Source organism: Lolium perenne, chromosome 5 (assembly GCF_019359855.2).
Source record: "Lolium perenne isolate Kyuss_39 chromosome 5, Kyuss_2.0, whole genome shotgun sequence".
NCBI lineage: Eukaryota > Viridiplantae > Streptophyta > Magnoliopsida > Poales > Poaceae > Lolium > Lolium perenne.
In genome coordinates this window covers 149,849,779-149,921,867 of record NC_067248.2, presented here as the reverse complement: position 1 = coordinate 149,921,867, position 72,089 = coordinate 149,849,779, and the positions used below count along the sequence as shown (strand labels likewise).

The following is a 72,089-nucleotide window of genomic DNA, read 5'->3' as shown; positions in this document are numbered from 1 at the left end:
CAGTAGCATATTTTAGAGCTTAGAGCCTGCCCATTTAAAGCAACCTCGCTGATTAACAATCGACTGATTAATTCCTAAAATTAAGGTGATCGATCAATTAACGGTTAGTGAGATGTCTTGTGATATTGTTTACACTTTTTTTAAAGTCGTAAAAACTTTAACTTAGAAGCCAAAAGCTATATTTAATTCTAAACAACACTCCAAAATATTCCGATACAAAAAGTGTTCAAAATTATTTTAGCAAAAAAGAAAGATAAATTGAAGTATTTTGGGGTTATTAAACATGATAATTATGTAATGAAACTATTATAAATAGCAAATTCGTTTCAAATCTGCATATATTCAACATCTTCAGCACTCAGGGCATTTCAGACATTTCACTCCTAAACCAACAGCAGCAGTCATAAAAAGCACTTCAACCAGACATCAAATCTCTGCTTCCAATAGCTGCTTCTCACAGCTGCTTTTTCACAGCCCACCAGCTACAGCTGCTTCTCAAAAGCTGCAGCCCAAACAAACAGACCCTAAATCCTTAGATTTTGTTGGCAAGTGAATGTTGTCATTGGCCCTGTTATGGATTTTGCATTTCTATTGCCACTACTTGTACTGACATCTCGCTTCATTCTTGTTTAATTCGGTCCCGTTGGTACTCGAACCCGGGTGGGCTGGCTGTGCACTCGCAAGCCTTGCCACTGAGCTAGCACTCAGTTCTTAGATTAAGCAATGCCTCGTTATGCTTAATTTAAATGTTATGGCACTTCATACAAGCCATATAATTAATTGTTGCATTGACCTTCTACGTTGTCGAAGGCACTATCTGAGCATGCTTAAATCAATCATACATTATTTTCCTAATTGTATCCAATCCAACATGCACATGTTTTGACTGTATTTGGCTATTTGCTAGATTTCTTCTGTGCAGTGACCTGGCTTCGTTATTGGGCACATGATGTCTAGTTGCTTGGTTCATTGTATACATCATCGCCATGATCTAGTTTGGTTTGTTCTAAGAGGCATGTGGCTTAACTGGTTTCTTTGTTATATCTGCCCATGGTTCTTTCAAAATTATGTCAACAGTGCTGTTTGTTTGCCGTGTATTGTATTGCATTTTAACTTGTTTTGTCTTAGTTTCAGCCTGCAAACAAAGCTGTAATGTCAGTAGGGACAACCCATTTATCAAGTGTTGCGGTCATTTCACAGAGCAACAAAGGATGTGATGCACGTGCTCTCATTGGTCCACCGAGTCCAAGACACCAACCGTTCAGAAGAAATAGATGTACGAGGCTCTATTTTGGATTGCTTGCTATGTTATATCAGCTCAATGATGCTCTTGAAATTGGAGGTCTTTTATTGCATCATATGATGTTGTAACTTGTTTTATCTAAATTTCAGGCTTCAAATAAAGCTACAAAGCCATAAGCAAGGGCCAATGCCTCAAGTATTGATGTTTCACAAAGCAGCAGTGAGAGTGCATATTGCTCGCATAGGCCCATGGTATCTATTGCTCAACTTAATCCGGCACAAAGAGATTTGGGGGATGCACTCCAAGAGGCAGTTGATATATTTGGGCGGGAAAACAAAGATGCTGATGAAATAATTGCCAACACACGCCAAGAGATACATGAATTGAAAAATAGGCAAACTTTGACAGAAAATGTTCTAAAGAATCTCCTATGCACTTGTCATGGTAAGCCAGTTGTGATGTGTCTGGGAATTGAAGGTGTCTAAATAAACTTTGATTCTCGTTGTTCACCAAGTGGATCATTGATGCCAATGCTGTAATTAATTACTGCTCAAAATTTCGTTCAAAATTTCCTGGTCTGTAATAATTGCAAATTTTGTTGTTGTACTAAAATTAGATATGTTCCATGTGGCTGCTGTATTTTGTGTGAAATAATATAATGATGTGTACTTCAATTAAACCATAAATCGGCTGCATGCTGAAAATTTGAATCTGAGCGCACGTGTGAACTGTTTTCTGCTCGTAATGCAATAAAGGATGTTTCTTCGAAGACTATGAACATGGTAGCCCATTAATAATACCTTAATAATTATGCCTGCTAGCAAGATAGACGGTCCTTATTATAGTCAGGCATGCCAACTTGTATGATTAAAAGTAGTTCGTACACATTAAATCTACCATCTGCATTTTTCTTTGTAATAACTTTTCTTTTTACACAACTCAAAACTTGTCATGCTAATATGAAATTCGAGATGGCAAAACATGGGAAAGATAAAGATATCTCTTTCCTGAGAAATGCTGGGTTTTGAAGCCCAAGTCCAAGTCTTTCTCTGCTCAAGTTTTGGAGGAACAACTCCAAGTAGAACGAGTTGCAACAGCTATGCTAAGAACAAAAGTTAACATGTTGAGATCGAGATTAGAAGCATGTGATGCCCTATTGCACGAGGCCAATCAAGTTCTTTATAATCTCCCAAAGACTTAGAAAATGCCATAGATAATTGGAGATGAACACTACATAGTGAGTACATTGGTCTTGTGAAATGTTTCCTTAGAATAAGGCACCGTTCCTACTTTTGTTGGTGGATGCATTTATCTGCGGTTGGGATCAACTTGGTAGTTGTTCCTGTGGATGTTATATAAATTAATTGCATAGCCTTTTTCAATCAGTTCGAACTTAAATGGTATCATAGCCTTGGTCTCAAGTTTGAATTGTCGAACGCGTGGTTTAATTTAATCTCAGTCGGGCGGCAAAATCTCCCACCAATCCTGAAATATTTCAAACGCATTTTTGATTGGGATTAAGAAGATAGGGACATAGATCCAGTGCCCCCACGTTCACAGGACACATCAAACTTGAGATTAAATTATGCGTTCTAGTTCTATACAAAACCCAGTAGGAGGTTGAGCGGCAGCGGCTAGGGTTTAGTGTGGGAGGAGATGATATGCGTACGCTCCTGTTTATATAGGTCGGAGGCACGCGACGGCCGCTGCACGCGTGGCATCGCCATTCGCAGAGGTAGGTGATGACGCGTGCCACCCGAGGCATCGCCATTTTACGCGACCGCAGACTACCGAAGCGGCGCCGCTGAGAAGACGCATCGACGCTGGGTCACTGCCAAGCGGGCCCGACGAAACGTTCGCCAGACGCGAGCGGACACTTTACGCGTCCACGCAGCGTCCGCGCGACGGATCCGAGACACATATTTGGGCATGTTTGCGTCGCTGCGAACGGCCCAGTCACTATGCGTCGTCCCGCTGGAGTTTGTACCAGATACATTTTTGGCCCGGACAGATGCGCTCGGAACCGAAATCATCTTCTGTTCCCTTCTCTATTTCTTCAGGTTCGAGAGAACACATCAGCTCTTCAGCTCAGCAGAAATTAATCGGGTCACGCTGTTGCTTTCCTTGCCGTTGGATTGAAACGAATGGTGGATGGGAAGCCTCAGGTCACGTTGTGCCCTGTGAACGTGGGGCACTGGATCTCTGTCCAGAAGATAGATCATGATCATGGTAGTGACCTATATTCAACGTGATGATGATTTGATTTTGCACTCGGCCTTGAACAGAGGTACTAGTACGGTGTCACAATTTTTTATCATTATACTTGGACGGTGGCCAAATTTAAAATCTCATAGCGGCAAAACTTGCCGCCCACAAAATACAAAAATTTCACACGCTTCCAAATTCCTATTCTACCCCTGTGGAGATGGCAGCAAAGTCGGTTGGTGGGGGGGTCTGCCCGTCATTTTTTGGATCACCACCTCCCTAGCCCAGGAAACCCTCCCAAAAAAATACATTTCCTTCAGACCACCCACCGGAACTTCCCAAGTCCCTCTCTCCCACCTCCACGACCACCCCACCGGAACATCCCCGCCGGACTTCCCTGGCCTACCCGAGCCCTCGCGATCCTCGTCATCCGGCTGCCTGCCGGAGCCGCTTCATCGACGCCGTCATCAACCGGACCGGATCATCCCCGCCGAACCTCGAAACCATATGCTCATCCAGCAGTCTACTGCAGTCGCTTCAGCTGCGGTATCGTCCACCCCACCGGAGCCGCTTCGCCGGATCCATCGTCCACCGCATCGTATCTTGCTCACCGACACCGCTGTGCATGAACCGGATCTGCTTCATGATGTCTACTTCCCCCTCCTTTTCCTGTAGACAGTGTTGGGCCTCCAAGAGCAGAGGTTTGTAGAACAGCAGCAAGTTTTCCCTTAAGTGGATCACCCAAGGTTTATCGAACTCAGGGAGGAAGAGGTCAAAGATATCCCTCTCATGCAACCCTGCAACCACAAAGCAAGAAGTCTCTTGTGTCCCCAACACACCTAATAGGTGCACTAGTTCGGCGAAGAGATAGTGAAATACAGGTGGTATGAATATATATGAGCAGTAGCAACGGTGCCAGAAAATAGCTTGCTGGCGTGTAGTTGATGGTGGTAGTATTGTAGCAGTAGTAACACAGTGAAACAGTAAACAAGCAGTAGTAACGCAGCAGTATTTAGGAACAAGGCCTAGGGATTACACTTTCACTAGTGGACACTCTCAACATTGATCACATAACAGAATAGATAAATGCATACTCTACACTTTTGTTGGATGATGAACGCATTGCGTAGGATTACGCGAACCCTCAATGCCGGAGTTAACAAGCTCCACAATTTGTTCATATTTAAGTAACCTTATAGTGTAAGATAGATCAAAAAGACTAAACCAAGTACTGACATAGCATGCACACTGTCACCTTCATGCATATGTAGGAGGAATAGATCACATCAATACTATCAAAGCAATAGTTAACTTCGCAATCTACAAGAGATCATGATCATAGCATAAACCAAGTACTAACACGGATGCACACACTGTCACCATTACATCGTGCAGGAGGAATAGAACTACTTTAATAACATTGCTAGAGTAGCACATAGATAAATTGTGATACAAACACATTGCAATCATAAAGAGATATAAATAAGCACCTCACTATGCCATTCATCAGTGAATAAGTATTCTGTGAAATATAGCCTAAGAGACCCACACGGTGCACACACTGTCACCTTTACACACGTGGGACAAGGAGTCTCCGGAGATCACATAAGTAAAACTCACTTGACTAGCATAATGACATCTAGATTACAAGCATCATCATATGAATCTCAATCATGTAAGGCAGCTCATGAGATTATTGTATTGAAGCACATAGGAGAGAGATGAACCACATAGCTACCGGTACAGCCCCGAGCCTCGATGGAGAACTACTCCCTCCTCATGGGAGCAGCAGCGGTGATGATGATGGCGGTGGAGATGGCAGCGGTGTCGATGGAGAAGCCTTCCGGGGGCACTTCCCCGCTCCGGCGGCGTGCCGGAACAGAGACTCCTGTCCCCCAGATCTTGGCTTCGCGGTGGCGGCGGCTCTGGAAGGTTTCTGTGGTTTTCGTCAATCGTATCAGGGTTTTCGATCCAGGGGCTTTATATAGGCGAAGAGGCGGCGCAGGAGGGTCGAAGGGGCGACGACACCATAGGGCGGCACGGCCAGGGCCTGGGCCGCGCCGGCCTATGGTCTGGGGGCCCAAGGTGCCCCCTCCGGTCCTTCCTGTGTTCTGGATGCTTCCGGTGAAAATAGGAACTTGGGCGTTGATTTCGTCCGATTCCGAGAATATTTCGTTACTAGGATTTCTGAAACCAAAAACAGCAGAAAATAGGAACTGGCACTTCGGCATCTTGTTAATAGGTTAGTTCCAGAAAATGCACGAATATGACATAAAGTGTGCATAAAACATGTAGATAACATCAATAATGTGGCATGGAACATAAGAAATTATCGATACGTCAGAGACGTATCAGCATCCCCAAGCTTAGTTCTGCTCGTCCCGAGCAGGTAAAACGATAACACGTATAATTTCGAGTGACATGCCATCATAACCTTGATCATACTATTTGTAAAGCATATGTAGTGAATGCAGCGATCAAAACAATGTATATGACATGAGTAAACAAGTGAATCATAAAGCAAAGACTTTTCATGAATAGCACTTCAAGACAAGCATCAATAAGTCTTGCATAAAAGTTAACTCATAAAGCAATAATTCATAGTAAAAGCATTGAAGCAACACAAAGGAAGATTAAGTTTCAGCGGTTGCTTTCAACTTGTAACATGTATATCTCATGGATATTGTCAACATAGAGTAATATAATAAGTGCAATAAGCAAGTATGTAGGAATCAATGCACACAGTTGACACAAGTGTTTGCTTCTTGAGGTGGAGAGAAATAGGTGAACTGACTCAACATTGAAAGTAAAAGAATTGTCCTCCATAGAGGAAAAGCATCGATTGCTATATTTGTGCTAGAGCTTTGATTTTGAAAACATGAAACAATTTTGTCAACGGTAGTAATAAAGCATATGTATCATGTAAATTATATCTTACAAGTTGCAAGCCTCATGCATAGTGTACTAATAGTGCCCGCACCTTGTCCTAATTAGCTTGGACTACCGGATTATCACAATGCACATGTTTTAACCAAGTGTCACAAAGGGGTACCTCTATGCCGCCTGTACAAAGGTCTAAGGAGAAAGCTCGCATTGGATTTCTCGCTATTGATTATTCTCAACTTAGACATCCATACCGGGACAACATAGACAACAGATAATGGACTCCTCTTTTATGCATAAGCATGTAACAACAATTAATAATTTTCTCATTTGAGATTGAGGATATATGTCCAAAACTGAAACTTCCACCATGGATCATGGCTTTAGTTAGCGGCCCAATGTTCTTCTCTAACAATATGCATGCTTAACCATAAGGTGGTAGATCTCTCTTACTTCAGACAAGACGGACATGCATAGCAACTCACATGAAATTCAACAAAGAGTAGTTGATGGCGTCCCCAGTGAACATGGTTATCGCACAACAAGCAACTTAATAAGAGATAAAGTGCATAATTACATATTCAATACCACAATAGTTTTTAAGCTATTTGTCCCATGAGCTATATATTGCAAAGGTGAATGATGGAATTTTAAAGGTAGCACTCAAGCAATTTACTTTGGAATGGCGGAAAATACCATGTAGTAGGTAGGTATGGTGGACACAAATGGCATAGTGGTTGGCTCAAGTATTTGGATGCATGAGAAGTATTCCCTCTCGATACAAGGTTTAGGCTAGCAAAGTTATTTGAAACAAACACAAGGATGAACCGGTGCAGCAAAACTTACATAAAAGACATATTGAAAATATTATAAGACTCTACACCGTCTTCCTTGTTGTTCAAACTCAATACTAGAAATTATCTAGACCTTAGAGAGACCAAATATGCAAACCAAATTTTAGCATGCTCTATGTATTTCTTCATTAATGGGTGCAAAGCATATGATGCAAGAGCTTAAACATGAGCACAACAATTTCCAAGTATCACATTCCCCAAGACATTTATAGCAATTACTACATGTATCATTTTCCAATTCCAACCATATAACAATTTAACGAAGAAGAAAACTTCGCCATGAATACTAAAAGCTAAGAACACATGTGTTCATGTGCAACAGCGGAGCGTGTCTCTCTCCCACACAAGCATGATGTAATCCAATTTATTCAAACACAAACAAAAACAAAAACAAATCGACGCTCCAAGAAAAGCACATAAGATGTGATGGAATAAAAATATAGTTTCAAGAGAAGGAACCTGATAATTTGTCGATGAAGAAGGGGATGCCTTGGGCATCCCCAAGCTTAGACGCTTGAGTCTTCTTGATATATGCAGGGGTGAACCACCGGGGCATCCCCAAGCTTAGAGCTTTCACTCTCCTTGATCATAGTATATCATCCTCCTCTCTTGACCCTTGAAAACTTCCTTCACACCAAACTTCTCATAAACTTCATTAGAGGGGTTAGTACATAATCAAAAAATCACATGTTCAGAGGTGACACAATCATTCTTAACACTTCTGGACATTGCTCAAAGCTACTGGAAGGTAATGGAACAAAGAAATCCACCCAACACAGCGAAAGAAGCAATGCGAAATAAAAGGCAGAATCTGTCAAAACAGAACAGTCCGTGAAGACGAATTTTTAATAAATACTTCCGTTGCTCAGATCAGAAAACTCAAAACTAATGAAAGTTGCGTACATATCTGAGGAACATGCACGTAAATTGGCATATTTTTCTGATTTTTCTACAGAGAAAACAGCCCAGATTCGTGACAGATAGAAATCTGTTTCTGCGCAGAAATCCAAATCTAGTATCAACCTTCGATTAGAGGCTTCACTTGGCACAACAAAACACAAAACTAAGATAAGGAGAGGTTGCTACAGTAGTAAACAACTTCCAAGACACAAATATAAAACAAAATACTGTAGCAAAATAACACATGGGTTATCTCCCAAGAAGTTCTTTCTTTATAGCCATTAAGATGGGCTCAGCAGTTTTAATGATGCACTCGCAAGAATTTGTATTTGAAGCAAAAGAGAGCATCAAGAGGCAAATTCAAAACTCACTTAAGTCTAACATGCTTCCTATGCATAGGAATCTTGTAAATAAACAAGTTCATGAAGAGCAAAGTAACAAGCATATGAAGATAAAACAAGTATAGCTTCAAAAATTTCAGCACATAGAGAGGTATTTTAGTAACATGAAAATTTCTACAACCATATTTTCCTCTCTCATAATAACTTTCAGTAGTATCATGAGAAAACTCAACAATATAACTATCACATAAAGCATTCTTATCATGAGTCTCATGTATAAAATTATTACTCTCCACATAAGCATAGTTATTCTTATTAATTGTAGTAGGAGCAAATTCAACAAAGTAGCTATCATTATTATTCTCATCAAGTGTTGGAGGCATAGTATAATCACAACAAAATTTACTCTCCATAGTAGGTGGCACCAAAAGACCACTATCATTATAATCATCATATATGGGAGGCAAAGTATCATCAAAGAAAATTTTCTCCTCAGTGCTTGGGGGACTAAAAAGATCATGAAAACCAGCTTCCCCAAGCTTAGAACTTTCTATATCATCATCAACAATGGTGTTCAAAGCGTTCATACTAATATTACTACCAGCATGCAAATAAGATTCCATAGGTTTTTTAATTTTTGCATCAAACAATCCATGTTTTAAATCAGGAAATAGCAATAGAAGCTCATTTTTGTCCATTATGCCAAACTAGTGTAAACAAGAAACAAAAAGATGCAATTGCAGGATCTAAAGGAAATAGCTTTGAGTACTTACAACGATGGAAAATAGCTTGGTAGCTGAGGTCCGGAGTGTGAGTACCTTTTACCTTTCCTCCCCGGCAACGGCCCAGAAAATAGCTTGATGTCTACTTCCCCCTCCTTTTCCTGTAGACAGTGTTGGGCCTCCAAGAGCAGAGGTTTGTAGAACAGCAGCAAGTTTTCCCTTAAGTGGATCACCCAAGGTTTATCGAACTCAGGGAGGAAGAGGTCAAAGATATCCCTCTCATGCAACCCTGCAACCACAAAGCAAGAAGTCTCTTGTGTCCCCAACACACCTAATAGGTGCACTAGTTCGGCGAAGAGATAGTGAAATACAGGTGGTATGAATATATATGAGCAGTAGCAACGGTGCCAGAAAATAGCTTGCTGGCGTGTAGTTGATGGTGGTAGTATTGTAGCAGTAGTAACACAGTGAAACAGTAAACAAGCAGTAGTAACGCAGCAGTATTTAGGAACAAGGCCTAGGGATTACACTTTCACTAGTGGACACTCTCAACATTGATCACATAACAGAATAGATAAATGCATACTCTACACTTTTGTTGGATGATGAACGCATTGCGTAGGATTACGCGAACCCTCAATGCCGGAGTTAACAAGCTCCACAATTTGTTCATATTTAAGTAACCTTATAGTGTAAGATAGATCAAAAAGACTAAACCAAGTACTGACATAGCATGCACACTGTCACCTTCATGCATATGTAGGAGGAATAGATCACATCAATACTATCAAAGCAATAGTTAACTTCGCAATCTACAAGAGATCATGATCATAGCATAAACCAAGTACTAACACGGATGCACACACTGTCACCATTACATCGTGCAGGAGGAATAGAACTACTTTAATAACATTGCTAGAGTAGCACATAGATAAATTGTGATACAAACACATTGCAATCATAAAGAGATATAAATAAGCACCTCACTATGTCATTCATCAGTGAATAAGTATTCTGTGAAATATAGCCTAAGAGACCCACACGGTGCACACACTGTCACCTTTACACACGTGGGACAAGGAGTCTCCGGAGATCACATAAGTAAAACTCACTTGACTAGCATAATGACATCTAGATTACAAGCATCATCATATGAATCTCAATCATGTAAGGCAGCTCATGAGATTATTGTATTGAAGCACATAGGAGAGAGATGAACCACATAGCTACCGGTACAGCCCCGAGCCTCGATGGAGAACTACTCCCTCCTCATGGGAGCAGCAGCGGTGATGATGATGGCGGTGGAGATGGCAGCGGTGTCGATGGAGAAGCCTTCCGGGGGCACTTCCCCGCTCCGGCGGCGTGCGGGAACAGAGACTCCTGTCCCCCAGATCTTGGCTTCGCGGTGGCGGCGGCTCTGGAAGGTTTCTGTGGTTTTCGTCAATCGTATCAGGGTTTTTCGATCCAGGGGCTTTATATAGGCGAAGAGGCGGCGCAGGAGGGTCGAAGGGGCAACGACACCATAGGGCGGCGCGGCCAGGGCCTGGGCCGCGCCGGCCTATGGTCTGGGGGCCCAGTGCCCCCCCTCTGGTCCTTCCCGGGTGTTCTGGATGCTTCCGGTGAAAATAGGAACTTGGGCGTTGATTTCATCCGATTCCGAGAATATTTCGTTACTAGGATTTCTGAAACCAAAAACAGCAGAAAACAGGAACTGGCACTTCGGCATCTTGTTAATAGGTTAGTTCCAGAAAATGCACGAATATGACATAAAGTGTGCATAAAACATGTAGATAACATCAATAATGTGGCATGGAACATAAGAAATTATCGATACGTCGGAGACGTATTACTTCACCGGCGCCGTGCATGATCTAAACTCTTCTACTGTCGCTTTTCTATTGCTTGCCTGCAAGTTCTTGTTTAATCTTGGGGGAACCTGTTTGTGCTAACGACGCGCCGTTACGTTTTTGCAGATGAGATGAGTAACCATGAAGTGTAATGGCCGTCTCTCCAACCCCAAGTAGCACATGTAGCGTACTTCATCACCGGATCTATCAACCCCAGGAAGATCTGCTGTGACTCCCACAGAGTGCTTCTCCTAATGTAAGTCCCTTGTTTTAGCGCCATGTTCTGGGTTCAGATGCTTGTTTGTCTGAAGCTCTTTTAGTTCATTCCTAGCTATGACCGTAACACGTTGCTATTTTCTACTTCATTGCTAACTTTAAGCGACTGAACATTTTGGTTTGCATTCCCTGCTCTGTAGATGTAGCCATCATAACTTCTATCTTGCTCAGTCGTTGTTACAAAAATTATAGGTATTATAGTAACATCCTGCTATTATTTAGTTCATGGCCAATTTTAAGTAATTGCACATGTTGGTTCGCATTCCCTGCTCTATAGCTTTTGGCATCGTAACTTCTATATTTGGTTTATGATGCCGTGTAACTCACACGTTCGTTGGGAACCCCAAGAGGAAGGTATGATGCGCACAGCAGCAAGTTTTCCCTCAGAAAGAAACCAAGGTTTATCGAACCAGGAGGAGCCAAGAAGCACGTTGAAGGTTGATGGCGGCGGGATGTAGTGCGGCGCAACACCAGAGATTCCGGCGCCAACGTGGAACCTGCACAACACAACCAAAGTACTTTGCCCCAACGAAACAGTGAGGTTGTCAATCTCACCGGCTTGCTGTAACAAAGGATTAACCGTATTGTGTGGAAGATGATTGTTTGCGTAAAACAAGAGAACAAAGATTGCAAGAGATTGTATTTCAGTAAAGAGAATTGGACCGGGGTCCACAGTTCACTAGAGGTGTCTCTCCCATAAGACGAACAGCATGTTGGGTGAACAAATTACAGTTGGGCAATTGACAAATAAAGAGAGCATGACCATGCACATACATATCATGATGAGTATAGTGAGATTTAATTGGGCATTACGACAAAGTACATAGACCGTCATCCAACTGCATCTATGCCTAAAAAGTCCACCTTCAGGTTATCATCCGAACCCTCCGTATTAAGTTGCTAACAACAGACAATTGCATTAAGTATTGCGCGTAATGTAACTAGTGACTACATCCTTGAACATAGCACTAATGTTTTATCCCTAGTGGCAACAAAGCACATCCATAACCTTAGTGGTTCTTGTCACTCCTCCGCATTCACAGAGGCATGAACCCACTATCGAGCATAAATACTCCTCTTGGAGTTACTAGCATCAACTTGGCCAGAGCATCTACTAATAACGGAGAGCATGCAAGATCATAAACAACACATAAGCATAGCTTTGATAATCAACATAACAAGTATTCTCTATTCATCGGATCCCAACAAACGCAACATATAGAATTACAGATAGATGATCTTGATCATGTTAGGCAGCTCACAAGATCCGACAATGATAGCACAATGGGGAGAAGACAACCATCTAGCTACTGCTATGGACCCATAGTCCAGGGGTAGACTACTCACACATCACACCGGAGGCGACCATGGCGGCGTAGAGTCCTCCGGGAGATGATTCCCCTCTCCGGCAGGGTGCCGGAGGCGATCTCCGGATCCCCCGAGATGGGATCGGCGGCGGCGGCGTCTCCGGAAGGTTTTCCGTATCGTGGTTCTCGGTGCAGGGGTTTTCGTCACGGAGACTTTTTATAGGCGAAAGGGCAGGTCAAGAGGCGGCACGGGGGCCCCACACCACAGGCCGCGCGGCCAAGGGGGCCGCGCCGCCCTAGGGTGTGGCCCCTCCGTGGCCCCTCTTCGTCTCTCCTTCGGACTTCTGGAAGCTTCGTGAGAAAATAGGCCCCTGGGCTTTGATTTCGTCCAATTCCGAGAATATTTCCTTACTAGGATTTCTGAAACCAAAAACAGCAAAAACAAAGAATCGCACTTCGGCATCTTGTTAATAGGTTAGTTCCAGAAAATGCACGAATATGACATAAAGTGTGCATAAAACATGTAGATAACATCAATAATGTGGCATGGAACATAAGAAATTATCGATACGTCGGAGACGTATCAGCATCCCTGCTTAGTTCAGCTCGTCCCGAGCAGGTAAAACGATAACACAGATAATTTCTGGAGTGACATGCCATCATAATCTTGATCATACTATTTGTAAAGCATATGTAGTGAATGCAGCGATCAAAACAATGTATATGACATGAGTAAACAAGTGAATCATAAAGCAAAGACTTTTCATGAATAGCACTTCAAGACAAGCATCAATAAGTCTTGCATAAGAGTTAACTCATAAAGCAATAATTCAAAGTAAAGGTATTGAAGCAACACAAAAGAAGATTAAGTTTCAGCGGTTGCTTTCAACTTGTAACATGTATATCTCATGGATATTGTCAACATAGAGTAATATAATAAGTGCAATAAGCAAGTATGTAGGAATCAATGCATAGTTCACACAAGTGTTTGCTTCTTGAGGTGGAGAGAAATAGGTGAAGTGACTCAACATTGAAAGTAAAAGAATGGTCCTCCATAGAGGAAAAGCATCGATTGCTATATTTGTGCTAGAGCTTTGATTTTGAAAACATGAAACAATTTTGTCAACGGTAGTAATAAAGCATATGTATCATGTAAATTATATCTTACAAGTTGCAAGCCTCATGCATAGTATACTAATAGTGCCCGCACCTTGTCCTAATTAGCTTGGACTACCGGATCATCACAATGCATTGTTTTTACCAAGTGTCACAAAGGGGTACCTCTATGCCGCCTGTACAAAGGTCTAAGGAGAAAGCTCGCATTGGATTTCTCGCTATTGATTATTCTTCAACTTAGACATCCATACCGGGACAACATAGACAACAGATAATGGACTCCTCTTTTATGCATAAGCATATAACAACAATTAATAATTTTCTCATTTGAGATTTGAGGATTGTTGTCCAAAACTGAAACTTCCACCATGGAACATGGCTTTAGTTAGCGGCCCAATGTTCTTCTCTAACATATGCATGCTTAACCATATGGTGGTAGATCTCTCTTACTTCGCACAAGACGAACATGCATAGCAACTCACATGAAATTCAACAAAGAGTAGTTGATGGCGTCCCCAGTAAACACGGTTATCGCACAACAAGCAACTTAATAAGAGATAAAGTGCATAATTACATATTCAATACCACAATAGTTTAAAGCTATCTGTCCCATGAGCTATATATTGCAAAGGTGAATGATGGAATTTTAAAGGTAGCACTCAAGCAATTTACTTTGGAATGGCGGAAAATACCATGTAGTAGGTAGGTATGGTGGACACAAATGGCATAGTGGTTGGCTCAAGTATTTTGGATGCATGAGAAGTATTCCCTCTCGATACAAGGTTTAGGGTAGCAAGGCTTATTTGAAACAAACACAAGGATGAACCGGTGTAGCAAAACTCACATAAAAGACATATTGAAAACATTATAAGACTCTACACCGTCTTCCTTGTTGTTCAAACTCAATACTAGAAATTATCTAGACCTTAGAGAAACCAAATATGCAAACCAAATTTTAGCATGCTCTATGTATTTCTTCATTAATGGGTGCAAAGCATATGATGCAAGAGCTTAATCATGAGCACAACAATTGCTAAGTATCACATTACCCAAGACATTTATAGCAATTACTACATGTATCATTTTCCAATTCCAACCATATAACAATTTAACGAAGGAGAAACTTCGCCATGAATACTATGAGTAGAAACCAAGGACATACTTGTCCATATGCTACAGCGGAGCGTGTCTCTCTCCCATAAAGTGAATGCTAGGATCCATTTTATTCAAACAAAACAAAAAACAAAAACAAACCGACGCTCCAAGAAAAAGCACATAAGATGTGATGGAATAAAAATATAGTTTCAGGGGAGGAACCTGATAATGTTGTCGATGAAGAAGGGGATGCCTTGGGCATCCCCAAGCTTAGACGCTTGAGTCTTCTTGATATATGCAGGGGTGAACCACCGGGTGCATCCCCAAGCTTAGAGCTTTCACTCTCCTTGATCATGTTGCATCATACTCCTCTCTTGATCCTTGAAAACTTCCTCCACACCAAACTCGAAACAACTCATTAGAGGGTTAGTGCACATTATAAATTGACATATTCAGAGGTGACACAATCATTCTTAACACTTCTGGACATTGCATAATGCTACTGGACATTAGTAGATCAAAGAAATTCATCCAACATAGCGAAAGAGGCAATGCGAAATAAAAGGCAGAATCTGTCAAAACAGAACAGTTCGTATTGACGAATTTTAAAATGGCACCAGACTTGCTCAAATTGAATGAAAGTTGCGTACATATCTGAGGATCATGCACGTAAATTGGCTTAATTTTCTGAGTTACCTACAGGGAGGTGGACCCAGATTCGTGACAGCAAAGAAATCTGGAACTGTGCAGTAATCCAAATCTAGTACTTACTTTTCTATCAACGGCTTAACTTGGCACAACAAAACACAAAACTAAGATAAGGAGAGGTTGCTACAGTAGTAAACAACTTCCAAGACACAAAATAAAAACAAAGTACTGTAGGTAAAAACATGGGTTGTCTCCCATAAGCGCTTTTCTTTAACGCCTTTCAGCTAGGCGCAGAAAGTGTGTATCAAGTATTATCGAAGAGTGGTGCATCGGCATTCTTACCAGGGGTGTTGCTCTTACCTTTCTTACTCTTATTCCTACTCTTTGGTCTAGGGAATACATGACCGCATCCGGGTGTAGAGGTAAAATTAAAAGGAAACATGATGAAATAAGTAAAGTAAATGCAAGTAAACTAATTTTTTTGTGTTTTTGATATAGTAAACAAGATAGCAAGTAAAGTAAAACTAGCAACTAATTTTTTTGTATTTTGATTTAGTGCAGCAAACAAAGTAGTAAATAAAACTAAGCAAGACAAAAACAAAGTAAAGAGATTGAGAAGTGGAGACTCCCCTTGCAGCGTGTCTTGATCTCCCCGGCAACGGCGCCAGAAAATATGCTTGATGGCGTGTAACTCACACGTTCGTTGGGAACCCCAAGAGGAAGGTATGATGCGCACAGCAGCAAGTTTTCCTCGTAAAGAAACCAAGGTTTATCGAACCAGGAGGAGCCAAGAAGCACGTTGAAGGTTGATGGCGGCGGGATGTAGTGCGGCGCAACACCAGAGATTCCGGCGCCAACGTGGAACCTGCACAACACAACCAAAGTACTTTGCCCCAACGAAACAGTGAGGTTGTCAATCTCACCGGCTTGCTGTAACAAAGGATTAACCGTATTGTGTGGAAGATGATTGTTTGCGTAAAACAAGAGAACAAAGATTGCAAGAGATTGTATTTCAGTAAAGAGAATTGGACCGGGGTCCACAGTTCACTAGAGGTGTCTCTCCCATAAGACGAACAGCATGTTGGGTGAACAAATTACAGTTGGGCAATTGACAAATAAAGAGAGCATGACCATGCACATACATATCATGATGAGTATAGTGAGATTTAATTGGGCATTACGACAAAGTACATAGACCGTCATCCAACCGCATCTATGCCTAAAAAGTCCACCTTCAAAGTTATCATCCGAACCCCCTCCAAAGATTAAGTTGCTAACAATAGACAATTGCATTAAGTATTGCGCGTAATGTAACTAGTGACTACATCCTTGAACATAGCACTAATGTTGTATCCCTAGTGGCAACAAAGCACATCCATAACCTTAGTGGTTCTTGTCACTCCTCCAGATTCACGAGAGGAATGAACCCACTATCGAGCATAAATACTCCCTCTTGGAGTTACTACCATCAACTTGGCCAGAGCATCTAATAATAACTGAGAGCATGCAAGATCATAAACAACACATAAGCATAGCTTTGATAATCAACATAACAAGTATTCTCTATTCATCGGATCCCAACAAACGCAACATATAGAATTACAGATAGATGATCTTGATCATGTTAGGCAGCTCACAAGATCCGACAATGATAGCACAATGGGGAGAAGACAACCATCTAGCTACTGCTATGGACCCATAGTCCAGGGGTAGACTACTCACACATCACACCGGAGGCGACCATGGCGGCGTAGAGTCCTCCGGGAGATGATTCCCCTCTCCGGCAGGGTGCCGGAGGCGATCTCCTGGATCCCCCGAGATGGGATCGGCGGCGGCGGCGTCTCCGGGAAGGTTTTCCGTATCGTGGTTCTCAGACCGGGGTTTCGTCACGGAGACTTTTTATAGGCGAAAGGGCAGGTCAAGAGGCGGCACGGGGGCCCCACACCACGTGGCCGCGCGGCCAAGGGGGCCGCGCCGCCCTAGGGTGTGGCCCCTCCGTGGCCCCTCTTCGTCTCTCCTTCGGACTTCCGAAGCTTCGTGAGAAAATAGGCCCCCGGGCTTTGATTTCGTCCAATTCGAGAATATTTCCTTACTAGGATTTCTGAAACCAAAACAGCAGAAACAAAGAATCGGCACTTCGGCATCTTGTTAATAGGTTAGTTCCAGAAAATGCACGAATATGACATAAAGTGTGCATAAAACATGTAGATAACATCAATAATGTGGCATGGAACATAAGAAATTATCGATACGTCGGAGACGTATCAGTTTACATTCCCTGCTCTGTAGATATAGCCATCATAACTTTATCTTGCTCAGTCGTTGTTACAAAAATTATGGCCTGCTACTATGTTGTTTGTGCTAATTTTTTACTCCATGAACATGTTGGCTTGCATTCCCTGTACTACAGGTGATGCCAGTCTTTGTAGCTAGTTCATTGTAAGCTAACAAAGTAAGGACTTAGTTTGGCATGCTATCACTCTGCTATCTAGCCTGTAGTACAAATAAACTTGTCATACTACTAGATAATAATTTTGCGTGCCATCTTGTTCTTCAAAAGCTGCATTATTGACTTGTTTCTCTGACTTGGCATGACGCTCACATATGGAAAGCTGAACATATTGGTTTGCATTCCCTCTTATACAAGTTCACAGGTGATCCCACTATATTCTGTATCTGGTCCATCCTAAGCTCCAGCATTAACTATCCTCTATGTGTTGCTCATTACAAGTTTATATCCCGAAACATCTTGATTTGCATCCCCTTCACTATAAGTTCAGGAGTATTATTTAGTTCACGGCCAAAATGAAGTAATTGCACTTGGCACATGTTGGTTCACATTCCCTCCTCTTTAGCTTTTGCCAGCGTAACTTCTATTTTTGGTTTACATTCCCTGCTCTGTAGATGTAGCCATCATAACTTCATCTTGCTCAGTCGTTGTTACAAAATTTATAGCCTGCTACTATGTTGTTCATGCCAATTTTGTACTCCCTGAACATGTTGGTTTGCATGGGACTCGACAGTAGTAAGTCTGATGTTTCATTCTAACATGCTCGTTATATTGGTCATTGGTATGCGGCATGCACTCTTTGTTTGCTTATTGTGCGCATTACAATGATCTTGTTATAAAGACGAAATGATGAGTTCCAAATTCTTTGGCAAACAATATTGTAGTGTCTTTGCCTTTCCATTGTTGCTGTCTTAACTTGTAATGTCTTTGTTTCGGATATAGGTGCTGCATGGACAACTTAAAAGATTGCCGGATCCCTTCATTGTATTGCTAGGTTTAATTACCATTCAATTTCTCTGGGTTCTGTAATATTTTTTCAATGCCTTGCAGCTGATGTAATATTTAGTTAGTTTTTATAGTTCTTTCGTGCATTTTTTCTTTGGTGCTTGTGGTAATTGAGGCTATCCGACAGAAATCAATGCTGCGTAAATATTCTCAGTATCTAAATCACGAATTCCCATCCCTTAAACGGCCAAATTAAGCGAAATCACATATGTGCCGGCCCGCAAAATCCTAAAGCGCCTATTACGCCGGCATATAAACAGCAACTAAACGGGCTGGCCCACTTACTTATTGGGCCAGCCCACTTGATTTACTGTGGACCCCACACTTTTATTGGGCCGGCCCACTTGCTTTAAGGTGGACCCCACCCACTACTGGGCCGGCCCACTAACTAGTTGGGCCAGCCCAATTGCTTTTGTGGTGGCCCCCACATACTAAATGGGCCGGCCCTTTAAGACGAAAGTGGGACCCACCTGTGTTTTTGGCACGGCCCACTTGCTATATGGTGGACCCCACATACTAAATGGGCTGGCCCTTTAACTGGAAAGTGGGACCCACCTGTGTTTTTGGCCCGGCCCACTAGCGTGTTGGGCCGGCCCACTTGCTATATGGTGGACCCCACATACTAAATGGGCCGGCCCTTTAACAGGAAAGTGGGACCCACCCGTGTTTTGGCCCGGCCCACTATCTTGTTGGGCCGGCCCACTTGCTATATGGTGGACCCCACATACTAAATGGGCCAGCCCTTTAACTGGAAAGTGGGACCCACCTGTGTTTTTGGCCCGGCCCACTATCTTGTTGGGCCGGCCCACTTGCTATATGGTGGACCCACATACTAAATGGGCTGGCCCTTTAACAGGAAAGTGGGACCCACCGGTGCTTTTGGCCCGGCCCACTAGCTTGTTGGGCCAGCCCATTTGATCAAATGTGGACCCCACGTACTAAATGGGCCGGCCCGATAGCAGGAAAGTGGGACCCACATGCTAATTGGGCCGGCCCAATAACTTCTTGGGCCGGCCCCGGTGCTTTAATGTGGTCCCCACTTGGTAAATGGGCCAGCCCGATACCTGGAAAGTGGGTCCCACATGTCTTGTGGGCCGGCCCTTTGCCTCGTTGACCGGTCAAACGAGTGCATTCGGCCCGCCCACATACTTAGTGGGCCGGCCCGTTACTGATTTTGACCGATCAACCTTAGAGGTTAGGCCCGCCCACGTAACTAATGGACCAGCCCACTATATAGTTGACCGGTCAAACTAAGTCACTGGCCCGGCCCGCAAACTTAATGGGCCGGCCCGCTTAAGACGTGGCAGGCCTCGTGTGGGCCTACCATCTACCACGGGGTTTCGGCTGTTAACGCCGTTAATCGCGCTAACGGCGTCGCCACGTGTCGGTTGCATGACGTCAGCAGTCAACGGGCTCCCGGAAACACTTGGGCAACGGTCCGATTTTCCGTGACGGAAGGGCGCCCAAGCGCGACGGACCGAAAAAATCGTCGTAGGACTTTGCCTGATGCAGTTTCCACAACAGAACCCATATCGTCGGGTTAGGCCCATAGGCGACGAAAAATACCCCTTAGCGGACGATTTTGAGACGTTGTCTATCAGAACTTTTCTTGTAGTGTATCTTCTGGTGCCATTACCTCTGTGTTACTATTACTACTGCTGTGTTACTGTTACTATTGCTCTCATATCACTGCTACTTTCACATCACCCCTGTTACTAGTGCTTTTCCAGGTGCAGCTGAATTGACAACTCAGTTGTTAAGGCTTATAAGTATTCTTTACCTCCCCTTGTGTCGAATCAATAAATTTGGGTTTTACTTCCCTCGAAGACTGCCGCGATCCCCTATACTTGTGGGTTATCAATGGGCAGCAGCATCATCAGAACTAACACCAGAAAATTGCTCTCGCATAACAAGATTTAGTAAAGCAGGTTTAATTTCAAAGAATTCTGCTGTAGTAGCGGGTGGAGCAATAGGTGTGCATAAGAAATCATTATTATTTGTGGTTGTGAAGTCACACAACTTAGTATTCTCAGCAGTATTCATTTTAGCAATAGTAAATAAAGTAAACTAGATAAAGTAAATGCAAGCAACTAATTTTTTTGTGTTTTTAATATAGCAAACAAGATAGTAAATAAAGTAAAACTAGCAACTAATTTTTTCGTGTTTTGATTTAGTGCAGCAAACAAAGTAGTAAATAAAATAAAGCAAGACAAAAACAAAGTAAAGAGATTGGGATGTGAAGACTCCCCTTGCAGCGTGTCTTGGTCTCCCCGGCAACGGCGCCAGAAAAAGAGCTTGATGGCGTGTAACTCACACGTTCGTTGGGAACCCCAAGAGGAAGGTATGATGCGCACAGCAGCAAGTTTTCCCTCAGAAAGAAACCAAGGTTTATTGAACCAGTAGGAGCCAAGAAGCACGTTGAAGGTTGATGGTGACGGAATGTAGTGCGGCGCAACACCAGGGATTCCGGCGCCAACGTGGAACCTGCACAACACAACCAAAGTACTTTGCCCCAACGAAACAGTGAGGTTGTCAATCTCACCGGCTTGCTGTTACAAAGGATTAGATGTATAGTGTGGATGATGATTGTTTGCAGAGAACGAAGAAACAAGTATTGCAAAGAGATTGTATTCGATGTAAAAGAATGGACCGGGGTCCACAGTTCACTAGAGGTGTCTCTCCCATAAGATAAATAGCATGTTGGGTGAACAAATTACAGTTGGGCAATTGACAAATAGAGAGGGCATGACAATGCACATACATGACATGATGAATATTGTGAGATTCAATTGGGCATTACGACAAAGTACATAGACCGCTATCCAGCATGCATCTATGCCTAAAAAGTCCAATTTCAGGTTATCATCCGAACCCCTTCCGTTATTAAGTTGCAAGCAACAGACAATTGCATTAAGTATGGTGCGTAATGTAATCAATAACTATATCCTCGAACATAGCATCAATGTTTTATCCCTAGTGGCAACAGCACATCCACAACCTTAGAACTTTCTCCTTTGTCCTGCGATTTAATGGAGGCATGAACCCACTATCGAGCATAAATACTCCCTCTTGGAGTTACTAGCAAAAACTTGGCCAGAGCCTCTACTAACAACAGAGAGCATGCAAGATCATAAACAACACATAGGTAATAGATTGATAATCAACATAACATAGTATTCTCTATTCATCGGATCCCAACAAACACAACATATAGCATTACAGATAGATGATCTTGATCATGATAGGCAGCTCACAAGATCCGACAATGAAGCACAATGAGGAGAAGACAACCATCTAGCTACTGCTATGGACCCATAGTCCAGGGGTGAACTACTCACTCATCAATCCAGAGGCGACCATGGCGGTGTAGAGTCCTCCGGGAGATGATTCCCCTCTCCGGCAGGGTGCCGGAGGCGATCTCCTGAATCCCCCGAGATGGGATTGGCGGCGGCGGCGTCTCAGTAAAGTTTTCCGTATCGTGGCTCTCGGTACTGGGGGTTTCGCGACGAAGGCTTTAAGTAGGCGGAAGGGCAACGCGGGGGGCCACACGAGGGCCCCACACGCCAGGGCCGCGCGGCCAAGACCTAGGCCGCGCTGCCCTGTTGTGGCGGCGCCTCGTGGCCCCACTTCCTTTCCCCCTCGGTCTTCTGGAAGCTTCGTGGCAAAATAGGACCCTGGGCGTTGATTTCGTCCAATTCCGAGAATATTTCTTTACTAGGATTTCTGAAACCAAAAACAGCAGAAAACAGCAACTGGCTCTTCGGCATCTCGTTAATAGGTTAGTGCCGGAAAATGCACAATAATGACATATAATGTGTATAAAACATGTGAGTATCATCATAAAAGTAGCATGGAACATAAGAAATTATAGATACGTTTGAGACGTATCAGGGGCCCACCCCATAGGGCGGCGCGGGGGGCCCCACTGCCGCGCCGCCATGTGGGGAGGGAGCCCCCTGGCTCCCCCGACTCTGCCCCTTCGCCTATTTATTCCTTCGTCTTGGAAAACCCTAACACTGAGAGCTAAAATACCAGAACAGTTCCAGAGACGCCGCCGCCGTCAACCCTAACTCGGGGGGTTCAGAAGATCTCCTCCGGCACCCTGCCGGAGAGGGGAATTCATCACCGGAGGGCTCTACATCACCATGCCCGCCTCCAGACTGATGCGTGAGTAGTTTATCCTTGGACTATGGGTCCATAGCAGTAGCTAGATGGTCGTCTTCTCCTTTTGTGGCATCATGTTTAGATCTTGTGAGCTGCCTATCATGATCAAGATCATCTTATTGTAATGCTACATGTTGTGTTTGTTGGGATCTGATGAATATGGAATACTATGTCAAGTTGATTATTGATCTATCATATATGTGTTGTTTATGATCTTGCATGCTCTCCGTTGCTAGTAGAGGCTCTGGCCAAGTTGATACTTGTAACTCCAAGAGGGAGTATTTATGCTAGATAGTGGGTTCATGTCTCCATTGAATCTGGGACAGTGACAGAAAGTCCTAAGGTTGTGGATGTGTTGTTGCCACTAGGGATAAAACATCAATGCTTTGTCTAAGGATATTTGTATTGTTTACATTACGCACAGTACTTAATGCAATTGTCTGTTGTTTGCAACTTAATACTGGAAGGGGTGCGGATGCTAACCCGAAGGTGGACTTTTTAGGCATAGATGCATGCTGGATGGCGGTCTATGTTCTTTGTCGTAATGCCCTATGTAAATCTCATGGTAGTCATCATGATATGTATGTGCATTTTTATGCCCTCTCTATTTGTCAATTGCCCAACTGTAATTTGTTTACCCAACATGTTATTTATCTTATTGGAGTGACACCACTAGTGAACTGTGGACCCCGGTCCATTCTTTTACATCTGAAATACAACCTATTGCAATCATTGTTCTCTTTTGTTTTCTGCAAGCAAACATTATTTTCCACACCATACGTTTAATCCTTTGTTTACAACAAGCCGGTGAGATTGACAACCTCACTGTTAAGTTGGGGCAAAGTATTTTGATTGTGTTGTGTAGGTTCCACGTTGGCACCGGAATCCCTGGTGTTGCGCCGCACTACACTCCTTCACCAACAACCTTCACGTGATCTTCATCTCCTACTGGTTCGATAACCTTGGTTTCTTACTGAGGGAAAACTCGCTGCTGTACTCATCATACCTTCCTCTTGGGGTTCCCAACGGACGTGTGCTTTACCGTCACAAGCTGACATCCATCTAGCTACTGCTATGGACCCATGGTCCCGTGGAGAACTACTCACGCATCACCATGGATGAAGAAATGATGATGTAGAGGCCTCCGGCGGTGATTTCCCTCTCCGGCAGGGTGCCGGGATGGACTGCAGAACCCTCCCGAACTAGGGTTTCGGTTGATGGCGGCGTCGAAACTTTTCGTGGATGGAGGATCGGGTCCCTGGGGTTTTCCCGATACGAGGAATAAATAGGCGGAAGGGCGGAGAAAACGAGGCGACGAGGCGCCGGTACATGGGCCAGGCGCGGCCAAGGGTGGGGCCGCGCCTGCCCTATGTACTGCCACATGGCAGCTCTCTTGCGCGTGTCCTTCTGGCTCCGTCTTCGTCCCGGAAAAATAAGACTCTGGGCTTTTGTTTCGTCAAATTCCGAGAAACTTTCATGTACAACTTTCTGAAACACAAAAACAGCAGAAAATAGGAACTGGCACTGCGGCACTGCGTTAATAGGTTAGTCCCAGAAAATGCTAAAAAGTGTGAAAAAGTGCACATAAAACATATAAGAATTGTAACAAAATAAGCATGAAGCATCAAAAATTATAGATACGTTTGGGACGTATCATCTGGCGAGGTGAGGCCCGAACATACGTCCGGTACTACTGCGATGCAGCGGGGGTGGGGTGGGGGTGGGGTGGCAGCCTCAGCCTAGGGCTCCAAAGAAGAGGAGGGGGAAGCAAATCCGCGCAGTCGATTTCGCTCTCCCTGACGTGCGGGTCCAGGTTGGAATAAAAGGTCACGCGGCGCAAGTGCGTAGCGTCCGTGCAGGCCTCCTCCTCCACAGCCGCCACCTCCCGCCGGTGTTGCTATGTGTTGAAGGCCGCGTGAGCCGCCTCCTCCTCTGCCACCTTCCGCTCCGTATCGGCTATGAACTACGTGTCCATCGCCGGGAGCTCCGGGGCCTCCTCGATGTCGTCGTCCTCGTCATTGGCGTAGTCGAACTCGAACATGTCAAACGGGGGTGGTGGAGGCGGGGGCGGTGGTGGAGGAGCCTGGTCGCCGCTGGGCGGCTCATCATCATGAAGGTGGTGGCTAGGCGACGAGGCATGCTTCCGTGGAGGCGGCGGGAAGGCTTGCCAGCGGATGTGGTGGCGATAGAGAGCGGACAAAACCTTTATATAGCCTGTGGCGGCGACCGATGCGGGAAGAGGCGGGGGGAGCGCGGGAATAGGTGGAGAAGGCACGGTAAGCTGGCGGTGGAGACGCGGGAAAAGGCGCACGCCGATGGGAGGTCTCGCCCGATTCGCCTTGAAAATCGTCGTCTCCATAAAGGTAAAGCTGCAACGCTTCGTTTCGTGCCGCTGACGAGGCTAGCTCACCACTCGCGACGCGAGCTTTGGTTTCGTCCGGCACCCTCGCAGCATCCCCTGTGTAGCAGGGATGGGCTCGAGGCCCCAAACACCATATTGCGCTGCGCTGGAAGCACTTCAACAGTATGAATCAGGAAGCACTTCAACAGTTCAGATCGTTAGACATGCCAACATATCATAGGTAGTATCTGGCTCCTTTCCCATCGAATAGGACCTCCACGGGCCAGCGGCAAACGCCGCAGCTAGCCCTGCCCCTGCAAGGCCGGCCTCGGTCCCTAGGACTGGCCATGTAGCTCGTGGGGAGAAGGTAGATGGAGAAAAGGTGGGTGGGTGGTGGTGCTACGGTTGGGGACTAGAGAGGCAGCTAGGGTTGTGTGAGGAAATGGATGCACCTCACATCCCATTTTATACGCGGAGGCAGCCGCGGGGGGGGGGGGCGGTGGCGTCCATTAAGTCGGGCACTCACAGCTAGGCGTATGGAACCTAAATCGCTGCGCGTCATTAATTTGGTGTGCAGAACACGGAAAAGAGTCCGTCAGTACCGCGACGCAATGCATAAGACGAAGTGGACGGGGTCGTTACTAGGCAGGCTCGAGGTAAGGGCATCTCCAGCGGCGCGACGCAAACGGTCGCTGAGCGACCGTTTTCGTCCGTAGTGACCGAAAACGCGTCTGGGGCCTGCTCCAGCGGGGCGACGCAAAGTGACCGGGCCGTCCGCGGAGACGCAAACCTGGCCCAAATATGCGCCAGGTTTGCGTCTCCGCGGACGCTCGGCGGTCGCGGAATCTGTCCGCGTTGGGTACATCCGGGCCCGGTCGGCAGTGACTAGGTAAGCAAAATATTTTTTTCATTACTATTGATTGGCCAAAAGGACCATCTTTACAGAGATGGTTAGTCGAGTTAACCTAAAACTACAACGGCCGTACCTACTCGTCGTCGCGCGGCCTACACGGCCTCGGTTACTCGCAGTCGCGCGCCCTACTACTGGCCGCCGGAAGGGCCGGCGGCGTCGTCGAAGCGGGAGCGCTTCGCGCACTCCGCGCGCCGCACACGCCGGCGACTAGACATCTCGTCCTGCCGCCTGCGGCGTTCGAGGGCCTCGGCCAGGGAGCTGTCCCACAGGGCCGTCGCCTGGGCAATGGCCACCTTGGTAGCCGTCGCCTCCGCCGCCACCCGGGCCTCCTCCTCCGCCGCCGCCTGGACCGCCGCCGCCGCGTCCTCGTTCGCCTGGACCGCCGCGTGGATCGCCACCATGTCGGCGACGAAGTGGGCCCTTTCCCTAGCCGCCGCCGCCACCGCTTCGTCCCTGGCGGCGATGGCGGCCTCCAGCTCGTGGTTCTCCTGCTCGACCCGCGCGGGAGAAGGGCCCCTACGCTGGAGCGAGTCCAAGTCGGAGCACATTAACCCCAAGCCATGGCCATCGCATAGCTGTGGGCTTCCTCCTCCGCCACCCAAGCCTGACGGCGCTGGGCGTCCCCAGCCAGGGACTCGAAGGACGCGAGCAGAATCCGCTGGCCGCCAGCGCAGTCGAAGCGCATAGGTACGGGGACGTCGCGTCTGCGATGTCGTGGATGACGGCGTCGGCTGGGGGGGCTGCGATGGCCGCCCGCGCCTCCGCGAGCTTGGCCCTGGCGTCGACGAGCTCGGCCATGGCGTTGGCGATCTCCGCCCTGGTCGCCGCGAGGCGCCCTTCCGCGCGCTCTGCCGCCTCCGCGACCTCCGCCTCCGCCGCCGCCACCTACAGGTCCAGCTGCTGGGCCTCAACGCCGGCGGCGGCTACCTCCTCCTCCTTCGGGTGGAGCTGGCGGCACATGTGAACAACGTGCTCCCAATTCATGTGGTCGGCCATGGATAGATGGTAGCTTGAGGTGTGCCCGTCGCCCCCGCAGGTGTCCACCATATATAGCCACGTCGGGGCGGGAAACGGCGTTGGCGCGCAGGGCGTTTCCCGCGCGCGCGAAACGCCGGCGAAACTTGCCAATGTATTGGGCAAGCGCGGGAACGATCGTCGTCGCGCGGGAACAGTTAATCGCCGGCGGCAGTCCTCGACGGGACGTAAAACGCCATTAGCGAGCTTGACGCTGTCCCCGGTCAAAAAATACGTCGGCACCGCTGGAGGTACCCAAGACGCAAACGATCGCCCTGGGCCACATTACGTCCGCGGGCCGACGCAAACGGACATTTCGGACGTCCGAAATACATCGGCCCGCTGGAGATGCACTAAGATGGAACGGTCATGCGTAGCGCGTAGACCTGGCATTCACCACGCGAATTTGGGCCGACGTTTGCAGTTTGCATCATGCGGACAGACGGATCAATTTACATCGGGCCGACGGCTGGGATGTAGACCTATTTTCGGACCCTCGCTACGATAATAGTAAGGACACGGCTAGCTAGCATCCGGATGCTAATTTACCTATCTGAGCACTCGTCCTATAAAAAGAAATACTTTTATATCTAAAAAAGAAAGGTTGAGAAGAGCTCACGTGAATTACCAAAAAAACATCACGTGTGCATTTAATTTAACGTGAAGAGAATTTAAAAAGTCATAACTCTTAAACCGTGTATCGAAATTGCATTCCGTTTTTACCGTTAGGCCTCTCGCGACGAGATCTTCGAAACTAGATCCCATTTGTATATGTTTCGGCAATTTTTTTTTTGAAAACCAACTTTGTTGCTATGGAAATCAACTTTAGTGTTGTAGAAAAGCAACTCCCTACAAAGAGTTGCTTTCACTATTATTTTTTATATTTTACAGCCAACTTAGTTTTTAAGATGCTTACTTAACAATAATGGCCAATAAATTTCATAATAATAAGACTTGCAACATTACACTACTAGTTGTCTACCATAGTTTCTTGTATCGTTTGTAACCAGGTAACATATTAGCGGCCAAAATATAACTTGATAATCAAATGGTACACAACTTAGGTTCGGTGGTAGACAACTTAGATGTGGTGAAACTATATAAGACAATCAATGCAATTTAATCATAGTTGGTATACAACTTAACAAGAACATGTATGCAACTTAACAAGTTCGAATGCAACTTAATAGTAGCGGGTATACAAGTTATAAATAGTGGGTATGCAACTTAGCACATGTGTAAAGTAACAATTTAATGTCTACAAATACGAATTAGCAAATGTGTGAGTAAACAATTTATTATGTGTAAAATACAACTTAGCTCATATGTGGAACCCGTAATACCGCCTACAAAAATATAACCTAGCACATGTGTGAATAAATAAAAAATTGTCTTCATGGTAGTTGTCGTCTCGAGGTACACGACTCCATCTCGATCAACACGGATGTGGCCGATCCCACGAGCCAAGATACAAGGAGCTATGCAAGCTACAAGAAACCGAAATTGATATCTCTTTGATACTGCTTAGGTGAGAGCCGTAGGATGATGGAGAGGACGAGATGTGGGTGAACTGTCTAGCTCAGCATATGTCGACGATAAAAGCGAATCGAGCGATATGAAGAGAGGTTGTGACATCGCCGATAGAAAGCTCATACAACTTAGCACTAGTGGTACATAAACTTAGCAGGGAATACATGTACTTGTAGGTACGACCACTCCTTGAATTAAGATGTTGCCACTATCATGTAGAGGTAGACAAACTCACATATAGGGTATGTAACTTAGCATCAATTGTGTGTATATAAGTTAGCAACAATGGATATGCAACTTAGCACTAGTGGTATATGAACTTAGTAATAATGAGCATGCAACTTACTACATGTGTGAACTAGATGGGGTATATACACAAGGGGGTATACAACTTATAGATAATGGGTATGCAACTTAGTATATGTGTGAATCAACAATTTACTATCTACAAACACAACTTAGCAAATGTGTGGGAGAAAAAAATTGTGTGTAGAATACAACTTAGCTCATACATGGAACCAATAATACCACCGACAAAAATACAACTTAGTACATGTGTGGAGAAATAAATACACGACATGCAGGAAGCCGAAGTGGGTGTCGCTTTGAGATCGACGGTGTCCAACCCTCTGCATAGCTAGGACGAATGGTGGAAAGTCAGAGCCCCATGATGACGGGGGGAGGGGGGTGTCTAGCTCGGCATATGTGGCGGCAATAGCTAATTGAAGGAGATGAAGAGGGTTTACGACATACCGATAAGAAACTTCATAGATGAGGCATGCAACTTAGTACTAGGGTTATAAACTTAGCAAATAATGAGTATGCAACTTATCGGATGTCCCCCAAGGGACAATGAGTATGCAACTTAGAGCATGTGTGAAGCAACAAAACACATATCGACGAAGAAGGCGGGATGGTGTGCGTGCCGTCTAGATTGGTGTACGGCGGTGACAAAATAAAATCAAGTGAGGTGAAATAAAATGTGAAAGAAAACAATTTATTGTGTGCAAAAACAAACTTAGCTCATACGTGGAACCAATGATACCTCCGGCAAAATACAACCTAGCACATGTATGATGAAACAATTTGTTGTCTTCTTTCCGCCGCCATGCCGCCGCCATGAGGTACAAATCCACCTCCATCAACGCGAAGCACCGGGACAATGGGGCGGGCGAGAAGGCGGGTGAACCGCCTAGTCTGGCTTACGTTGACGATGAATTGAGCGAGATAAAGAGGGGATGCGACATCAATCACACAAACTTTGATGGAAGGGACTGAAACTCATCATCATCAAGCACTATCTAATATGGTTCATTGTCGAGAAGGATGAACACAACAAACTTTCTCGGTAACACAGTGATGACTGATGAACTCCGCTAGGAATGGTGCGCGCATAACACGGGTGGGATAGTACTATTAGATGGATCAATTCACGATATCTCAAAAAAATCATGGGATCTATCTAACAAAATGGTATAGGACATTAATATCTCTTGGACTATTTCGCTTATTCTGTGTAAAAGAGAAACACTTGTACTTCTGTGTAAATCCGGTGATGTTGGGGCACAAATTTTTTAAAAAAGAAACCGAAGAGATAAGGTCTCCTCTTGGTTTCACATCGAGTCAGTCCATGGGCAAAGCGCATCCTCTGGCAGAGCTTCGCTGCAGCAGCAATGGAGCCCTCCCGCGTACAACTCTGACTACCTCGTCGAGCAGCCGCAGCTGAAGGGCCCTTCCGCGCCGCTCCCGCGGAACAAGCCATCGGCCGAGCTAGAGGAGGAGAAAGACATGGTCGACGATGGTCGCAGGCGGCGGCCGACTGGTTTCCCCGCTGTGGGCGAGGACGGGACCTGTAACAGCGGCGTCAAAGGCCTTGACCGGCGGACGGCGGCGACGGGGCCTAGAGCGGCGGCGCGCTGGGACCCGGTCTGGCGCGCGCGGGAGAACCAACTGGCGGCGGGCGACGCTCGGGGCCGGCGTCGAGCGGCTCACGTCGAACCGGGCCGGCGGCAGGCGGCGCGCGGGGAAACCAGTTCGGCGGCGGGTGGGATTTCGTATTAGGCCACGCGTGCGTGGTTGGGTGTGCGGGAGGTTGATCTTGTCTTTTTCTTCCGCTCACTGCTGTTTGATCGTGTCGATCAGACGGACCAGAAACGAGTGCTCAGACTGCTACCTAGCATCTAAGCACTTTTTAGCACTTGGGTAATAGTAAAATGGAGTCTAGCCCTCCTATACAGTCAATTGTCCAATTATGAATAACTGGGGATGCCTATTCGCGGGTGGCCGGCCGGCCACGGACCCACGGTGCATGTGACAGGGCTGAGAAATGAAACCCAGTGCACGAGACGACACGCGAAACGCGACAAGTCAATGTCCTCGTTGCCTACATTAATTAATTTTATTTGGGGGCAAAGTGAGTGCTTGGCCCTGGCTTTAGTGTCGACCAGACAGATATAACTATTGTCAGTCATGTGCTAGCTAGCTAGTTAGCGCTACATTTGGCTCGTGAACGAATCATATTCGTATGTTACAAGCTAACTACGAGTCAACGGCGCCATAAATTATAAGCTAGTTGAGGAATTAAAATCGATTCATCAACTAGTATTAGTGTGGGTATACGTCAATGGGAGGAGGCGAGGAAATGAAGCTACAATAGACTCATCCCGTGATCAGGTGAATGATGAGCAGCAAGGCGGTGGAGATGGGCGAGGCAGAGCAAGAAGAGATAGTAGATCATCAGTCGGAGAAGAAGGAGGCGGCGTCAGCCGCGAGCAGGCTGCAACTGTCGTCGTCGTCGCTGAGGGAGGCCCTCTCCTCCACTTCATCCCTGTCCAGGCTCTCCCTCTCCCTCTCCCTGAGAGAGCAGCACCACGACGAGGAAGTCGAGCTCAAATGGGCGGCCATCGAGCGGCTGCCAACCATGGACAGGCTCCACACCTCGCTCCCTCTCCACGCCTCCAAGGCCAATGCGGCCGACGGCGGCGCTCGTCGGCTGGAGCCGGTGGACGTCCGGAGCCTCGGCGCGGCGGAGCGGCGGGAGCTGGTGCACGCCCTCATCGCCGACATCCACAAGGACAACCTCCGCCTGCTCCGGCACCAGCGCCGCCGGATGGACAGCGTGGGCGTGCGCCAGCCCACCGTGGAGGTGCGGTGGCGGAACGTGCGCGTCGAGGCCGAGTGCCAGGTCGTCGACGGCAAGCCGCTCCCCACGCTCCTCAACTCCGCCGTCTCCACCCTCTCCGTAATTCCTTGATCCAGCCCACTCTTCTCCTCTTTACTGCCACTTGCCACCTGTTCGCTCAAATGCTACTTATCTGCAGCTGCTCACCACCATGCTCGGCTTCAAACGTAACCAAGAAAGGATCCAAATCCTCAAAGATGTCACCGGCATCCTCAAACCTTCCAGGTAACCCACCACGTGCATCCTCAAAGATGTCTCCTGCTGGTTTATCATCGTCAGCATCTGCCATCGTCAGTATGCAAGTAGTATCAACCTGTATGTACATGCAGGATGACCCTACTCCTTGGACCCCCAGGCTGCGGCAAAACCTCCCTCTTGCTAGCACTTGCAGGAAAGCTCAATAGAAATCTCATGGTATCCCCGCCCCCATCTTCTGCACACCAAAACAGAGAAAATACCTTGGTTTTCAGTACTACTTCATTTGCTCACATTTATATTGCACAGGTAACAGGAGAAATTGAATACAATGGTGTCAAGCTGCAAGATTTTGTTCCCGAGAAGACGGCAGCGTACATTGGTCAGTATGATCTTCATGTCCCTGAGATGACTGTCCGGGAGACGCTCGACTTCTCTGCAAGATTCCAGGGCGTCGGCAGCAGAGCAGGTAACTAACTTCATTTATTTTCCTGGGAGACCAAAGCCATAAGGACCTTGGTTTCAGGAATACACTTTTCTTCTTTTTTAAAAGCAAGTTTCAGGGAAACATCTCCACTAAACCAAGTGCTCCAAATTTATGTACAAAATAGAAATCATGAAGGAAGTTATTAGGAGGGAGAAGGAGGCCGGGATCTCCCCTGACCCTGACATAGATACGTACATGAAGGTAAATACTAACCTTTTTTATATGATATTCTAATATTTCTGAATCTGCACAGATTGAAACTGAACTGGAAAAACCATCCAGTTTGCCGACAGAACGAAACAATGCAACATGTGTACAGTCCAATTCATTTCAGCTGCAACAGTCACACTTAGTATACACTTTTTTTATAGGCAATATCTGTGGAAGGTTTGGGAAGAAGCATGCAGACAGACTACATTATGAAGGTAATCACTTTTGAAAGAAGAATTCTCTGGATCTAGCACAATTTTTTTTTCTGTGTGTAAATCCCTTTCTTGCGTCACAGATCATGGGACTTGACATATGCGCTGATGTACTGGTGGGAGATGCCATGAGAAGAGGTATTTCAGGTGGTGAGAAGAAAAGGCTAACCACAGGTGAATTTATAATATGTGTATAATTTTAAGGATTTGCTTTATATTATCTCAATTGTAATCTTGCAACGAATACTTTTGTAAATGACTGTTCAGCTCATCAATTAGAATTACTTAACTGAATATTGGAAGTTTTCATTATTCCGTCGATGTTTCCAGTACATACTTATTACATGAACTAAATGAAAACCTTGTCATGACCAAGCTGACAACACTACAGCAGAGGAAGGTAAAAACCACAAATTTTCATTGTGATGAAAGCACCCAGCCTACCTTAATGGATAAATCAACTTAGTATGATTTTCTCCACCTTTTTTTAGAATATAACTAATAAAATGTATATCCAGTGTATGTAATTCCAAGCTCGATTTTGGCATATAATATAAATAAATAAATTCGATGCTGGATGCTTACTTCTCCAGTTGTAAAAAATGTCTTAAAATAGGAGAGATGATAGTAGGACCCTCAAAAGCTCTCTTCATGGATGAAATATCAACTGGGCTGGACAGTTCTACCACCTTCCAAATTGTTACTTGCCTCCAACAGCTAGCTCATATATCAGAGTCTACCATACTGGTCTCACTTCTTCAACCAGCACCGGAGACTTACGACCTTTTTGATGATATTATCTTGATGGCTGAAGGACAAATCGTATATCATGGCTCTAAGAATTACATTATGAGTTTCTTTGAATCATGTGGATTTAAGTGCCCTGAAAGAAAAGGATGCGCTGACTTTCTTCAAGAGGTATTTTAATAAAATACTGAGTTTTACAGTCTGATTCCTGAATTGCTTATGTCAAAATAAACACCAATAGCATGTAGGAGTTCAAGCAAGGCATGGTGCTGTTATCATGTCGTCTAAAAGCCATGGTACTTATTACACAAGATTAAGGATATAACAATGTTGAAGTGTACAAGTGGATTGCACTAGTTCTTTCCATCAGTTGGGGCTTTTGGTTGCATTGGCTAGTGCCTGGAGGATATGGTATAGCCTGGCTTTTGCAATTTATCCATGTATAGGCCTCTTGAGCCATACCACTGAGACTTTTCTATTCACTGGCTTGACAAACAAATCTAATACGCATGGCACCAGTACTTCACCTAAACATTCATACATGCCCCACCAGAAGTTCAAACTTGAGCCTCCATAGTTCTTGTGAAATCGAGTCGGATCTTTCTGTCGGGCAGTCAGGCAGTCAGGCAGAATGCTAATCTTGTATGTTGAAATCATTTGGTGAATATGTAGGAACTCAACTGGATATGTTATGTGTAGTTTTGGGAGAAAATAGTTTCTGGTTGGGCAGACCCCTTCAGGTCCTCCACACCCTCATATATATAGCTGAACTAGGTACATGTTAACTAGTACAGTGGAATACTCTAGAATCTGGTAGGACACTAGCCTAGACTATAACATTCACTGGAATGTTCCAGGCACTCCTAGGACAGCACTAATATACTATTACTCCCTGGAATATTCTGGGCTCTCCTAGGACAGTCTCCAACACTCCCCCTCAAGATGGATGATAGATATCTATCATTCCCATCTTGTTACAAGCTGAACTACACTCTTTATTTCCTAATCCTTTAGTTAAACAGTCTGCAATTTGTTTGCTAGAGGTTACATGACTTATCTTTATTATACCGTCATCCAACCTCTCCTTTATGAAGAAGCGATCAATCTCCACATGCTTGGTTCTATCATGTTGAACAGGATTGTTTGCGATGTTGATTGCCGACTTGTTGTCACACCACAAATTTAAAGGGCCTTTCCTCAACAGTTTCAGTTCTGAAAGAAGATTCCTCACCCATAACATCTCACTCAAACCTTGCGACATAGCTCTGTATTCAGCTTCAGCTGTTGACTTTGAAACCACTGGCTGCTTCTTACTTCGCCATGACACTAAATTTCCCCCGACAAACACACAATAACCAGATGTTGATCTCCTATCATCCAAGCAACTTGCCCAGTCAGCATCACAATACCCATCCACATTTAGATGACCATTCCTTTTGAACCATAGTCCCTTTCCTGGACTACCTTTCAAGTACCGGAGGATTTGGTTGACCGCATCTAAGTGTCCGCTTCTAGGATCATGCATGTATCTGCTCACTACACTCACAACATATGAAATATCAGGTCTCGTGTGACATAGATAGATGAGCCTTCCAACAAGCTTCTGGTACTTCTCTTTGTTCACCGGTTCCCCAGATTCGGCGCATAATTTGTGGTTTTGATCAATAGGTGTTGATGCAACCTGACACCCAAGCATGCCTGTGTCACTAAGCAAGTCCAATACATACTTTCGCTGGGAGAGAACAATCCCTTTGGGGGATCTAGCAATTTCTATGCCAAGAAAGTACTTGAGTTGGCCAAGATCCTTTACCTCAAATTCCTTGCGTAGGCTGTCTTTCAATCGTGATATCTCCACCTCATCATCTCCGGTGATTATGATATCATCAACATATACGGCAAGGATTGTAATCTTGCTATTTCAGTGCCGATAGAGTACCGTATGATCCCCATTACACTGCTTATATCTCATAGCACATATAACTCGTCTAAATCTATCAAACCATGCCCGTGGAGATTGCTTAAGGCCGTATAGAGATTTTCTCAACCTGCATACCTTTCCAGATGTTCTAGGAGTGGAGAAACCAGGTGGGATATCCATGTATACTTCCTCCTTTAAATCTCCATGCAAGAATGCATTCTTGACATCCAACTGATGCAAAGGCCACCCGAAGTTAGTTGCACATGAGATTAGGATCCTCACCGTGTTCATCTTTGCCACCGGCGCAAAAGTCTCATCATAGTCAATCCCATATGTCTGACTATATCCTCTTGCAACTAGTCTTGCCTTGTACCTTTCAATTTTCCCTTCTGGATTTTGTTTCATGGTGTAGATCCATTTACACCCAACAGCTCTCTTTCCTGCTGGAAGATGTACAAGTTCCCAAGTTTTATTCCTTTCGAGAGCATTTAACTCCTCTATCATGGCCTCACGCCACTTGGGGTCTTGCTTTGCTACTTTCCAGTCTCTTGGGATCACCACAGATTGCAATGATGCGATGAAGGCCCTGTAGTTCGTAGATAGAGATGCATATGATACATAATTAGCAATTTCATGCTCCTCCTGGTACCAATTTGGAGGTTTTCTAGCTGCAGCTCGGGTTCCTTTTCTTAAGGCAATGGGCAAGTCCATTGAATCCCTCGTAATAGATGGACCTGCGTCATCAGACAATTCATCAGTTTCAACACCTGTTGGAGCATGTTGCTCCCCCTGCACCTGTGTGTCACTTGTCGTGGGAGCCTGTTGTTGCACATGTTGCTCCCCCTGCACCTGTGTGTCACTTGTCGTGGGAGCCTGTTGTTGCTGCTGTTCATGCTGCGATTTTCTCCGTGTATACACTTTCAAGTTCTCTTCCTCGTTTAGCTTTCTCCATCTCTCCTCACCCATATGATATGGGACTGAATCAACCATAACTCTCAAAGGTTCATCTTCATTTGTCCTCAACACCTCACTCTCCCCCTCTCGACTAGCCTCACCTGTGTTAGGAGAGTCAAAGTCAATGTCAAATAATGAGCTGAGATCGGTCTTCTCTCCATAGAACGGCTCAGACTCCCTAAATGTCACATCCATGCTCACAAATGTCCTTCGCTCGATAGGACTCCAACACTTGTAGCCCTTTTGTCCAGATGGGTATCCTATAAATATACACTTAACCGCTCGTGGGTCCAACTTCCCCACCAAGGGTCTATGATCTCTAACAAAGCACGTGCACCCAAATACTTTAGGAGCAACTAAAAACTTGTTCTCACCTAGCAACATTTCACATGGTGACTTCATCCCAATCACCCTTGATGGCATGCGGTTGATGAGATATGTGGCTGTCATCACCGCCTCACTCCATAAGAATTTTGGCACATTCATTGTGTACATCAGCGACCGAGCAACCTCCAAAATATGACGGTTTTTCCTTTCTGCTACTCCATTTTGAGGGGGCGTATCTGGACAGGAGGTTTGGTGCAATATACCTTCTGCTGACAAGAATGCACCAAACTCTTTATTCACATACTCAGTCCCATTGTCTGTCCTAATTACCTGCACCTGTGTATGGAACTGATTTTTCACATAAGCATAAAAGTCCTGGAAACATCTAAATACCTCATTTTTATGCTTCATAAGATACACCCATGTCATGCGAGAATAACAGTCAATGAATGTCACGAACTACTTCATTCCACTGATAGAGTTAACAGGGCATGTCCAGACATCTGAATGAATAAGCACAAAAGGCGAGATACTCCGGAGTCCCCTACTCACATAGGATGTTCTAGTGTGTTTCCCAAACTCACAAGCATCACACACTAATTTGTTTTTATCCACCCCACACATCACATCAGGCACAACCTTATACATTTTATCAAAAGACAAATGTCCCATTCTACAATGTTGAAGCATCACCATGGCTTCCTTCTCTCCCGCAGTTGCTGCTAGTACAGTACATACTGCATCGTTTGTCACCTCCCGGTCCATATACCACAGTCCCTTATGCCTGGTTCCGGTCCCAAGCCTCTCTCCAGTCAGCCTTTCCTGAATTAAACACATCTTGCGGTCAAGCATTACACGACAATCTATATCATCAACCAAGGCACTCAATGAAATAAGGCTTACGGGGAAGGCAGGAACGTGAAGGACAGAAGATAACTTAATTGCGGGAGTGCACTGAACTGTTCCAACTCCTATGATGGGCTGAGAGGTTCCATCGGCAGTTTGAATAGTTTCTTTATGTGAGGGTGGATATTGGGTGTAAGAATCGAACTCTTTGAATGTGCCCGTAACATGCTTTGATGCACCAGAATCTAATATCCAATTTGAACAAGACTTATGCAAAGATGTAGATGCATGGGCATAATTACCTTCATCGGTGTAGGCAAGGTGAGCGAACTTGTCGAAGCTGAAGTCCCCATAACCGCCATCATTAGTCACATTTGCTTCCTTCTTTAGCTCTTCATGAGATGTGCCCGAGGATTCTTCTTCGGAGAATGCCACATTTGCTCTAGGGCCACTTGAGTATCCTCGGCCTCGGCCTCTGCCTCTGCTTAATCCGTCTCTATTATATCCTCTTCCTCTACCCCGAATTCCCCTGCGTGGGGCTGTGCAATTTCGGCTCAAATGACCATTCTCACCACAGTTGAAGCAGTCCCTAGTCTCCAAGCTTTGGGTTACAACGAATGCTGGACGAGATGGAGTTGTTGTGTTGCTCTTTGTCAACTTCAATCTGACCTCTTCCTGTGCGATCGCTGCTATGGCATCCTCTAGAGTGGGAAGTGAAGGCTGATGGTACAATACAGCACGTCTTCCCTCGAACTCAGAGTTTAGGCCTTTCAGAAATTTCATCACTCGCCTGCGTTCAATCCACTTTCTAGTAGCAGCAATGCAATCTGCATGATGGAGCTCCAGAGGATCATAGTGATCTAAATCAGCCCACAAATGCTGCAGCTCAGCGACATACTCCATCACAGACTTGTCCTCTTGTCTCAGTTCACTCAGTCTCTCCTCTGTTTCAGCCATCAACATTACATTCCCTTCACCTGAATACAATTTCTTTAAGGTCTTCCATACTTCAGCTGCACTAGAGAGGATCTCGACAGATGCTGCAATTGTTGGGGATAAGGAATTTAACAGCCACGCAACAATCAGCGAATTAGTAGTACTCCACACCTTCCATTTTGGAGATGTCTTGTCCCCTGGCTCGGCTGCTTCACCCTCAACATAGCTCTCCAAGTCTTTAGTCCTTAAGATGAGCAAAGCCCTTCTTGACCAGCTCAAATAGTTTTTTACGCCTTCCAACTTGATCTCATTGGATGGCAGTTCAATCTTCTGGGTCTGCTCTGAAACTGTACTATGTGATGATAATACACCACCTGCCTTGGCTGTGAGAAGCTCGGCCAGTTTCTCAAGTGTCTTCTCCAATCCTTGATTTTCCCCCATGATCTGAACAATCACAACGCCTCAGAGAAATGCAAATCAGGTGCACACCTATTCCCTGCAACCACCTGCAGCTACCACTCAGGTTCCTCTTCCAGATAATGCCCCTCTGCTTCCTCTCCTAGCCACAGCCGCACACACACTAGCTCCAATCAGCTCTTCTCTCCTCTTCCACTCCGCTCCAGGACAGTGCTCGGCTGCTGTTCCTCCTAACGATTCTCTTTACCGGGGGCTCCACCAACTGATACTTCACCCTGGACTTCTCCTTCCTCCTCCTGCTTCCAGCCAGCACACGCCCCAGCTCCAGCTCATACACTTGTGCCGCTGAGCGCCGATTCACCACCAGCAGCCACCCAGCGTTGCCTCCAGCTCTGATACCATGTAGTTTTTGGGAGAAAATAGTTTCTGGTTGGGCAGACCCCTTCAGGTCCTCCACACCCTCATATATATAGCTGAACTAGGTACATGTTAACTAGTACAGTGGAATACTCTAGAATCTGGTAGGACACTAGCCTAGACTACAACATTCACTGGAATGTTCCAGGCACTCCTAGGACAGCACTAATATACTATTAATCCCTGGAATATTCTGGGCTCTCCTAGGACAGTCTCCAACATTATGTTTATAGAGCAGTACAATTCGCAGTTTTCTTCTAGAGATATGTTTTGAGTTTCAACATTTGTGCAAAGAAGGAGTTACACCTATAACTTTGATGTATATTCAATAAAATAGTTCATATGATGTAAATCTCTATAGATTATGATAACCTTAATTTGTCTTGCTTATTAGCACTCTTGCTTACCATCATAAAGTGCTCTAGTCTTCAAACCCTGTGTATATATAGGTACTATCAAAAAAAGATCAACATCAATACTGGAGCTCCGAAGAGAAATATAAGTTTTTTACAGTTGAGCAATTCTGTGATAAGTTCAAAGCATCCCAAAGCGGTCTGAATCTTGCCGAGGAGCTTTCAATGCCGTGTGATGAATCAAAAGGACACAAGAATGCCCTGTCTTTCAGTATCTACTCATTATCCAAGTGGGATCTCCTCAAGGCATGTTTTGCACGGGAGCTCCTTCTTATGAAAAGGAATTCCTTCCTCTATATATCAAAAACTATTCAGGTAACCAGTAGAAGCTGTCGTTTGGTGACAATGCGGTTGATGCATGCATATATTTTGTCTAGTTTACAGTTCTATACCTCATGTCACAAGCTATGTTCATGAGCGTAAGCTGAGTTCTAGTCCGTATGTACTATGTTCAAATTACAGGCATTATACTCGGTATTCGTCGAAGATAGAAATAAAACAAAAAATAGAAGCAGTGTGTCTGTATTAGGTTGTGTTGTTATGGAGGTTGAATAAAGATTTAACACCAAAAAATTGAGATCCTTAAAGTTGCGTCATCATATGCTATATTTACATCTACATTTGAGCCACTTTCAACTTTAAAGTGAACTGCCACACTAATGTCATTCAGTTAAGGGAAATATTGATGTAGTATATATAAACTTTAGGTGTGTTAAATGTGAAATATTGTAGGCATTAGGGACTGGATGTGCTTAACACACTGTACATGGACTTGTAGCCATTTTGCAGTACTATTGTCTGCATAGTAATAACAGAACTCTAGGATCATATCGAAGTGTACTGGGAACTTGTCCAGCATGGCAGCAACTCAGTATCTTAATCTACATTCAGTTCGTTCGTAATTTGAGGATTTCCATGATTTTGTGCTTATACCATTACCTCTACTAAAGCACCACAGCTGTAGCGTTTTTGGTTCAAGTTATTACAGTTTTCATTATAGAAAATGATTCAATTTACAGCTATGTGATGTTGCATTTTTTTCAACGTGGCCACTGTAAATTAGTAGTATACTAAATCTTTTCACTGCAGCTTGGACTACTTGGTGTTATTACTGGAACAGTATTTCTGCGCACGCGTATGGGTGTTGACCGAGTTCATGCTAACTATTATATGGGTTCGCTCTTCTATGCGCTCGTGCTGCTGATGGTGAATGGTTTCCCTGAGCTGGCCATGGCACTTAACAGACTCCCAGTCTTCTACAAACAAAGAGATTACTACTTCTATCCTGCATGGGCTTATGCAATACCATCTTTTATTCTGAAGATTCCAGTTTCTTTAGTTGAGTCAGTGGTTTGGACATCAATATCCTACTACTTGATTGGTTATACTCCGGAAGCATCCAGGTAACAACAATTATATTTAACAAATTAACTAGCTAGCGGGAGGAAGCACCAGCTCAACTACAGCAACATTTCTGTTATCATTGAAAGTTATTTAGAGTATAATCACCAGAGTGAAAAATATATATCCCTGCAAAATAACAGTACTAAAACAAGACACTTCCTATACTCAGTTTTGTGGTGATCTGGTATTCAAACAAAAATTTCCCTTGTCTAACACTATATTTACTTCTCTTTTAGACAAAATCCACAAAACCTAGATTTTCAGATGCAATACTTTGTGTTAACATGCACAATTCTTGTGTTCAGATTTTTCTGTCAGCTTCTAGTCCTCTTCCTTATCCACACTGCATCATTATCAATGTTTCGATGTGTTGCCTCGTACGGTCAAACAATGGTGGCTGGTTCAGTCGGTGGTACACTGGCATTTCTAGTCTTGCTTTCGTTTGGAGGTTTCTTAATTCCTCGCCGTAAGACATTTCCTTATTCTCATAAACTTCATATTGCTAGCAAAAGATGAGTCCCAATTTCATGCAAATGTATGTTGTACTCAACTATGAAACAAGCATCACTAACGTTTTCAGTGCCTTACAATTACAGCCTTTCTTCCTAATTGGCTCAAATGGGGATTTTGGCTCTCTCCATTGTCATATGCTGAGATAGGCTTAACTGGAAATGAGTTTTTGGCATCAAGATGGTTGGAGGTACATTGTGAAATACCAAGTCTGAATTAATTGTATAGCTGTTGCACACTCAAATGATACTAAAATTTCTATTTTGGTAGAGCACGGTATCTGGTGTAACACTTGGAAGGAGGATACTAATGGATCGAGGGCTAGACTTTTCCAGCTACTTCTACTGGATCTCAGTTGGAGCAATGATTGGGTTTATTTTATTGTTCAATGTGGGCTTTGCTATTGGCTTGACTATTAAAAACCGTAAGTGCGCGTGGCTGAAATTTCATTAAGTTAAACAGCTTAACTACTTGTAATATCAATCGAGCATATGCTGGAGAAAAAATAACATCAGAGAAATAGTTCGGTTCAGAAGAACGTGCTAGACCTGCCATCTATTCTAACCTCGTATGAGCCTCTCAGCTCCAGGAACTTCTCGAGCTATAATCTCTCGCAATAAGCCTAACACATTGGATGGAAGAGGCCAAGATATCTCCAAGGATACGAAAAATGGGATGCCTAAGTTACAAGCAGAAACTGCGTTGACACCTAATAGGACTGGTTAGTCGAATTCTACACAATGCAGAACACAACTCGTACTGTCAATGGAATATAATTAAGATTTGACTAATCAGTAATATATCTTCGTGCAGGGAGGATGGTATTGCCTTTCACACCTCTTATAATTTCGTTCCAGGATGTCAGTTACTATGTAGACACCCCCGCGGTAATTCTTATGTAGCTTGAGAATCTATGCACACGTCACATGATAGTTTAGCACCATACCAAGGGATCATCAGTAATACTAACAAGTAATTATTGCCTCCTTGCAGGAAATGAGGGAGCATGGTTACATGGAAAGGAAACTACAACTGCTCCACAATATCACAGGAGCATTCCAGCCAGGGGTTCTCTCGGCACTCATGGGGGTTACTGGAGCTGGAAAAACAACACTCCTTGATGTTCTTGCTGGAAGGAAAACAGGCGGTGTTATTGAAGGGGATATAAGAATAGGAGGTTATCCCAAAATCCAAGAAACTTTTGCTAGGATATCAGGCTACTGTGAACAGACAGATGTTCATTCCCCCCAAATCACAGTTGGAGAGTCAGTAGCATATTCAGCCTGGTTGCGCCTTCCACCAGAAATTGATTCAAAAACAAGAAATGTGAGCATATTTTGCTGTAACGAATATAAATGCAAATCTGTATGAAAAGAACAAAAACATAGCATACAGGGTTTGTATACTTGTATCGTAGGTGCTTAAAACAGTTGAGATGAAAGTATTAGCTCACTGTATTTATTTTCCTTGCAGGAATTTGTCAATGAAGTTCTTGAAACAATTGAGCTGGACGAAATTAGGGATTCTTTGGTTGGAGTACCAGGTGTAAATGGTCTATCAACAGAGCAACGGAAACGCCTCACTATTGCAGTTGAGCTCGTGTCTAACCCTTCAATTATATTCATGGATGAGCCAACATCAGGATTGGATGCGAGGGCAGCTGCTATTGTTATGCGTGCAGTGAAGAACGTTGCAGACACAGGTCGAACAGTTGTGTGCACCATTCACCAACCAAGTATCGAGATATTTGAGGCATTTGATGAGGTAACTACTTTACATATATAGACTTCTCCAAAATTCTTTCTCTAGGTACCAAGATTTAAGTTTATTATGATAATTTAAGATATCAAAAGTTAGTTTCGATCAGATCATACATGAAGTAACCAAGTGCTACAACTGCAGCCTGAATTTGCTATGAAGCATTTGCTAGCCTGGTAATCAATGTTAGGACCAAAAATAATTGGGATTAGCCAGATCCTAATATTAATTATCAGATGGAATAAATTGCATGCTACCAAAAATAGAACTAGCAATACCTTATCTACCGGAACTAATAGTTATCGACCTTATTAACTGGCTGCTTAAATGATCCAAAACTAAGTCCAGTTCAGAGTTTGCTAACAGTGAAATCGCTGACTTATGTCAAGGAGTGACACGAGATCTCTGTTGTATTGTTGACGCAATATTTAAAAAAGGTGATATGTTCATTCATGGGGTAGATATTCCGAGATAAAATGGAGAAAAGCGAAAAAATATCTACTACGCTTATCTTGGTAGGGTTTAAACGATAGCAGTGATGATTAATTAAACTTATATAAGAGCACCTACATACACTGTTTATTTAGAGGTATCAAAGTTCTATAACAAATGAAAGCTCTACCTTTAACTATGCATGTGCATATTCTATAATGTATAACTGTTCACTTGTGTGGGAAATTCAGCTAGTTTCATCCAGTCAACAGAAAATCAGCTAGTTCCATGTAATTTACTGTGCACTATTTACCATAAACCCCCTAACCAAAACAATTTCATATAAAAGTGAAGTTCACTGATTAGCTTACAATATATATGTAGTTAATGCTGATGAAAAGGGGCGGAGAGTTGATCTATGCTGGGCCACTTGGACACCTTTCGTGTGAGGTCATAAGGTATTTCCAGGTAATTGGTAATACTAACTCTACATTACACCAAAGGTCTAAGTAAATGCACATATGATTTCTGTTGTCCATTCATATGTCTTTTTTTTTTACCACTTGAACTTAGGGGAAGCCCCTAAGGTGTAGATTTTATATAGATGATGATAAGAGAATTTGCGTTGTTCACCAGCATCAATACAAATTTATATGCAATATAAGTCAGTTTAAACATAGCATTTGCGTTGGACAGTATATGGGTTGCATCCTATCTAGAAGTTTGTCTACATATTCTGGCCCATGTGACCCATTAGCCCAAGTGACCTTGATGGTACATAAGTTGAAATAAGAAACCCTAAGAAATTTCCCGGCTGTTTTTTTCGATAATGGGCGCTTTTATTACTTAAATAAGCAACTACACCTGGCCTCTACATAACCAGGATGCACACAGCCGTTTATAAGTCTCAAGGTATCCAAAAAAGGGAAAAAGGCGGAATACATATCGAAACGAGAAATTGTAAAACGCCTATGAAACAGGTGGAGCTCCAATCCATAGGTTATGCGGCCACCCATGTAGGGAAAAATTATCCCTCGCCGTAGTCTCCAATCATGTACAGTAAAGAGGCCGTGATTCTCCACCCGCTGGGTGATCACAAACGGAGAATACCGGTACATCTGTAGATAACCTGCAAGATAGAGCAATTTTTGTCGTTAAAGATTTTATCATTTCTACATAGCCATAGCGCCGAGATAACTGCAAGCGCACACATCCTAATAAGTCTTCTAAACTTTAAATCCATACCATGAAGCCAATTGCCAAAAATATTGGCAACACTAGTCGGAGGATAAAGGCTGGAGGCTACTTGGATGATCAGATCTAGCAACCGACACCGGAAGAACAAGTGTTTAATAGTCTCATCTTGATGATAGAAAACACACCGAGTACTTCCATGCTAGTTCCGCTTAACAAGGTAGTCTTTAGTGAGTATAACCCCATGACGAAGATACCATCCAATTTTTTTGTTTTTTAACAGTATTTTCATCTTCCAATTTTTTTGTTTTTTAACAGTATATCTAATTGAAGGATTTCTTTGTAAAGGGAATCCACTGAGAAAGCGCCATTGGCATGTAGATTCCACCGAAATTCATCAGGTGCATTCGATAGTTGGATATCCTCCAAACGAACTAGTAAGGAGTTTCATGCAACTAACCTTGGACCCATCAAATCCCATCTGAACGTCACATCCATAGGTGGGGTAGTCATTATTGTAGCAATGGTATCACTTTTGCGACGAACAATACTATACAAAGAAGGATATTGTTCACATAGGGGGACGTTTCCTAACCAAATATCCTCCCAAAACCATATATGCATTCCATCATTAATGGAAAAAGTGCCATGGGAAAGAAGAATTTCTTCGATGCCATTAGCCCAGCTTAGAAATGTGAGTCCCCTGGTTTCCAGACCACTTGGAATAACGCTTTCGAGCCGATATACTTTCGTCTCAGAATAGTTTGGCAAACCCCGTCCTCAATAAGAAGCTTAAACAACCATTTACCTAGAAGCTGAGTTCTTGACCTCAAGATCATGAACTCCAAGCCCACCTTGCTATACACCATTTAACCATTCGATATTTCTTTTTCTCATTGTCCCCTTGCCAAAAGAATCTGGATCGATAATAATCGAGTTTGTGCAAGACTCCTTTTGGCAAAATAAAGAAAGATATCATATACAGTACCATATTTGTCAGTACCAAATTAATGAGTACCAATCTTCCTCCAAGAGACAACAATTTACCCTTCCAACTACTAAGACATTTTTGAATTCATTCCTGAACTATTTTCCATTCAGCATTTGTAAGTCTCCGATAATGAATCGGAATCCACAAATAACGAATAGGAAATTGGCCTTGTCCACAACCAAACAACTCCGCGTAGAGAGTTGCATCATCTTGGGCATCACCGAAACAGAACAATTAACTTTTATGAAATTAATCTTTAGACCCGAAAGTTGCTCGAAGGCCGGCAAAATCAATTTTTGCGAGCTTTTTCAAGATCATGGTCCATAAAAATAATCGTATCATCAGCGTGTTGAAGAATTGATAAACCACCATCAACAAGATGTGGGATCATTCCTTCAATCTGAGCATCAGACTTAGCATGTTTGATCGAAATAGCTAGCATGTCCGCCACAATGTTAAATAACATTGGCGATAGTGGATTGCCTTGGCGCAAGCCTTTCCGTGTCTAGAAGTAGTGTCCAGTGTCATCATTTACCCTGATGGCCACGCTTCCTCCACACAAAAAATCATTAATCAAAGCGTGCCACTCAGGAGAAAAACCTTTCATCCTAAAAGTCTGTTGCAAAAAAGACCATCTGACCTTATCATAGGCCTTTTCAAAGTCTAAGTTTAAAATAACCCCATGTAACTTCTTAGTATGCATTTCATGTTTCGCTTCATGCAAGACCTCCACTCCATCAAGGATATTTCTTCCTGGCATGAAAGCGGTTTGCGATGGCTGAACTACGTGATCTGCCACCGTATTTAGTCTAATAGTGACCACTTTCGTGAAAATCTTGAAACTTACATTTAATAAGCAGATAGGCCGAAACTTCTGAATCCTTTCTGCCTTATTAACTTTAGGTAACAACATTACTTCACCAAAATTTAGACGAAATAATTCTAGCTGTCCAGCATGAAGAAAATTGAACATCTCTAGAACGTCTAACTTGATAATCTCCCAAAAAGTTTGATAAAACTCACTAGGGAAACCATCCCGACCCGGCGCTTTATTACGTTCCATTTGGAAAATAGCTTTCTGAACCTCTTCCTCCAAGTAAGAGCCCTTCATTCTGTAGAAGAGAATGTATACATTTTTTCCTATGTCTGCCGTTGGCAATACCATGGAAATATCGCATATTCGAATCTCCTTCCAAGATAAACTGAGCTTTTGATCGTTGATACCATTTAAGCTCCTTCTCGCGAAGAAGATCAGCTATCTTCGCATTCGATTGTCTTTTTAATTCAATCTCATGCGGAGACAGAGGTTGTAACTCCGCCAAAGCCTCTAAATCATCTATAATAGACAATAAACGAGTCTTTTCTTTTTTAAGAATACCGACAACATGGGCAGCCCATCCAGAGAGGTGTTTGCGCATAGCACGCATCTTTTTATTACACCTCAATATGGGCGAACTACCTGAAACCGGTCTATCCCAAACCCTCTAACCATATCCTGAAAACCCTCCCGATGTAGCCATCCAAGGCGGTGGTGGCAACGCCGGCGATAACTAGGGCGACAATGATGGTGCTCCTGTTGTGGCTTCCCTAAGGGGCAAGCGTGGGGTGGTGTAGCAGCAGATCCAAAGGCAGTGGTGCTTGTGGTGAAGTTTTGTTGCTGTGATTGGACATGGAGGAGGATCTGTCCATGGCCAAGGTGCTTGACAAGTTGGTGGATGTAGCATCTTCCACTACTTTTGGGGAAGGGAGGCAGCCAACCCCCACATTGTGAGGTGCAGTATAAGCTTGAGCTCATGCCAAATGAGATCAAGCTGGATGGGGTCGGAAGTTATCTAACTTGGAGGGGGATGTTGATTCATGCCCTCAAAGAGATGCCCTTGAAAAGTTCAGAATGTGCATATGGTAAGTGGGCTAGGGATCCATAAGATCATCGATCACTTTCTACTATAGTGCTTTCTTGGTAGTTCTCTCATTGTGCAGGTTCTCATTCTAGTGCAACGGCTGAGTTACTAGCTATGGCTATTTTATAGTAGAGGTCACCGGTTGAGTTAATAGCTATGGCTCTTTTATAGTAGAGGTGAATTAGCTGCAGTGGTTGCTTGAGGATGTTGGTATTTGTGTGAACTTCTCTTTTGTTAGACCGTGTAGGTGGTATCAGTATTGTGCTGTCACCCTATGAAGCACAGGCGCACCAAGCACATTGGAGTCGATGCTTCCTTCACGTGCTCATGTGTGCAGGATCGAGTACTTGTTGTACAATATGTGTCTTCCGAATTACATTAGCAAATCTCTTCAGGAAGGCCTAGACTAGAGCACAACTCGGTTTCTACCTCGCCAGACTCAGTCTTGTTGATCTACCATGAGTTTGAGGGCGTCTATTAGAGTTGTATATATTTTCCATGATCATCTCCATTGTATAATGATTTTTCTGCATATTTACCACACATGTACGTCTCTATATCAGACTATGACCTCATGGAAACATAAATGGGTGAAATAATTTTCTATGTTCTTCTAGGCAATACCTGGGGTACCCAGGATCAAGGACAACTACAACCCATCGACGTGGATGCTAGAAGTTACTTCTGCATCCATGGAAGTCCAACTGGGATTAGATTTTGCACAAATATACAGAGAATCATCAATGTGCAAGTAAGTTTCGAAGAACCAGCTCAGTTAGCGCCAGTGCCTTAACAATCTTAGTTTATGACTACATGATGAATTATGAAGAAAATTTGTGTGTCAAACAGCCTGTAATTCTTCCAGCCTTCCACAATTCTTCAAAAATAAACAGGCATGTGGGTCTCAAAAGTCAGTTTTGATCAGAATGGAATATAAGCATGGGTCACCATACCATACTTGACAGAGATCTCATTTAGTGTTTAAATCAAACTTATCTGAATATTCGTGCTAACCAGTATGTAAATGTGGTGATCAAAGGGACAAGGACATGCTGGTAAAGCGCTTGAGCATACCAGCACCAGATATGAGTGATCTCCATTTTCCAACACGGTATCCACAGAAGTTTCAGGAGCAATTCAAAGCTTGCCTCTGGAAGCAGAGTTTATCATATTGGAGAACCCCTTCCTACAACCTAGTGCGAATGGTGTTCATGACATTCATATGCATTTTCTTTGGTGCAGTATTCTGGCAGCAAGGCAATATCAACAACTTGTGAGTAAGCCTTCTCTCATTTCTGTATCTTAATTGATGCTATTGTGGTAGAATATGACTGAAGTTGCTTGTTTTGTTTGAGGATAGAAACGACCAACAAAGTCTGTTCACCATATTGGGGTGCATGTATGGATTCACTCTGTTCGCCGGCATTAACAATTGCCAAACAGTGATGCCATTTGTCTCCATTGAGCGCTCTGTCGTGTACAGGGAAAGGTTTGCAGGAATGTACTCTCCTTGGGCCTACTCCTTCGCGCAGGTCTAACCACATGAATGTTTCAAACATATTATACTACTGCTATGTGCAGGCATTGACTTGTCTTTTTTGCGAGATAGGTTGCCATGGAGATACCTTATGTGCTGGTACAAGTAGTGCTGTTCATGTTGATAGCATACCCGATGCTAGGTTTCACATGGACAGCAGCGAAGTTCTTTTGGTTCATGTACACCATGTTGTGCACGCTGCTCTACTTCCTCTATATTGGAATGATGATGGTGTCGCTCACCCCCAACATCCAAGTCGCGTCCATACTTGCATCCATGTTCTACACCCTACAAAACCTCATGTCTGGATTCATCGTGCCTGAGCCGGTAAGTCCTAGCCATCTTAACTCTAGTACTCCAAATATATTTTACCTTTAGGAATCAAAAGAATAGTGATTAAAGGTAATTTATAAACATATGGCAGCAAATACCAAGATGGTGGATATGGCTCTACTATATCTCCCCACTGTCATGGACACTCAATGTCTTCTTTACTACACAATTTGGGGATGAGAACGATAGCCTGGTCGTTGTATTTGGAGAGACCAAATCCATTGCAGTGTTCATGAAGGACTACTTTGGTTATCGGCGTGACCTTCTGCCACTGTCAGCCGTGGTTCTGGCGGCATTCCCCATCCTCTTTGCTGTCGTCTTTGGTTACAACATCTCAAAGCTCAATTTCCAAAGGCGATAGGCACACAAATATTTGAAGTAGTAAAAATAGAACCGCAGTATAGAATAGATATTGCATCTGTGTACTAAATTTTAGAGCATGTGCTTGCTTGCAACACAAAAAAGGTCAGTGTATTTTCGCGTAAACGTGATACATGGTACAACAGAATTACAATGGCGACTTGCTACTGACCAGTACTTGAGAAGTTGTGTGATATTGTTGTCAATAGAGGCTCTTAGGCTCTTGCTTTCAGGCTTGTCTCAACTTTTGTAATTGAAGTCTTATACAGATGAAAAAATGCAACCCTGACAGTTTTCAACAGCAGAATAGAACTGGTATCAGCTGTTCAACAAAGATTTTTATTTTATTCGAAAATGAGTTGAAAAAGGATGATGAACCTATCTCATACATTCTTCAAAGGATAGACTCTATGTGTGGTATCTTTAAAAATGTAAGTTCATTTAAAATTCTTCCCAAAAGGAGTGAACCAGCATGCTCTTAAAATTATTAAAGAAGATAAGAAAGAGGTAGAACATACAGCAGTAGAGAAAATTAAAATGCTTAGTGATATATACCTAATGTTCCTCTTAACAATATGCCTTCCCGTTATTGTTTCCAATAAGGAGTGTCCTTAGCATTGCTCACTAGTAGTCATGGAGCGTGCTATCAGTGTGATGATCCGTGTGAGAATTTTATGAGACGGACCACAAAACGTTTACACTGTCAAAAGAAGTTGGACGCGAGAAATCCAGCTTGGGCATGAGAGAGAAAGAAGTAGAGGAAGGGAGGGAGGGAGGGAGGGAGGGAGGGAGGGGGAGATGGGAGGGAGAGGGAGCTCGAGGAATCCGAAGTGGGAGGGAGCGCGAGGAAGAGCGAGACAGGGAGAGCGATAGGGAGAGGGAGAGAGATGGAGATCTAGTTTATATGTTTCTTCTTTTTATTGCTTTCAGCAACTTCATGAAATCATAATGTAGTTTGTATGCTATCAGAAAATTCATAAATTTTAGCAACTTCATATGCTTTGTATGTTTTCAACAACTTCATACATATTTTCAGCAACTACTAATTAAAGCTTGTATGTTTTCAGCAACTTCATAAAATTTATGGTGGTAGCTTTTTAGGTGAAAATATCTGTGAAAACATGCCCTTGTAGGATCTAGTTTAGGAGCTCATGAAAACAAATGTGAGGATAAAGATGGATCATAAGCCGGGTACACGTTTTAAGAATTAAAACGTTTGGGTTTTCCGAGCTTACAAATATTCTTGGTAACATAAACATTTTCATCTCTTATGCATGCATACGAATAACCAAGGGAATATATAAAAGACATGGATATGGACATCGAGCACACCATGACACATGCGCGTTCTGTGATCAGAAAGTTGAGTCCATCTCCCATCTGCATCTACTTGTCCAATGTTCTTTCTCCCAACAAATCGGGCACGATATTCTGTACAAGCTGAACCTGCTAAGCTGCATGCCTCGGGCTGATGAGAATTTTAACACCTGTCCGGTTTGCTTCAGCCGCCGTCGGTGCTAGCCCTATCCTGCAAAAAGGTGTCAAATCACTTATCTTGCTCACCATCTGGTGGCTATGGAAGACTAGGAATGAGGTGGTTTTCAAGGAAATTACCTCCAACATGCAGGATTTGGTCGTTTCCATTCTTGAGGAAGCAAAGCTACGGATGCTAGCGGGTGCTAAGGCACTTCGTCACCTACCCCTGCACTCCTGGCCCCTAGCTAGATGGCATGTTAAACTAGAGCATGCCATGCTAACAAAGGTTAGCCTTGTATAGTTTTTTCTTTCTTTTTTGGTTGTTCTTTGTTTGCTTTAGTTGTCCTTTCTTTTCTGTTCTTTTTGGTTGGTCTTGACTACGTTGTTGTTCTGTCCGCTTTCTTTGCAGTTTTTTCTAATATACAAAGACGCATGCTTTGGCGTGTATTTTTAGAAAAAAAATTTGTTGAAATTATTGATCCCTATAATTGTTTCATGTTTACTTTGATAAACCCCGTGGGATATTTGTCACGCCTAAGGTTTCGGAGGTAGTAGTTGTGGTGGGTGACGGGAACGAGGTAACTTGGGCTTTCGATTGACCGTGGTGGCGATGTCGGCAACTTGGGTTGCTCCTATACGTGGAGCCTAATCTCCTTCATACGTGAAGCCTAATCTATTTTATGTTTGCTAGCACAAATGCTTGTACGTTGCTACGGGTTAAACTTTAGGGTTTTCTATTTTCGTGCCCTCGGGTCCTTAGTTGTACTCAGTTTTCCCCAGCTCCTTAGTTTTTCCTCAGTTTTCCCCAATCCCTTGTCTAAAACCCGCAGAAGGAGCTCGGACGGAGGATTCCCGTTTAGTTGACGTTGGTTGGTGCTGGCAAGTGGGGCCGCTGTTGGTGCCCCGCAGTGGACACGTCTCCACTTATCCAGATCATCGTGGGACCCACAACTTGTCCAGGTTAGCGCGCCGAACCCACAGCTTACCCAGGTGACCTTTGCAAAATAGGAGCCCGAGCTGCCCCCGCGCCCGTGCCCGTGCCATTGCTTCCCCTTTCTTTTCCCGCGCCCCATTGTTCTTCTTCTCCGCCAGCGGAAGCCCTTCTCCGGCAGGCGGGTGATGTCTAGTTTCTCTTCGACCTCCCGTTCTTCATGGCCGCAGTATGGACCCATGCCTTTGACAAGATGCCCTGACTGCCCACGCCAGGAGCCTCTGAAGCGGTCGATCTATAAGATGGACGACAACGGCAACCGTGGACGTGAGTTCCTTGCATGCGAGAGCTTGCCATATAGAGAGGGGGATAAGGTTAGATCTCGCTCTAATTTCTCTGTTTTCTCTCGATTTTCTTGTTATTCCCTCGAATTTGGGATTTAGGGTTCACGTTGTTGTTTTCAGATCCTGAAAAAATGCAGGCATTTCGAGTGGATCGATGTGTATGTTCAGAGGCTTCAATTACAGGAATCAATTGGCTCTATTGGGGATCGCAATTTGGGAGGGGGGACTTGCTGTAGAGAATGCGCCGGAGAGAGGAGCCGTTCCGATTATGCCTAATGCTCCCAATGCAGGACTGGTGGAAGTGAAGGGATAACTGAAGAAAATGAACAAGCAGTTAAGGCAGTTGATCGAGTTGAAGAAGCAAGCTAATCTGATGGCTGGTTGTTTTTTCTGTTGTATAATTGCGATCAGATTCTTATCATTGCTCACCAGGCGCTAGAAGTTGTTACAAGGGATGCCTTGTTACAAATCCATTATTCAGTTACATGTACTTGTAGTTGTTTTCATAGTTAGTGTGTGCATTCACCGAAATTACCAACTATATTGGAATGCTAAAGAAAGTTCATATTTGTTAGTGGGGTGACAAATAATTAATCCATTCACCAAAATCCCCAAATATGCCAAAACTATATCCCCTAAAAGAAAATGAAAGCTAAAGATAATTGATAATTGTTAGAGAGGTGACAATAATGCATTCACCGAAATCCGCAAATATGTATGGCTCATGTTTATACCAAAATTATACCACTTTTGGGCCGTTTCAAATTACCAAAACTATATCCGAAATTATATTCCCTAAAAGAAAAGGAAAGCTAAAGATAGTTGATAATTGTTAGAGGGGTGACAATAATGCATTCACCGAAATCCGCAAATATGTATGCCTCATGTTTATACCAAAATTATACCACTTTTGGGCCGTTTCAAATTACCAAAACTATATCCCAAACCATATTCCCTAAAAGAAAATGAAAGCTAAAGATAGTTGATAATTGTTAGAGGGGTGAAAATAATGCATTCACCGAAATCCGCAAATATGTATGCCTCATGTTTATACCATTATACCACTTTTGGGCCGTTTCAAATTACCAAAACTATATCCCAAACTGTATTCCCTAAAAGAAAATAAAAGCTAAAGATAGTTCATAATTGTTAGAGGGGTGACAAATAATGCATTCACCGAAATCCGCAAACTATATTACGTGGCAAACTCGTTATTGCACATAAATAGAGGGGTGGCACTCTCCACCGATAGAGAGAGAGGGGTGGCCACGAAGAGACGGAGAGGGGTATACTGCCCGTTAGATCAGTTGATCAACGGTTCGTGGAGTCGATCTGTGTGACAACGGCCCAATCAATCAGGATAAGTTTGGGCTTCTGAGAGCATTTGTGACAGAACTTGAGGGCAAAACTGAGTAGTACTAAGAATCCAAGGGCACATAAATACTAAATAGACTAGGGAATTCAAACAAAAGAATTACAAAATGAAAAATGCGTGTTTTGTACAATATATTTCATATTGGGCTACATCAAATTATTTGTAATTCAAATATACATGAGTGTGACAATTATGGCATCATTTAGACAAACTATGTTTTTGGGGAAGATGTTTTGCAAAGGGGTTTGAGTGGAAAACCATTCATCTTCATAGCTACACTAATGATTCTAAGAAGTGGCAATTTGTGGTATAACTTGATTTATATATGTTTGCTAAGATTTTCTATGTGGCAGGTTGCGTAGGAAGACTCCATAGTAGGTGCCACTATGTTTTTATTTTTTTGGAATTTTTTGCGCATGAAATGACTCAATTAGAGATGTTAATCTCATTTGTTGACTTTCTGTTGACCAGCTACTTGAGGGTAAAACTGAGTATATTGCACTTGCCAGTCTAAGTACTCGAGGGGAAAACTGAGTACAGATAAAATTTATGTATAAGACCCGAGCTTATAACTGAGTACACCAAACGTCCCAGGGTTAGACTCGTGTCGCGGTGCACACTGCAGCCGTGCATAGCGGACGTGTGTTGCGGTACACGCCACCTTCGTCTTTATAGAGCCTTTTTTCTCTCCCTCGACGCACGTTCTCACTGCAACCGCCTCTACTGTCCCATCATCTTCTCCACAACCAAGAAAAAACCCCGAAGAAAACCGCTGGCGATGGAGAAGAATGAGATGCCCATTGTCGGCGCATCAGCCGCCGGCGCATCGGCCGCTGCCCCCCGTCTAGGCCCCTATCGCTGCTTCCAACGTAGCAGCCGACGCATCAGCCGCTGGCGCATCGGCCACCGCCACCGTCCAGGCCCCCGTCGCTTGGAACCCGTACAAACCAGTGCCGTATGTCGCGCCGGAGAACCCCTACGACACCAGCATCATCGACGACGAGCCGGAGGTAACCCTTTGCTCCATTGTTCTTATCCCATTTCAATCCTTTTGTGTTAGATCTAGCGTTATTAGGGTTCGTCTGTTCCTAGTTCAATCCATTTGTGTTAGATCTTGCGTTATTAGGGTTCGTCTGTTCCTAGTTCAATCATTTTGTGTTAGATCTTGCGTTATTAGTTTTTGTGATTTGCTTTTGTTTAAGATTTGTGCCGATGATGATGAATATTTGGGCACAATTTGATTCAGGGTTTGGTCAGTAAATAATTGGTGTGTACAAATTTGTTGTGCATGATCTTTGGTTTACTGACTCAAATCCTGGATATAAGTGTGTCCAATGTAACTGAGGCTACCTCTTTTTTTTGAGCTCATATTATCATGCATGATCTTTGTTCACTCTCTGTTCCATCATCGTTGCAATTGACTCCGTGTTTTTTGCATGATCTTTGGTGCTACGTGACAGGTGCAGAGCAGCGACGTCAACAGCGACGACGAGTCCTTCCACACCAAGACTCGTCACGTCCTCAGGAGGCTGCAGTCCGGCCATTACGATGGCCCCTTTGCTCGAGGTATTTACAAGTGCCCCTTCTGCAACAGGAAGCTCCGCGCCACCGACTTCAACTGCCTGGTGAACCATGCTGAATCCATTGGCAGATGCGGCGCTAGAGTTGGAACGACCGTGAACGTGCATGCGTTCATGGCCAAACACAAAGCACTTGGGATTCACCTGCGCAACCTCCAAGCGAGTCACATGCGCTACCTGGAGGCGTTGAACGTGCCTACTGCACTCTCTGTATGTGACTGCTCTATCTGTAGAGCAGCTTAAATTCATGTAAAATGTAGCTTATGTTGTATCTATCGGTACTACTGTTGAATCTGTCGTGAATATGTCTATGCTATGTTGGCTGCTGTATGCAGCTTATCCTATATTTTCTCTGGATTTTTGCCCTAGATTTCCTACCTGATTGGGTAAAAATGAAGGCATAAATAAATGAATGGCGTTAAAAAACAGAAGTAGAAGCTGCTCTAGATTTGCTACCAATTTGGGCTATCAAATATGAATGAGATCGAGCGAGAGAGAGGAAAAAGGTACATTGAAAACTGCTAATCTAGGCGAAAGAGATAGAAACCACTCGTGCCCACGTCCCGGACCCACACAGCTCCACACGCTACGGCCCCACACGCTACAGCCACACAAACACGGTCTCATCTTGTCCCATGTGGTCCCTTCCTACCAGCCCCACACGACGCGGCCCCACACGACGCGGCCCCACAAACAACACGACCCCACTCGTCAGCACAGAACGGTCAACTTAACGGATTCCTTCCGTCCGAGCTCCTTCTGCAGGTTTCAGACAAGGACTTGGGGAAAACTGAGAAAAAACTAGGGAGCTGGGGAAAACTGAGTACAACTAAGGACCCGAGGGCACGAAAATAGAAAACCCTAAACTTTATGATTCAAAAATCTCATGCGTGCTGCAGCCTGCATCTCCCGCAATGTCATCTTCGTGGTCGCAAATGATGCCCTTATATCCTTGGCCTCCACCGATTTGTGCTAGCTTCTAAACAGTTACAATCGGTACATTTAGACGTGGCCACTATCCACTATTGACCGGTGGCAACTTCTTCATGTCCGGAGTTGTCTTGGGTTGTGGCCCACCTTCGCGGATGTTAGCATCATCTATCAAACATCTATAACTCCACCACCATATTCTACGGGGCGGTACCACATATCATCATGCCGAAGCTTAGCGCATTGTCTGTGATTCATCTATCTAGTACTTTTGAAAAATCCAATGATATTGAATTTTTTTGATATCCTAAGAAAAAGAGTCGCTTTCAGAGGCTATAATTGCTGGCTTTGATCTGCAACATATTCTGCGCTGTTTTCGTTTTGACATTGATGATACACCTGTTACCTCCATTTTGGACTCTCTAGAGGACTTCCATTTGCAGGAGCTCAAGGCGCTGATCGCGGTCAAACCCTCGGAGGAATTATTGGAGAAAATTTTCTGGAGCCCTAATTCTGCTAGGTTAATGTGGTTCCTATTAATTCGGTTTTTAACCATCTGCACTCCTCAGTCATACCAGAAGGTGCGGAACAAAATTTTCAAACTGGACAAGCCACTCCTAATGTAGCTCGGACACCGGCATCAACTGAGGCGGCCCAACCCTGTGTCTCAGCCTTCGACAGGCTCCAATACCCACAAGCCCAGGAACGCACTTCATCTTTTGATAGGCTCCAATTGCCTTCCCAACATCCTCCTGGCCATGGCGTCTCTGTCCACGATGTCTGCAACACGGCCATTTGCATCGTAATTGTTGGAATCAAATCAGGTGCCACAGTTGCAATAAATCTGGGCACATTAAGAAGGATTGTCGAACAGCTTTAAAGAATATTTGGATCCCTAAGGCAGTTAATCAGCGGGAAAAGGAAATTACTTTCTTGCCTTTTTTGGATCTTAATAAACCCTGCTCTGCTGAAGACACGTCATTACATTTGACGGTTGGATCTCCTCGTCTAGTCTTTGACCATGAGTCAATAGAAAGAAATCATGGCATTTCTCCCCTTTCTTTTCTCAGCCTAGGTGTTGTCGCTTCATCTCCCTGGAAAACCCATGCTGCCCCTGCCGGTCCGACACACTGTAGCACCTCGCCGTCCTCGCCACCTGCCACCGCCGCATTGCGCCAATCGGAGATGGCCAACTTCCCGGTGGACCCGTCTTCGTTCATCCCTGGCCTCTTCGAGATCCTAGAAGTGCCGCACCGGCCGCAGTAGTGCCGCTACCACATCGCCGATCAGGTCTCCGCCAAGCATGAAGACCTCGCATCGCCACCATCAAGCCATGTCTTCCAGCTAACCAGTCGTTTGCCGCGACCAGGTTATTTCTCAGAGCTTTTATTGAAGATGAGTTGCGCTTCACCTTGGACATCACCCAGCGATGCCCTCTTGGCTCCGCCTATGTCAGGGTTAGTTCGATTTCAGATAGGGACTGGCTAGTTAGCAACATTCCCCATCAGTTCCAGGACCGAGAGATTAGTTTTGTTGAGCACAACATGGGTATAAATCATCGTGCCTTCTCTTATAACCGTGAATCTTGGATTATGCTGCTAGCTTTTCCTTCAGATTTTTGGGTAGATGAGCATATTAGGGTGTTGTCAAGGATTTTTGGGCCTTAATTTCCTGGGATAAAGAGGCTAGCACATATGGAGCTTTAATTGCTAAACTGAGAGTAGTTGATTTGCATCATATTCCTCACTCATGTGTTATTTCATCTGGTAATGAGTGGGCTGCTGAGTCCTGGTCTGTCCATGTATATATTCTTAGTTAGAAACTGTTAGGTGGTTTACCTGCTGATGAAGATCAACCACCAGCTGATGGCTTCACACCACATCCAATGCCAAATGTGGCCTTCCAGATGCCTGTCCATGAAGATGTTGTTGATGTCCAAGCCCAACAAGCCAATAATGCTTGGCCTCCTTGGCAGCCTGCTCCACCTCAGGCCCACGAACAAAATGCAGATGTTGGCCGTCCTCTGGATTTATTGGGCAAAATCTCAATTTTGTTGGGGGTTGATGTTGATCTTAATGTTGTTCCGCATAACATAGCTATTGATTTGAATGATGCTCCTCACCAACTGGATGAAGCCGATTTTCTTGAGCTTAATGATTTACTTAATCCTGTCATCTAGAATAATGGTCAACCTCCTGTGATTTTTGCTTTAGCAGCTCCAAATTTGCCACAACAAGCTCCTGCAGAAAATGAAGATATGATGCAAGTGGAAGAAGTACACAGTGATCTTACTGTCACTATTAGCTCTACTAATACTTTGTCTGATGAATCTGATGATTCACTGAATGGGCCTCCTCCTTTAGTTCAATAGCACAACCTGAATGTTGGGATGGCAATTATGCCTGAATTTGCCATTGATCATGTGATGCAGATGTCTGCTCATTACCCCTCTGACAGGGCCTCCTTTTATTTCTCTAAGGAAGGCACAACTGCATGATCATCTTTTTTTAAGCCTGATGGATCTATTGCCAGCATGTTACTGTACCTGCTCAGTGGGCTGATTTCTTCACAGCCAAGCTCCTAACCCCTGTAGATTTTGACTAGGCAAAGAATCTGCTTCAGTCTAGAATTTGGCAGATCTTGAGTGAACTAGATGCTCCCACTGACGCTGACTCCGGAGCCTTTGTGCTGCCTAGACAATGTCCTTCACAGAATCCTCTTGTCTGCACTCTCTCTTTGGCCAGCACCAAAGCCACTCAAGGTTTCCTCACCCCTCAGGCTCCAAGAAGAGTGACTAATGGACAAGCACACTCCTCCACCTCTGCTCTCCCTCTGAGAAATAAGAAATCCAAGCTTCATCTTGCTTGCTCCGAGGTGAGAAGGAGTAATAGAATTAAATCACTGCATAAGGGATATAAAGCCAGGACATGCTTTGATAAGAACTGTCTTGCTTGTGCTGCTGTTGCCCCTCCTGTCAAGAAGTCCGTTGTTAAGAACTTGTGTGCAAAATTCAATATTTCTGAAGAGGATGATGAAGGGGTTGATGTACAAGATGATCACCTAGGTGTGCCAGCTGGGAGCAAGCAAAAGAACACCAAAATAAATGTTAATGCAGACAAGAAGAAGAATCCAAAGAAGAAGTGAGCTCTGTCTCCTTCTGTCTCCAGCTCCAAGCTTTTGGCCCCTAGTGTGGGGTTTAGTTATATATTAGCTATGTAATTTTATCACTCTGGACAGTTACATTTTGGCAGTGAATTATGAGTGCTTGCTTTTGGGCTTTCAGGCCTTTGCATGTAATGAATCTCATGTTATATCAGTGGTTGTGATGTCTTGTTATTTTGTTGGCTGTTTGTGGCATTTCATGATAGTTTCTGTGATACAATGTCTCTTGCTGGCTGCTTATGGCTGTCAGTCAGATTACCCTCTTTTAATTTATTTCCAATGAATAAGATCTTCTGGAAAGTCCGAAAATCGGAATATTGGAGGTCTTAATGATCCAGACAATTGGACACTGATTTTTAATAAATTCGTGAGAGTGGATGCCAAGTTATTTGCTTCGAGGAGTCCAAGAAAGAACAAGTTGATCTTGCTTTCATTAAACATTTTTGTCCTAGGAACTTTGACTATTTTTCATTTGCCCCTTCCATAGGGAGATCAGGAGGAATTATAACCATCTGGGATATATAGCTCTGTTTTTTCTGGAGTAGAAGTTTTTCAGAATAGATATGTGACACATCTCCAACGTATCTATAATTTCTGATGTTCCATGCTTATATTATACCAATTTCTACATGTTTTATATACACTTTATATCATTTTTATGCATTTTCCGGGACTAACCTATTAACAAGATGCCGAAGCGCCAGTTCCTGTTTTCTGCTGTTTTTGGTTTCAGAAATTCTACACAGGAAATATTCTCGGAATTGCGCGAAACAAAAGGCCACGTCCCTATTTTTCCAGAAGCTTCACGGAGTCCGAAGGAGAGACGAAGGGGGGCCACGAGCTGGCCACACCATAGGGGGGCGCGGCCCACCCCTCTGCCGTGCCGCTAGGTGGGGAGCCCACCTCGGGACTCCACCGACATCGCCCCTTCGCCTATATATTGCCCCAGATGCGAAAGCCCTAAAAATATCAGTCATATTCCACGAAAAGTTACGTAGCCGCCACCATCGCAAAGACAAGTTTCGCGGGACAGAATCTCTGTTCCGGCACGCCGCCGGGATGGGGAATTGCCCCCGGAGTCATCTCCATCGACACCACCGCAATCTTCATCGCCGTTGTTGTCTCCCATGATGAGGAGGGAGTAGTTCTCCCCTAAGGCTGAGGGCTCTACCGGTAGCTATGTGGTTCATCTCTCTCTCCCATGGTGTGATCTTTATGTGATCATGAGCTTTGTAATCTAGTTGAATATGTAGATGTTACTCTTGTCTATTATGCACTCTAGAGGTTACTTAAATATGAACTCCGGAGTCACTCTCCATGGTGTGATGGTGATAGTGTGCGCATCGTGTGTGATTCCTTTATGACGTTGTGGAGCTTGTTTATTCCGGCTTGAGGTGTGCTTTTGCAGCCCTACACAATGAATGGTGTTCGTTATCCAACAAGAGAGTGTTTGAGAGTAGCATTTATTTATTCAATTATGTGATCATTGCTGAGAGTGTCCACTAGTGAAAGTATGATCCCTAGGCCTTGTTTCTAAGCATTGAAACACTGTTTCCAACAAGTTCTGCTACATGTTCGCTTGCTGCCATTTTTATTTCAGATTGCAGTTGCTACTTATAATCATCCATATTACTTGTATTTCACTATCTCTTCGCCGAACTAGTGCACCTATACATCTGACAAGTGTATTAGGTGTGTTGGGGACACAAGAGACTTCTTGTATCTTAATTGCAGGGTTGCTTGAGAGGGATATCTTTGACCTCTACCTCCCTGAGTTCGATAAACCTTGGGTGAGTCACTTAAGGGAAACTTGCTGCTGTTCTACAAACCTCTGCTCTTTGATGCCCAACACTGTCCAAAGGAATAGAAGCGTGCGTAGACATCAATATGCTTTATTTGTGGAGCTCCATGCCACAAAATTAGATGCTTACTGGACTCTAACAAACATATATGCACCATGTGTTGATAGTGAACAGTTGCAATTCCTATAGTGGCTCCGCAAATTTCATATTCCAGCTGATGAAAATTACATGATGGTTGGAGACTTCAACCTTATTAGGTCCCCACAAGATAGAAATAAACCAGGTGGAAATATCAATGAAATTCTCTTATTTAATGAAGCTATTAGCCAAGTTGGTCTGTTGGATATCCCTCTGAAAGGAAGAAAATATACATGGAGTAATATGCAATATGTACCTCTTCTTCGAAGGCTAGATTGGTTTTTCTACTCACTAGCTTGGGGAGAAAATTTCCCCAATACTATGGCTCATCCTTTGGCCATGACCACCTATGACCATGTTCCCTGTGTCATTTCTATTGAAACAACTATGCCCAAATCAAATATTTTAAAATTTGAAAACAACTGGTTGGAAATGGAAGGCTTCTTGCCTTTGGTTGAGTTGACATTGACTCACTCCATATTGCAAAGAGAATCATAGCCAAATTTAAATTGTTGAGGAGGGAACTGAAAAAATGGTCTAGGACCTTATCATCTATCAAAGAAGACATTGCTGATCTCGACTCTCTAATCTCTTTGCTTGATGCAATTGATAATTTCAGAGATTTCTCTCCTATGGAAGGCAACTTCAGAATGGCTATGAAAAAACATCTGGTTGTCCTATTGAAAAAACAGCTTGTTTATTGGAAACAAAGAGGTAAAATCAAATGGGTGACTCTAGGAGATGAAAATTCAAGATTGTTCCACTCCATGGCTTCTAGTCAGAAAAAGAAAAAATCACATTGCCACTCTCAAAATTTCCTCAGGAGCTGCTATCAGTGATCACTCTGCTAAAGCCAATCTTTTGCTACTAGCTTATAAAGAAAGGCTTGGGAAGAGGGTCCCTCCTTCTTCCTTTTCTCCTATGTCTCACCTAGTGCAAAAAAACATTGATTTGTCCTTTTTAGAGGCCCCTTTTCTCCTGAGGAAATTGATGCAGTAGTCAAAGAGTCTCCAAACAACAAGTCCCCTGGTCCCGATGGGTTTAATGCTGAGTTTCTTAAGAAATGTTGGCTAGTTATTAAGAAGGATTTATATGATTTATGTAACCAATTTCATGCTGGGAATCTCTGTCTCCAAAGTATTAACAGCTGCTTCATCACTTTGGTGCCAAAAAAAGAAAATTCAGAGACAGTTCATGACTTCAGGCCTATTTGTTTGCTAAATTGTACTTTGGAAATTGTCGACAAAGCTGCTTGCCAACAGACTTCGGTCTATCATATAGAGTATCATCCATGAGAATCAATATGGCTTCATTAAATCCAGGACAATACAAGATTGTTTAGCCTGGGCTTATGAATATCTACATCACTGTCATAAAACTAAAAAGGAAGTAGTGGATCTGAAATTGGATTTTGAAAAGGCCTTTGATAAGGTTGACCACTCCTGTATCCTATCTATTTTGCAAGAAAGGGATTTGGTCCTCTATGGTGCAAATGGATTAGACAGTTGTTGGAATCTGCCACTTCCTTAGTTTTGTTGAATGGAATACAAGGCTCTCATTTCCTTTGCAAGAGAGGGATCAGACTGGGGGATCCACTTTCCCCTCTGTTATTTGTACTTGCTGCTGATGTCTTGCAATCTCTTGTTAATGATGCAATGAAACATGGTTTGCTAACAAGGCCAATTCCTCTTCAGTCTTCACCTTAGTTCCCTATCTTGCAGTATGCAGATTACACATTGATTATTCTCCAAGCTGATGAGCAGCAGTTGACTCACTTGCAATCTATTCTTCTGGATTTTGGTAACATTTATGGTTCGAGAGTTAATTACTCAAACTCAAATCTCATCCCAATAAATGTTACCCCTGATAGAGTAGCTACTTTCCCTACTGCTTTACAATGTCAAGAGGGTAGTCTACCCTTTACATACCTTGGGCTTCCACTAAGCACTATCAAGCCAAGAAAAGAATTTTTCCTGCCACTGATACAGACTGTTCAAAGAATATTGGCATCTTGTACTATGTACCTCAATTATGGAAGCAAACTAAGAATGGTGAATTCAGTTCTTTCTTCTCTTCCAATGTTTTTCCTCTATTCCTTGAAAGTTTACCAGTGGGTAATACATGAAGTAGATAAATATAGGAAACATTGTCTTTCGAGAGACAAGGATTTGCAAAAAAAGAATCCTCCCTTAGCAGCATGGGACCTTGTATGTAGGCCCAAGGACCAGGGTGGCCTAGGAGTTCTGAATCTTGTTGTTTAGAATAATTGCTTGTTGATGAAACACTTGCATAAATTCTATAACAAAGTTGATATACCCTGGTTAAAATGGCTTGGGAAATGTACTACAACATTGCACTGCCACTTGCAAGAATAAGAGAAGTGTCCATTTGGTGGAGAGACTATTTGGCCATTCTTCCTACTTTCATGCAACTTGCTCAGTGTAACTTTCAGCAAGGAAATTCTATTCTTCTTTGGCAAGATGCCTGGTCTCAACAACCTTTAAAGGATACTTGGCCACATTTATACTCTTACTGCATAAATGAAACAATCTCACTTCAGCAAGCTCTGATTTTACTAGATGCAGCAGACATGTTTCATTTGCCACTGTCAAAGGATGCATTGGCTCAATTTCATTTGTTTCATGCCTTGCTTTTAAATATAGTCCCATCTCAAAATGTTGATTCTTGGACTATTTTTGAAAAAGCTGATACTCTCAAGGTTTCCTCTGTATATAAATCCCTCATGAATTCTGGAGGTGCAACCCCAGCTTTCAAATGGATGTGGAAAAGCTGTTTTCAGCAAAAAAAACATAAAGTGTTCTTCTGGCTTATGTTGCATAATAGATTGAACACCAAAGCAATGTTGCAAAGAAAGAATTTCTTCATGGATGATTATTCATGTATAATGTGTGATGTCAGTGGTCTGGAAACAAGGAATCATCTCTCTTCCTCTGCCCTTTTGCACACATATGCTGGCAGTACTTATGCCCTACTTGGGTACCACCACAACAAACTGATATTCAGAGTTTCATAGATAGTCTGAAGACTTCTCTTAAGGAGCCATTTTTCATGGAGATCATTATATTGACTGCTTGGTCGATTTGGACTACGCGCAATGATTTCATCTTCAAAGGAATTCCTCCAAGCCTTTACAGATGCAGGAACAAGTTCAAGGATGAGTTGACTCTCCTTTTGCATAAAACCACCAGGAAGTCCTATAGTGGCTTCAGAAATTGGCTTGAGAGATATCGGTAACATCTGCCCTTTCTCTTTTCTTTTATTTTAGGCTTGGAGCCTGTAGATAGATGCTGCTTGCTAATCTCTAGCAATTCCCTTTTGTATTTGCCTATTTATTAAAATTTAATAAAAATATCTCAGTGGGGGAACCCACTGATTCAGCCTAAAAAAACGATGTGGGATTAAAATAGAACCCATGCATTGTAATGGGTGTGGACGGATTAGATGGCTATAGTGGTTTTTTTTCATCACCATGCTTCGTTCGCTCGCCCGCACCGCATGCTTCGTTCGCTCGTCCCAACAGATCAGCCGCATCGGCCTGGTACGAAAAAAATGCGCGTCTCCTTGCCGAATCAATCGAAGCCATCTAGGATGACACGTTTGGTTTGAAGACGAACCTAACGGTGTTGATGCAAAAATTATTATTTGAGTAATAAAAGGTGGAGTTCTAAAATAAATCGATCGAACTGATCTTTATTTCATTATTAAAAATCATTGGAAAAAAGAAGGGCAATGAAGAATAAGCTCAGCTCCCGAGCCGGGCCAGCCCATCCTTCACCTAACCCTAGCGATATGAAGTGGCACGCCACACGCGATTGCCGCCGCTCGATTCCCTTGTCAAAACCACCACTCGAGGTCGTCCTCTTCTCTTTGCACAACACTCAGGCCCTTCTCTTACGTTGCTCCTCCTCCGTCCGTCGCCTCCAACTGCGCTCCGATGCCCTTGGCCCGGCGAGCCTCTAATCTCAGACCCTCCAACTCTGCTTAGCTCCGTCCCAGTACAGCGAGCCTGTAATCTTAGTCCTCTTGTGTCACCGGTGGGCATGTTTGCTACGCTTGTCTGTCTCCGTCCACACAGACCTGGGGCAAGTTAATTCCTTCCTTCCTCACAATTACGCATCCTGGACCAATCAATGGTGCTGCAGCTCGTTGTTCTCGGAGGCGGCTTGCTGAATCCAGAAAACTTGCGTATATAAACCAGTTGGACTCGGTTTAATTAAGCGAGGTGGGATTATTTTTGACAGAAAATGTCGAAGGTATCATGTAGCTTTTGTCGTGCTGCACGACCTCCATCACAGCCGCCGCATGTGCATGGTGTTTGTGCCACCACGCCCAGATCCGGCTCCGACACCAGAAGCCGCATGGGAGCGGCCGCTCCTCCGCGCGAGAGAATGTGCAAGTAGTGCATAGGCCCGCTTTGGAACTCGTACAGGCCGTGGCAAACGCCGGCCGCTCGTGTGCTGACGGATGCAAAAAAAAATCAAACCGTTTTTTCACTTACCGGTGGTACGATGGTAATATGCACTTTGGTGGGAGGGCAAAACGGTCCAAAATATATTGCTGACGAATTTTTTGGCAAAAACTTTAGCCCCTTTATTATTAGGTATAAATATAGATTCCTTGATTGATTCCCCAGTAGAGCCAGCATAGCATACATCCAGTTATATATCAGAAATCCCTTGCAAAGTACGAATTGGAATAGAACTCCTAGTAACATGCCTAAACTCACACGGTCTCTAAAATACCAATCAAGTGTTTCTCCTATGTCTAGGCTAACTTTAACTAATCCCTTACGGTGGACACAAGGATGGTTGTATAATATCCCAGGTTTAGAGGCTACAAAATGAGAGAACACCAAAGTGTGCATTGCATTTATGTATAGAAAATTCGGGTAATTTTCGCGCTTTCAAACAAAACTTGTCACAGTAACTGAAGTTTCACTTGACTTGCTGGAATTGAAGTAGATCATCAAGTCAGGCGCTATAAACTTCACTGTGATCTTTGCTAAAACCTTATTTTGGGTAGAGATGGTTTGATCTATGGGCTAGATCAAATAGGATTAGCTTTACAATAACAACACTTTAAGTGAGCATCAAATACCAAATTCTATAAAGGATCATAACATGGTATTCCTTACAACAGCACATTCTTTAAAAATAAAACCCTAACTTACTAACACTTAAAAGTTAGCAACAAACTTGATGTGTAATTTAATTCACTTCTAAACTTATTACCAAATAAGGCAACCCACAGGGTCTAAAAGTCCATAAAGCCACACATTCTGATTTAATTCATAACTTATTAAATATATGGAATATCATAAAACTAAATTTGTTTACATTACTAACTATAGTTCAAACTATTTGAATAAAATTAACTATGAGTATTTTGAAACTCATATGATCATGCCCTAGTGAAATCAAACATGACCATCCAAAATTGGGGCATAACCTTTATCTTTAACATTTTGAACACAATTATAATTTGGAGACACTCACACATGATATAGTGCCTCATCCACAATAATAAAACCATCCACAAGATATTTAGTAACAAATGCCACTTGGCTATCCAAAAATAAATCATATGAGAGGATAATGATCATGCCACATGTTGATAAAGGAGACTTTGAGGAAATTCTCCATGTCCACTGGGTTGAAGATAAATTTTGATAAATCTCAAATGCTGCCAATTAATGTGTCAGATGATCTATTACATGAAATAGTTGCTGTGTTTGACTGTCAAGTGGGTAAGATGCCTTTTACTTACCTAGGATCAGACCTAGTCATGGGCAGCCCGGCCCGGTCGGCCCGACCCGGCCTGGCCCGAAATTCCCGGGCCAAGCCCGACCTGACCATGACTCTGGGTCGGGCTTGGGCCTGATTTTGTGGCTTGATGCTTGGGCCGGGCCGGGCTTGGGATGTGATTTTATGCGTTTTACCGAAGAGGCCCGGCCCGAGGCCTGAGGCCCGACGGGCTTTCTCCTTGATGGGTCGGGCTTGGGCTAGTTTTTCGGCCCGACGGTCGGGTCGGGCCAGGATTTTTTGCGTCAGGCTTTGGTCGGCCCGGCCCGACCCAAGAAATGCATAGGTATGCCTAGGATTACCTGTGGGTACTACCAAGCCAACCATTACTGAATTATCTCCTTTGGTGTGTCGTTTGGAAAGAAAGTTGTCCTCTAGTTCCAGCTTTTATCACAAGGCGCTCGTTTGCAAGTCATCAACTCTGCTTTGGCCTCCATGCCCCTGCATTTTTTGTGCTCTTTGCAACTTCCAGTTGGGCTGACTAACCAACTGGATAGAATTCTTAGGCAATGTTTGTGGAGGGATAAACATGGTATGCCTGAGCAATCCTTAGCTGCATGAGAAATGATATGTCAACCAAAGCTGAAGGGAGGACTAGGGATTATAAATTTCCAAAACCAGAATGCTGCTTTGCTGATCAAGTTTTTGGATAAGTTCTATAATAAAAAGGACTTGCCATGGGTGAACTTGGTTTGGTTTGCACACTATGAAGGAAGGACACTCCTCATGAGGAGAAGCTATGTGGATCATTTTGGTGGCGTGATGTCATGAAACATGTTGAAAACTAAAGAGGGATGGCTGCAATAATTCATGGTAAAGGGGGCACTATGTTGTTTTGGTCTGACAATTGGAAAGTGAATGGATCATTTGTACCCATGTGTCATAGTATCCTAGATTGTTTTCTTACGCATTATCTCCTAATTCTTCACTAGCTCAGGTGTTTCATGAGGAGGATATCACTTCACTGTTTTATTTTCCACTGTCCGCACAAGCCCATCAGGAATTGGAACAACTCAAGCAAAAGCTTTTATAAGCATATTCATGATCATATTCAGGTGCCTAATGTTTATAAATGGCTTTTGAAATCTAGTTGTGTGTGATGAAGCAAAAAGTGTTTGCCTAGTTGCTGCTATCGGACAGACTGAATACCAGAGATTTTCTTAAGAGGAGGCACTGGAAGGTGACTGATGATGAACACTGTGTTCTTTGTACAGGGAGAATATTTGAGGATTGTATCACTTATTCTTTGCAGGCAACTTTAGTGTGATAATATGGAACTATCTACAAATTGAGTGGATTGCCAATGATGATATGCAGGTGGAGTTGGAAAATACCAGGAAAATATTTTGCCAACCTTTCTTCACGGAAGTCATCATTCTGGCATGTTGGAATATTTGGTTGCTCAGAAATGGTAAAAAGGTTAGTGTTGAAGGGTGATCTTTCACTAGGTGGAAGTGGAAGTTTATACATGATATATCTCTGTTGCAATATAGGATCAAAGTAAAACATAATGATAGGCTGATATCTTAGATTAGGTCTCTACCTTAGAGCCTTTTTCTTCCTTCTTTTAGTTTTTTTGTACATAGTTTTTCTTTTCTCTTTTTTGTGTATAAGTTTGGACTCTTTGGAATAATATAAAATTGTTGTGGGTCTTTTTGTCTCACAGTCCTTGGTTTCCAAAAAAATGACCATGCCACATAGGATGAAATTATCTACATGACTTCCATTCCAAGATATGCCACCTCATGGTCAAAGGATTGCTATGGATGAGGGCATGACAACCAAGCACCTTACTCATCAAACCAAAACAAGAGTCACCCACCTATGTGTCATGATACTAGAGCTCTCCCAAGCCTATAAAAGGAGCCACACCCTTCATCCATTTGATCATCTAGTACCATGCTACAAGGAAACCAAAACCTTGAGACCATCCATACATTAGCTGGGATCAAGATGAAGAAGCTAGAAGGTGCAGGCATACCGCAAGATGCAGGTTTATCAGATTTCCTGAAGAACAAGCTACCGAAGATAACAAGGTAGAATTCCTATGCGGACCATATATTTACAAGATCATATCATCATATTTTGAGTAGAGCCCTAGGATGTGTCATAGTATTGAGAAGTGAGAGAAGTGATAATATTAACCATAGCCACGTCCATACAAGAATACTAGAGAAGTACGTACTTATCCTAGTTTTTCAAGTCAACATTTGATCTTGGAGGTGAGATCCCTATTCCAATAGCAATACCTTAGGAAACCAGTTTCATAATCATCACAACTTGGTATTGATCATAAACCCTAAGAATCTAGGATGAGTGTTGTGAGAGGAATAATAAAGAGATATTAGTGAGGAATAAGTTGATCATGTCTAATGCATGATCATGCTTTGTACATTTAGATGATAAGATAAACCAATGTGATAAGTAGATACCATCCATCACCTGAAATGATAGGTAGATCACAAGAAGTTAACCCTATATCATTCCTCATATCTTGAGTAGAGGATTAATTGCATTACACTTAAACCTTGCTTATCCAAACACTTGAGACAACCCTAGTATTATCATGATCCAAGAATCTTATCAATGCTGAGGAAAAGTAACCCTATAATTAAACATAATCATAGCATATGCTTATACCCAATTCTAGTTGGAGTATCACTTGGGTGATCACAACCAAAACCTTAGACCACATTCCTATTTTCCTTATTGCTTCAATTGATAAATATAAGGGAAACCCAAGATCATAACCACATTGCACCTATGCCTAACCCTAACTTGTGTATCATAGATCACAAGTATAAACTTAAGCCAGAAATGCCTTAAAGCCTAAATGCCATTTAAGTGTTTAGAGTCAAAACCAAGGTTAAACCCTACACTTCCATCTAATTGGCCAAATTTGTTAAATATCACATAACTCAAGTGTTTATTTTAGAAAATGCATGACTTTATAATAATCAAATGATATGTCTAGGAATTTCAAATCAATGTTTTAATTAAACCATATTAATAACTTTAGAACAAAACCTAAACCATATTTTAACTCCTAGAATAATGGGACACATGAAATCATAACCCTAACACCATCTTCATTAATACCCTGTTTTAAATTCTAGCCATATTTAAAATACTTATGAACAACCAATTTTTTTAAGCACATTAGCAAAACCTAATAATGTGTTCATCACGCAAATGTTATAAATTTCAAATCACTTAAACAAATTTGGTTCCTAAATAAAAAGGAATTGAAATAAACACATCAATTCATGTTTATTTTAAATCTAGAATGACCTCAAAAAATACCAATTTAATCAAACATTAAATATTTGTTTGAACAAAACAATTATGTAGTAAGCATTATTATAAAGTTCTATTGAGATTCAAAAATTTAGAAACCTGCAAAACCAAAGAGAATTCAAATTGGAAATTCAAACAGAAAATAAAAAAAGAAAACATAAAATAGAAATAGAAAAGGAGAGGAGGCTTACCTGTCCACCGCGGGAGCCCAAGACGCCAGCCCAGCCTAGCCACCGTACCCTTTCAAATAAAAGAAGAAAATCCAAGTCTTCTTATTCTCCGTGGACGCCACCGCGACGAGGCTCGCCGGCCACGTCCCTCGTCGGTAGTAAGGGCGACCTGGACGTCGCCCACCATCTAAGAACCGTGCCCAATTCTTGTCGTGGCCGAGCCTATCCAAAAACATCTCGATTCATGCTCGTTTGCAGTATCAACGACACTGCCACATCTCAGCCCTCATCGACGGTGAACTTACCAATCCGACCTCGCGAAGCTCTATAAACATGCTCGGAGCTTCGTAGTGAAACCCTAAAACCACTCTGCCACTTCTCGTTCTCTCACTCATCCTCTATCTCTCGCATTCTTCTACTCCATGTCGCCAGCGTCAAGGAAGAACACGGAAATACAGGCCACCCCATCCTCCGGCGCATGGTCGAGGAGACGCACCTTACCGTGTAGATCATCTAGGAGGAGCCCAGCATCAAGGGGAGGTCAAGGCGACGCGAATTTGAAGATTCCCTTTCTCAGCACATCACCGGTAATGGTGAAATCGAGCTCAACTCCGGTGGCCATCGATGTCCTCGACCACACCATCAACCTCACGGTGAGTGTGCGCATCGTTAGAGCCAACCCCCGCTT

The 72,089-nt window shown here is 43.6% G+C and overlaps 1 protein-coding gene across 3 annotated transcripts; it reads left to right on the top strand.

Moving 5' to 3' along the window:
* The first annotated feature begins 31,166 nt into the window (after positions 1-31,166).
* LOC127300226 (ABC transporter G family member 41) lies at positions 31,167-50,606 on the top strand. 3 transcript variants are annotated; one of them, XM_051330313.2, is made up of 23 exons: positions 31,180-31,935; positions 32,015-32,100; positions 32,205-32,289; positions 32,380-32,539; positions 32,682-32,758; positions 32,929-32,982; positions 33,063-33,153; positions 33,596-33,897; positions 39,991-40,269; positions 41,044-41,357; positions 41,664-41,824; positions 41,955-42,058; positions 42,139-42,292; positions 42,452-42,589; positions 42,682-42,755; positions 42,862-43,194; positions 43,342-43,632; positions 44,443-44,526; positions 48,762-48,895; positions 49,184-49,417; positions 49,505-49,676; positions 49,754-50,008; positions 50,106-50,606. In XM_051330313.2, the coding sequence occupies exons 1-23, from the start codon at positions 31,372-31,374 to the stop codon at positions 50,373-50,375; spliced, it is 4,416 nt and encodes a 1,471-aa protein (XP_051186273.1). In that variant the 5' UTR covers positions 31,180-31,371; the 3' UTR covers positions 50,376-50,606. The 3 variants fall into 3 exon arrangements, with proteins under 3 accessions (XP_051186274.1, XP_051186271.1, XP_051186273.1); XM_051330311.2 differs by having other exon boundaries at positions 31,179-31,935; positions 32,205-32,539; XM_051330314.2 differs by lacking the exons at positions 49,754-50,008; positions 50,106-50,606 and having other exon boundaries at positions 31,167-31,935; positions 32,205-32,539; positions 49,184-49,421; positions 49,505-49,642.
* The last annotated feature ends 21,483 nt before the right edge of the window (positions 50,607-72,089 follow it).

Coding starts and splice junctions, on each gene's coding strand:
- LOC127300226 (XM_051330311.2), top strand. CDS start 31,372: ATGATGAGCAGCAAGGCGGTGGAGATGGGCGAGGCAGAGCAAGAAGAG. Junction 42,059..42,138: donor TGGCATCAAGATGGTTGGAG/GTACATTGTGAA, acceptor CTATTTTGGTAG/AGCACGGTATCTGGTGTAAC. Junction 48,896..49,183: donor AGAGAATCATCAATGTGCAA/GTAAGTTTCGAA, acceptor TGGTGATCAAAG/GGACAAGGACATGCTGGTAA.